General features: G+C 37.4%; 1 protein-coding gene across 1 annotated transcript; it reads right to left on the minus strand.

Annotated features, from left to right (window-relative positions):
- Nucleotides 1-33,524: 33,524 nt before the first annotated feature.
- LOC131858888 (uncharacterized) lies at nt 33,525-58,998 on the minus strand. The gene is made up of 20 exons (XM_059212362.1): nt 58,952-58,998; nt 58,729-58,816; nt 58,592-58,644; nt 58,303-58,413; nt 58,007-58,157; nt 56,241-56,333; nt 55,512-55,593; nt 55,279-55,349; nt 54,571-54,627; nt 52,266-52,328; nt 51,098-51,195; nt 40,245-40,354; nt 40,022-40,077; nt 39,094-39,497; nt 38,565-38,627; nt 36,795-36,902; nt 36,481-36,652; nt 35,427-36,402; nt 33,927-34,425; nt 33,525-33,804 (listed from the first exon to the last, which is right to left on the minus strand). Exons 1-10 carry the CDS (start codon nt 58,996-58,998, stop codon nt 52,299-52,301), a joined length of 783 nt encoding a protein of 260 aa, XP_059068345.1. The 3' UTR covers nt 33,525-33,804; nt 33,927-34,425; nt 35,427-36,402; nt 36,481-36,652; nt 36,795-36,902; nt 38,565-38,627; nt 39,094-39,497; nt 40,022-40,077; nt 40,245-40,354; nt 51,098-51,195; nt 52,266-52,298.
- Between the last annotated feature and the right edge of the window lie 1,950 nt (nt 58,999-60,948).

Here is a 60,948-nt window from a genome sequence, read left to right on the forward strand (position 1 = left end):
GTAGCAGCAACAACATACTCAGCTTCAACAATAGATAAAGAGGTACATGACTATTTTTTGTTGATCCATGAAACAAGTTTCTTTCCAAGAAAGAAAGCTCCACCAGATGTGCTCTTTTGGTCATTAACATCTCCAGCCCAATCTGCATCTTTATATGCACATAATGTAAAGTCATCATTTTTAGGATACCATGGACCATATTCATTATATCCGGTCTAGTCTGAGTCAAATATAACAAACCTCAAATCATAGACTCGTACCTTGTAGGATTTACTAGTGTTGATTCATCTTTCTTTGTCAATTTCTCACTTGTAACCATAGGAGTACCAATTGGTTTAGAGTTTTCCAAACCAAATTTCTTCAATAACTCTCTAGCATACTTAGTTTGACAGATGAAAATTCCTTTATCAGTCTGATTAATCTACAAACCTAAGAAAAATTTCATCTCCCCAATCATAGACATCTCAAAATCATTCTTCGTATTGTTAGAGAATTCCATACACAACTTATCTTCACCTCCAAAAATGATATCATCAACAAAAACCTCAATAATTAGTATGTCATCATCAGTGATCTTATAATATAAATTACTGTCAGCATTAATTTAGTGAAACCAAGCTTCAAAAGGTATTTATCCAACCTTGCATACCAAGCTCTAAGGGCTTGTTTGAATCCATATAAAGCTTTTTTTAACCTACAAACCTTTTTTTTATCATCTGAAAGTGAAAAACCATCAGGCTGCTCAATGTAAACTTCCTCTTCAAGATCTCCATTCAGAAAAGCATACTTAACATCCATCTGATAAACCTTTTAGTTTTTATGTGTAGCATAAACAATAAATAATCTCACAGCTTCTATCCTGGCTACCGGTGCAAAGGTTTCATCATAATCAATTCCTTCCTTCTGAGAATATCCTTTACAAACCAATCTAGTTTTATTCCTCACAACTTGTCCATCTTCATTCAATTTATTCCTAAAAACCCATTTAGTTCCAATAACATTCTTATTTTTCGGTTGGGGAACTAAAGTCCATGTGTTATTCTTTTTTATCTGATCTAATTCCTCTTCCATAACTTTCATCCAACATTCATCTTTACATGCTTCAATTACTGATGTCGGTTCAACTTGAGAAATTAAACATACCTCATCAACTACCAACCTTCTTCTTGTCATCACTCCTTTGTTTTTATCTCCAATGATCTGATCTTCTAAATGATTCATCCTTACATATTTAGGAGTCTTCCGATTTTCTATTCCTCTGCCCTGATCTTCAGTTTTTGTTGAATTTTCTGATACTGTCAGAGTAACTGGTTCAACATTCTATTCTGGTGTAGGTGCTACCGGTTCAATTATGATCATTTACACTACCGGTTCTTTCTCATAAATTCTGATTTGAAATCTTTTATGCTCATCCACCTTGACATTAGTGCTCTCCACAATTCTCTGCAATCTTTTGTTATACCATCTATATGTGTTGCTTTCATTAGAATAACCAAAAAATATTCCTTCAACACATCTAGGATCAAAATTTCCAATGGAATCATCTCTTTTGATATAACATTTATTACCAAAGATTCTGAAATACTTAACTATAGGTGTATGATCAAACCATAACTCATAAGGTGTCTTATCAGTTTCTCCTTTGATATGAACTCTGTTGAATGTGTATACCACTATGCTCATAGCTTCTCTCCAATACATATGAGGTAGATTATCTTCAGTCATCATGGTTCTAGCTGCATCCAAGATAGTTATATTCTTCCTTTCCACAACTCCATTTTGTTGAAGCATCTGGGGAACTGGAAATTGTCTCCTTATCCCATTCTTCTCACAATAATTGCTAAATTCATCGGATGTGAATTCTCCACCATGATCTAACCTTAAGCATTTAATCTTCAATCTTGTCTTTGTCTCAACTTTAGCTTTAAAGATTTTGAACTTTTCAAAAGCCTCAGATTTCTTCCTTAGAAAAGTAACCCACATAATTCTAGAGTAGTCATCAATGATTAGCATAAAGTATCTATCACCTTGAAAAACTTTTGATTCTAGCAGGACCACACAAGTTAGTATGAATAAGATCAAGAACATCATTGGATTTATCTTGTATGCTCTTAAAAGAAGTTCTGACCTGTTTTCCCATTTGGCATTCCTTACATACCGGATTATAGGGCTTTACAATCTTAGGTATATCTCTAACTGCTTTAGTAGAACTGATCTTTACAATGCAATTAAAATTCAAATGACACAACATTTTATACCATAGCCAACTCTCATCAATTTGTGCAATTAAACATTTCTTCTCACTGGAGTTCAAATGAAAGATACTACCTTTAGTCTAAGTACCGGTTGCAATCTCTAATCCAGATCGGTTGATAATCTTGCATTTTCCATCCTTGAACTATAATTGAAATCCCTTATCCACCAATTGTCCTACACTCAAAAGATTATGACTTAATCCTTCAACATAATAAACATTATCAGTATTATGCTTACCATCCAATGATATAGTTCTTCTTCCCTTGATCATGCATGCTTTGTCATCTCCAAATATAACCAATCTACCATCAAACTTTTGCAAAGATAGAAACTTCATTTTATCTCTAGTCATATGATGTGAACATCCATTGTCTATTACTCATTCATCCTTGTCTTCAATTTTAGCAGCAAGGGCCTTCTGTTCAGGTTCCTTCCCTTTTGGTACCTGATCATCTTCCTTGATAGCCAAGAACACTCATTCCTTTCCATTGCTGGAACCACTAGAAAAGTCTTCTGTCGGTTCATCATCAGAATCAGTAATGTCTTCATCATCCGCTATGTAGGATGATTTGTCTTTTTTTTTCTTGTACTTATACTTGTTCTGATATCCAGGGTTAGGCTTAAATGATCTTCTAACTCATTCTTCAAATCTTAAATTCCTTTCAAGACATCTAGATACAAAATGACCAATCTTATTACATGCAAAAAATTTAAAAGGTGTGTTTCCTTCATACTTACTTCATGTTGGTCCTTTAGGTACTCTTCTATCAAATAAGGCTTCAAGTTTCTCAAACTCTTCATCTTCTTTCTTCATATTCTCTAGTTCCTTTGCATATAAGGCTTTCCAATCATTCTTCTTGGTAGATGATGTAGATGCATGAAAAGCGGGTTCAGATTTTGCAAATCTAGAAGGTCCAAATTTCTCAAGCTCAAACACTGATAACTTTCCAACTAAAGTATCCTTGTTAACAGAGGTGTTTTCCATTATTCTCAACTCATTAATTGCAGTAGCGTTCATCTTATAAGCCGGTGGTAAAGCTCTCAATACTTTGGAAACTATTTCATCTTCGCTCAAAGATCTACCATAACATTGAATTCCCATGACAATTTCATTTACCCTTTCCATAAATGCAATAATCCTTTCATCTTCTTCCATCTTCAGGTTTTCATATCTTACCCAGTAACCATCAAGTTATTCAATTTTAATAGTAGGATCACCTTCATTGATAATCTCTAATTTATCCCATATAGCCTTTGCAGTTGATTTGTCAGTTAGTCCCATTATCTGTTGATCGAAAAGTGCACACAAAAGGGCTTCTCTATCTCTACAATCATTCTCAAGCTCTTTATCCAGGCCTGTCGGAGGAGGATTGCCAAATGTCGAATTACAAGGTGTTACACCTTTCACAATGATCTCCCAAATTTTCTTCCCAAGACATCTCAGATGAGTTTCCATCTGAATCTTCCATACCCTGTAATTTGTTCCATCAAGCCTACAAATTTCTCTCTGGAAAACAATAGCAGGTGTACTTGATGAACTTGAACTGTTAGATGCCATAGGATCTTCCTCAAGTGGTTAAGCTTCTACAAAGAGAACTAGGCTATGATAAAAAAATTTAGACAACTCAGATAACCAAAGGACAACTGAGAGGGGGGGTGAATCAGTTGTCAACAGATTACAAAACTTTGAGCATTTATAACTTTACTACCAGAACACAAAAGATCAATACCGAAATGCATAAACCAAATACCAGAATTGCAGATATAGAAATTAATTATGAACATAAATCACATAACAGTTACCATCCATCCATAACACATGACACCAAGATTTGTACGTGGAAAACCCAGTAAAGGGAAAAACCACAGTGGGAAGCCTACCCACAGTCAGATAATACTTCTGCAGCAAGTATGTGATTACAAAATGAGGGGCATGCACATGCAGGAAGGAAAACAACCTAGAGGACATTTCTCATCACAAAAGGAGACTCACTAACTACAAAATAGATCCAGATTACAATCCGGAAAGAGGAGTGAATTGTGATAATAGCATCTCCTATGTCTGAGTATAGTTTCGGTTAAGCACAGTACTAAAGGTCTTAAACCTCTCTTCCAAACCCAATTTGATCACCTATGATCAACCAAAACCTCTACATATGATTATAGCATTATTCGCATAGATAATCACATAATCCCATAAACCATGATCTACAAAGAGATCTTACATCATATTTATACCAATCCCGAGACCTAAACAATTAGGTCAGCCACTTAAAAATGATACAATAAGTTGATAACATAAACCCACGATCTAATCATCAACCATGTTGGCTTAGGCTGAAAACAATATAAACCAATCATTAAATCCTGTTGGTAATGCCTCGAGTTCATCCATCAACACATGACATAAACCAGTCCATAACCTAGATAACGCTCGACCCAAAATAGGTCACCATAAACCAAATCCAACAATGTTAATCAAAAGGAACATGAACAAGATAATCAACAACATCCTGAAATCCATCTAGAAGCCGCATGAACACCACTTATCACGTGCATCAAAATATCTTGAACAAGGCTCTGTCGGTAAAACCCTTACCAGTGACAGAAAGGCTTACTAGAACAAATGATAGCATCTGAGTCATTAAATCCCAAACCAACTGATCGTGATATGCATCAAGAACACATGAATAATCAATCCAAACCAATTCCACAAACCAAAGCATACTATTAATGCAAAACATAATCAATTCCTCCAACACATAATCAATTCCTCCAAATTGCCAACAAGCCCTTCTCCTTCACAATTGAGAACATCCTATGAAGTTGGATATGATATGATTTCAAAACAAGGCTATAGAGGACAAGAACTTGAAAAACATGAACAAACAATTAAGATCAGTCTGTAGACCCTTCCACACAATTTACTAAAGAAGGTTTGGGATATCATAATTGTAAAACCTCTATGGAGGATTCTCATAAGGTTAAAATTATTAAAGACTATTTTGCAAGACATAGAAATGATTGTCCATCCAAATATTTTAAAAAATAAACTCTTCCTTCTTTACCAATTATTTGGCCTTAAGAAAAAAATCATTCTCCTTCCACTAGCATACCTTGTCCTACATCTGAAGAGACAAGACCTAGCCTTGTTCACAATCAATAAAAATTAGCTGCAATAATCTTTTGGAGATTGAAGTATGATAAACATGTTTATTTTTCTTTCATAAAATATAATAATAAGAAGAAAGAGGGTGATGAGTATTGTCTTTTTTATCATTGTTATTCTCATTCTCTTGGAAATTGTAAAGTTTTTAAATAATTTGTTGAAGACCAATATGATCAAACTCACATATCTCTTACAACTGATCTTGCAATTTTTATTTGGTGAAGAGGTAGTTCCTTAGCACTCCATTCACCTTATTAAGTTGCTCCTTACCCTATGAAATTAGTAGTTTAATTTTAGTGGGGGCTTTGTGTCATGTGTGATGATGCATCTTTAATCCCATTCATACTTGTATAGCAACATAATTCTTCCTTGTCTCCTTACTTCGAAGGCAAATATAATATATTCAATTCTCTCTCTTTTTCAAAGATTGCATGTTCCTTTGAGTTGAATATTTCCTAACTTGATGTCCTTTATCACATTGAATTGTCCTTCATGCACAAACATGTGTGTCCTTGGTTAAGACCTATTATTTACTTGAAATGGTACATCTTTTATGTATAATCTCTCTTTAGAAGGAGTGTAATCTTTCCCTTTGTCCTATGAAAATTTTAAACTGGAGAGATGAGATGGGCTCCCCGTATGGCAGATGGCCATGGGTGGGCAAATTTTTTGAAAATTCAAGTGCAGGTTTCAATAGGCGTTACAAAATGGTAGATACCAAATGAATGGATTTGGTAGGTCAAGTTCTCAAATAGGGCACGACAATGACAGAGATCAGGCCAATAGGAAAGGAAGCGGGCTTCATGACAAAATTTATTTTACAAACCATATTCCTTTGTAGATTCAACATATGGTCAATGGTCTTGGGCAAGTACAAGTTTGGAGTCTGTAGGGATTAAGAATGGAAAATGTGTTAGGATGCACTGATACCGGGAGTAAACTGAGAAGGGGAGGGGTGAATCAGTTTACTAATAGTAACAACAATCAATTCAATTATAAACCTTAAACTGGAGCACAATACAATGAATAATATAACATGAAAGCACAACACACATAACACTAATATTTTGACGTGGAAAACTTGAAAAGGGAAAAACCATGATGGGCAACCCTAACCACAATCATATGAATACTCTGTAGTAGTATTGTGAATAATTACAATGGGGTTTGCACTTGCAAAAAGGCCAATAGCCTAGAGCGCATTTCTCATCACAAAGGGAAGTCTTGCTAACTTACATAAGCATCGGACTACAATCCGGAAAGAATGAAAGTAGCATCTACTAATGCCTAATACAGTTCCGGTTAAGCACTATTGTCTTCTCTGCAATACAAAACCTTTCCAACCTTCAATGAAATGATATGACTCTGTTCACACATAATCCTTTCTCTGATAACGCAGACTTCACCACCCAAAAACCATTGACACCCAAATTACATGAATAAGTCACCTATAAATACAGATCATCAACCTTATCAAGGTCAGCTAAAACCCTAAACCCATAAACCCATAATTACAAAAATTACATCACATGATACAACCGGACCAATATTATGTTTTACATTACATATCATAGACCTAAATCAAGTATCCAAACAGTTATATCCATCATAAATTCCACTCAGACCAAAATCCAACATGCTTCACCAACTGGTAGAAACCCTCAGTGAAATAACAGAAAGTTTAACCGGATCCAAATAGGACCATCATAACAACACACCATCCAATGCAAAGTCACCGAATACTTAGGATATGATCAAGAAACACCTTTAGCATGATAGAAACCGATTCCACAAGCCGGACCCAAAATCCACTGACCAAGTCACCAAATAGTGCATACCAATAAAGCTAACTAGGAATGCTAGAAGCTAGCCGGCAAAGGCAAAAGCCAAAAGTGATAGCATTCGGATCACCAAATCATGAAGCACCAAAATATAGAAAGCATATAACCATCAAAATAAGAATCCAAAACCGATTCCAGAGATCTTATCATACCGGATCAGAAACACAGCCAAAACCAAGATGATCACCAAGACTAACCGGGACAGTCTCCAACTAGGATACAGTGTTGACATAAATGAGAACACTTAACCAAATCTAGAATATTTCCAACAATCTCCCCCTTTGGCATTGATGGTAACACTGAATGTGAAAACATCCAAGTGCCAAGGAATGCCAACAATCTCCCAAACATTGAACTGAAATATATATCCTCCCCTTTTATTAACACCTTCTCAAAAAGATCTAACTCTTTTTCACATGAATACCTTCTCCCCCTTTGACATAAATGACAAATAATGGATACCAAACCAAGAATATTAAACCAAACAGTTGACTACTCCCCCTGAGTAGTAGCACTATAATCATCAACCCGAATCAAAAAAGTATGTTTGATAAGCTCACTGGATTGATGCATCCCTACATCTCTAAGTCTCTTCTGGAGGGTTGGTAACCCCCAATTGATCTTTGAGATATTCAAAAGTGTCTTTAGGCAATGGTTTAGTTAGAATATCTGCAATATGCTCTTTAGTAGGCACATAAACCAATCTAATTTCCTTTGCTTCAACCTTTTCCTTCAAGAAATTATACCTTATTGAAATGTGTTTTAATTTGGAATGAAATGTCGGATTCTTTGACATATCAATAGTAGCAGTATTGTCATAGTGAATAACAATAGGCTCACCATAACTTACCCTTATATCCTTTAACATTTATTTCATCCATAAAATCTTAGTATAGTTGGTAGCAGTTGCAACATATTTTGCTTCAGCAGTAGACAATGAAGTGCATGATTATTTCTTACTAAGCCATGAAACCAACTTCTTCCCAAGAAAGAATGCACCACCAATAGTTCTCTTTTGGTCATCCACATCTCCTGCCCAATCAGAATCTGTATATGCACATAATGTGAAGTCATCATCCTTACGATACCATAACCCAAAGTTTGATGTACCTGCCAAATATCTGAATATCCTCTTGACAGCAATATCATGAGTTTCTCTAGGATCTGACTAAAATATAGAAGCAATACAAACAACATTCATTATATCAGGTCTAGTCTGAGTTAGGTACAACAAACCACCAATCATTGATTTATATCTGCTCGGATTTACTTTAGGTGATTCATCATCCTTTGACAATTTCTAACCGATTATCATAGGAGTACCAACAAGTTTAGAATTCTCAAGTCCAAATTTCTTAAGTAAATCTTTCACATACTTAGTTTGACAAATGAAAATACCTTTATTAGTTTGAGTAATCTGCAATCTTAAGAAAAATTTCATTTCACCAATCATTGACATTTCAAATTCATTCTTCATATCATCAACAAATTTCATGCATAGACCTTCTTCTCCTCCAAAAATGATATCATTGACAAAGACTTTAATAATCAGTATATAATCATGCTCAATTTTGTAATATAATTTACTATCTCCATTACCTTTAGTAAAACCAAGTTTTGAAAGATACTTATCTAATCTAGCATACCAAGATCTAGGGGCTTGTTTTAGTCCATATAAAGCTTTCTTCAACCTACAAACCATATCCTTATCTTCTGATAAAGAAAATCCATCAGGTTGCTCAATGTAAACTTCTTCTTCAAGATCTCCATTTAGAAATGCACATTTGACATCCATCTGATATACTTTGTAGTTCTTGTGTGCAGCATAAGCAAGAAAAAGTCTTATAGCTTCAATTCTAGCAATCGGGGCATAAGTCTCTCCATAATCAACACCTTCTTCCTGTGAATAACCTTTGCAAACCAATCTAGCCTTGTTCCTTACAACTTGACCTTCCTTATTCAATTTATTCTTGAAAACCCATTTAGTTCTAATAGTATTCTTGTCTTTAGGTCTAGGTACTAGTTCCCATGTCTTATTCTTTTCAATCTGATCTAATTCTTCTTTCATTGCTTTTATCCAATTTTCATCCTTACTAGCTTCAATAAAATATTTCAGTTCAATTTGAGAAATTAAACATACCTCTTCAGCAACTAACCTTCTCCTAGTCATCACACCTTTCCTTTTATCTCCAATGATCTAATCTTCAGAATGATTTAGTTTGACATACCTAGGAGTCTTTGAATTTTCTTGATTTGTTGACTCATTATGTTGTTCATCTGTCACTGTTGAATTTTTTGATGCTACTGGAGTCACTTGTTCAATGTTCTGAACTTATTCTTGCATTACCAGTTCAGGTCAAATAAATTAATCTTCCGGTCCATAATCATATGTTCGAATCTGATTACTGCCATGTCCACCTTGACATTTATGCTCTCCATTCTCCTATTCAATATTTTGTTATAACCTCTATATGCTTTGCTCTTAATAGAATAACCCAAAAATATTCCTTCATCACTACTAGGATCAAACTTTCCCAATGCATCATCTCTTCTAATGTAACATTTACTTCCAAAAATTCTGAAATATATGACAGTAGGAGTATGACCAAACCATAATTCATAAGGAGTCTTACTGGTATTGCCTTTAATTTGTACTATGTTGAAAGTGTATACGACACTATTGACAGCCTCTCTCTAATAGATATCAAGTAATTTAGCTTCAGTCATCATTGTCCTTGTTGCATCCAACATTGTTTTGTTCTTCCTTTCCACCAATCCGTTCTGTTGTGGGGTTCTAGGTGCAGAAAGTTGTCTCCTAATACCATTCCTCTCACAAAATTTGCTAAACTCATGGGATGTAAATTCACCAACATGATCTAATCTTAAGCATTTTATCTTCATTCATGTCTCGGTCTCAACCATAGCTTTAAAGATTTTGAATTTCTCAAGAGCTTCAAATGTTTCCTTCAAAAATGCTACCCACATCATTCTAGAATAGTCATTTTTAAGTAGCATGAAATATCTATCACCTTGAAAACTTTTAGTCCTTGTCGGTCCACACAAATCGGTATGAATAAGATCAAGAATTTCATTATATTTATCATGTATACTTATGAAAGAAGTTCTAACTTTCTTACCCATTTGACATTCTCTACATACCGGATTATAAGGTTTAACAATTTTGGGCAAATCTCTAGCAACCGATATTGAACTGATCTTCACTATGCAATCAAAATTTACATGACACATCCTCTTATGTCATAACCAAATTTCATCAATTTGAGCAATCAAGCAAGCCTTCTCATCGGAGTTCAAATGAAAGATATTACCTTTGGTCTAAGTTTTGAAGGCAATCTCCAATCCAGATCTATTGATGATCTTGCATTTTCCATCCTTGAATTGCAAATGAAATCCTGTATCCACCATCTGACCCACACTTAAAAGATTATGCTTTAAGCCTTCAACATAGTAAACATTATCAGTATTAGTCTTACCATCCAAAGATATTGTTCCTTTGCCTTTGATCCTGCATGCATTGTTGTCTCCAAATCTGACCAATCCACCATCAAATTCTTGCAATATTAAAAACTTTCTCTTGTCGCCAATCATGTGATGCGAGCATCCACTATCTATGACCCATTCATCCTTCTCCTAAATTTTAGCAGCCAAAGCCTTTTCCTCAATATGAGTTGCCTCAATGACATATTTCGAAGTATCATCCTTGATAGCAATAAAGACCCAATCTTTGCTGGAGGAAGCTCCATTACCAAATCCACTCACAAGTTCATCGTCATCATCATCAAAAATACCAAAATCATCATCATCATCAGAAATACCAAAATCATCATCACTAGCATAATAACATGATTTATCCTTATTCCTTATGAATCTAGGTCTTCTCTGATATTCAGGATTAGGCTTATAATTCCTCACAAATCTTCCATGATTCCTAGCAGCTCTTTTAGGGCATTCAAAAGAAAAATGACCAATCTTATTGCATGAAAAACATTTAAAAGGGACTTTTCCTTCATACTTACTTCCAGCTGGTCCTTTAGAAATTCTTTTAGCAATCAGGGATTCCATCTCTTCAATCTCTCTTTCTTCTTTCTCAATTTCCTCCATATCCTTAGCGTACATCTCTTTCCAATCTATCTTCTGCTTACTAGAGGTAGATTCTTTAAATGCAGTCACAGTTTTAGCAGCACTCCGATCTCCAAGTTCTTCAAGTTCAAAAGTAGTCAATTTCCCAAGTAATGTATCTCTGGTCACAGGGGTACTTGACATTGTCTAGAGTTCATTGATAGCAGTAGCCTTCATCTTTTAAGGTAGAGGTAGAACTCTTAGAACTTTTGACACTATCTCATCCTCACTGACTGATTTGTCGCAGCATTTGATACCCATGACAATCTCATTGACTCTATCCATGAAAGAACTTATCTTCTCATCCTCTTCCATCTTCAAAATTTCATACCTTACCCAAAAACCTTCAAGTTTAGCAATCTTCACTGCCTGGTCACCTTCATAAAGAGTTTCAAGTTTCAACCAGATCTGCTAAGCATTCTCCAATTCTATGACATTCAATAACTTTTCATCAAATAGGGCGCTCAAAAATTCTTCTTTTGTGCTCACATCATTTTTATCTCACTTCTGTACATCAGCAAGTGTCGATGTACCAGAATTAGGATCATGAGGTATATACCCTTTCTCCGCTATCTCCCAAACTTTAGCTCCAAGACATCTGAGATGAATCTTCATTCGTTCCTTCCATATTTTGCAATTTGTACCATCAAATCTGAGACTCTCCTTCCAGTAGGGATTGAATGTGGAACTAAATGCTAATGCCATCGAATCTCCTTAAGAGGTTAATATTTTGCAGAGAGGACCTCGCTCTAATACCAATTTTTAGGATGCACTGATATCGGAAGTAAACTGAGAGGGGGGGTGAATCAGTTTACTAATAGTTACATCAATCAATTCAATTATAAACCTTAAACCGGAGCACAACACAATGAATAATATAACATGAAAGCACAACACACAAAACACTAATATTTTCATGTGGAAAACCCGGAAAGGGAAAACTCATGATGGGAAACCCTACCCACAATCAGATGAATACTCTATAGTAGTATTGTGAACAATTACAATGGGGTCTGCACTTGCAAAAAGGCCAACAACCTAGAGTGCATTGCTCATCACAAAGGGAAGTCTCACTGACTTACATAAACATCGGACTACAATCCGGAAAGAAATGAATTGTGAAAGTAGCATCTACTAATGCTTGATATAGTTCTGGTTAAGCACTGTTGTCTGCTCTGCAATACAAAACCTTTCCAACCTTCAATAAAATGATATGACTTTATTCACACATAATCCTTTCTCTGATAATGCAAACTTAACCACCCAAAAACCATTAACACCCAAATTACATGAATAAGACACCTATAAATACAGATCATCAACCTTATTGACAAGGTTAGCTAAAACCCTAAGCCCATAAACTCATAATTATAAAAATTACATCACATGATACCACCAGACCAATATTATGATTTACATTACATAGCATGGACCTAAATCAAGTATCCAAACAATTATATCCACCGGAAATTCCGCTAAGACCAAAATCCAACACGCTTCACCAATCGGTAGAAACCCTCAGTGAAATAACAAAAAGTTTAACCGGATCCAAATAGGACCATCATAACAACATGCCATCCAATGAAAAGTCACCAAATACTCAAGATATGATCAAGAAACACCTTTATCATGATAGAAAATGATTCCACAAGCTGGGCCCAAAATCCATTGACCAAGTCACCAAATAGTGCATACCGGTGAAGCTAACTGAGAACGCTAGAAGCTAGCCGGTAAAGCCAAAAGATAGCCGGTAAAGGCAAAATCCAAAAGCTATAGTTGTCGGATCACCAAATCATGAAGCACCAAAATATAGCAAGCATAAAACCATCAGAATAAGCATCAAAAACCGATTCAAGAGATCTGATCATACCGAATCAGAAACACGGCCAAAACCAAAATGATCACCAAGACTTACCGGGAACCAGGATAGTCTCCAACTGGTATATAGTGTTGACGTCAATGACAACAAATAACCAAATCCAACATATTGCCAACAAAATGTTCATATTGGAATATTTCTTTTCCAAACAATATCCCATTGCATCCACCTGGTTTTGTCTCAAATCCCAATAGTACCCCACTTAACTCATGGGTGTCAAAGCATTATAAATTTTCCAATGGAGGGCCCTTCAAACCAAAGATAAATAGTGATCATGGTCACTACCCTTTTCAAAGAAACAGAAATGATAAAATAAACAAGTGTATGCACTGTCCTAATAGACAGGATAATAAAAAAGTGAAAACCCTAAATGTTTGGGTGAGAAAAAAAAAAGCCTAAGGCTCTAGTTATGCAGGAGTTGTATCCGCCTTTATTAAATGTTGGTAGAGGAGATGAAGAAAGATATTTCACAATTGTAAATCCAGAGGATTCTTTGCAAGCTCAGGTCTCTAATCTCCATGACAAGGATTTTATAGGTAAGTTATGGAGCCATTCCTTTGAGATCGATGCTCTATGATTATGGATTAATGAACATTAGTCCGATGAAAATGAGGTTTTTTATATTGATAATGGCCATGGTTTTTTCATAGTCATATTTTCCAATAAGAGCCACAGAGATTATGTTCATAAATCTAAGGGTTGGTTCTGTGAAGGTTTTGGTCTGTTTACAAAAACTTGGACTCCAAATTTTGATCTAAAAATTTTAGTTGTAAAGTATGCCCCCTTTTGGATTTCATTCCATGCCTTGCCCTTGGAGTACCAAGATTTAGAACTGATACAATTTTTTTCTAATTAGATGGGAATCTATCTAAACCCTTTCCTTCTCAATTAACTATTAAATCCAAGTTTGGATCTTGGGTTCAACAAATTTATGTTGAAGACTCTTCGTCTATAGCCAAGGGAAACTTTTTGGGTCATTTTACATCAAAATGTTAGAGGTTATATTTTGATGAGGTCAAAGTGTGGGAAGACCATGTGTCAAATCCTTTGTTGTGCTCTTATGCTATAGTTTCATAGACCTCTTTCCACAGGGATCCCCATGTGTCAGTCTTGTCATCCATGAAGGACACTACAACTCAATTTTCACTTCCTCATGTTGACTAGTCTTATTTTTCTTCCATCCCTAAGCTAATTTGGTCATGGTTTCACTATGTATGGTCTAAGGGCTCTACTCTCTTAAACACAAATTCTCTCATAATACAGGCTCCTTCTCCAGTTAGCAAGTCAAGAGCTCTTCTTGTGAATAGGGATTTCCTATCTAAAATTAAAGGCCCTTTTTTGGCAAGGAAGTTAGACCATTTTGTTCAAGAGCGATTTCCCAAAACTTGTTGCCAAAGCATAGTAGAAACAGTAGAACGGGTTTTCTACTAGAATGGAAATGGAAATGAACCATATAATGACTTAAATTTTGTTTTAAAACTTATGAATTGGTTTCAATATTCAGGCAAAGGGTTTATTGAATCAAAATTCCCTTCAATTCTTAGTGGTTCTCCTCGGCTGGAGGTCAACATAGTTAGGGAATGGTTCCAAAATTTGGACAACTGTGGAAGTATATTCAAAATCACGCCTTCTCTTTGACATTCCAAAGTCCTCGACAAGAATAAGGTTTTCCTTTCACAATTAAAAGCTCCTTTTTTGGCAGGGGAGTTACATCAAGTGATTGAAAAAAAAATTTGGAAAGCCTGTGCTCAACTTATAGATGAAGAAGAAGAACACTTTTAGCTAGTGAAAAGCTCAAATGTTGTTGATTCTTTTCAAATTGGTTCCAATTTTCGGGGGAATATTAGTATGAATAATATGTACCCTTTGCATTTCATAGAAATCCCTAGATGTCCTTTGTTACATTCATCTTTTATCTCTTCTAAGTCTTCAAGGGTTATCTGTGAGGGTCCAGCAAAGGCACCTTTATTGTTGCCAGTCCAGAATGAAGATTATGAGTATATTTCTCAAGATGATGGTATCCATAATACCCCAAAGTTAGTTCAATAGTCTCCTTGTGTATCTCCACCCCAAACTTCTCATCAATGTTTTATTTATCAAACTATATTGAAGTAGGAAGTTTCCATTAAGAAACCTAAAGGTAAGGTTGGAAGACCTCCAAATAAAAAGAGTGTCTAGGAAAACTACAAAAGAAGTTAAAGCAAGGTTGCAGTCTACTTTGGATGACAAATTCAGCCCCAAGAGAGCATATTTCTCTCCAGGGTAGTAATGAAAATAGTCACATGGAATGTTAATGCCCCTAACAAAATATGTCTCGTCAAATCCCAAATTGAGGGTTGTGGGGTGGACATAATGTTGATTCGAGAGTCTAAATTCTCTGAAATATCAAAGTTACAGCCATTTAGATATTAGAAAAATTGGAAATATGTATCTTCTCAATCTCTAGGTGCTTTGGGGGGGCTTGCTATCCTTTGGAAGGATTCAAGTGTTAAAGTTGAAAGAATAGATATCAAAGAAAATTTCATTCATGCTAGGGTTTCTACTTCAAATATCGTGTTTCATCTGATCTTAGTATATGGGCCAAATTCAACAATGGGGAAGAAATACTCTTGGGAGACTACTTCGGTGTCTTTGGCAAACTTCCCGGATATGCCTTTTATTAATCGGGGGATTTAAATGCAATTATTTCTCTTAGGGATAAGGTGGGAGGCATCATTCCTCCTCTAAGAATAATGCAATATTTTAATGACTTTGTTAGTAACAATGGCTTGAAAGACTGTGTGCCTTTAAATGGTAGTGTTACCTGGACAAATAGGAGAAGTGGTTTTCTACATATTGCAGAACCTTTGGATAGGTTCCTTGTTAATCCTACATGGCATGCTATGTTTGTTGTCCCTCAAACACAAATTCTTCCACTCATAGGGTCAGATCATTTTGCACTATTAGTAGATGTTCCTTTTACACAACTAAGGCAAAAGTCAATGGGGTCTTTTAAGTATGAATAGATGTGGTTTTGTGATGCTTCCTTCTTGCCACAACTTCAAGTTTGGTGGACAAATGCTCTCTTTTTTAGGGATCTTGGATGTTTCAATTTTGTAAATTGTAATGGATTAAAACTCAAATCAAGATTTGCAACTCCTCAGTTTTTAAGAACATATTTAAAACCAAAGGGGAGCTAGAAACCAAGATTGAAACCATTAATGAGGAGATCATTCAAAATGGCATCAATGACCAATCTTATAATTAGCAAGTCCAGCTTAACCTTCAATTGGAAGACGTTCTTCAAAGAGGAGATATATTGGAAACAAAAATCAAGGGAGACGTGGCTACAACATGGTGATAGAAACTCCAAATTTTTCCACTCTTCTCCTAAAATGAAGAGTTCTAGTAATTGGATAACACAAATTAAGAGCTCTTCAAGTGAAACTCTTACAGATAATGAGAAAAATTGACATTAGGTCATTGTTTTTTCCTCCTTGTTTGAAAATTCTAGTGTCATAGAAGAGGATACAAACATGAAAACTTAGGAAGTGCTACAGCATATCCCGCTCTTGGTAACCAATCAATATAATTTATAATTGTTAAAACCTTTTTCTATAGAAGAAATTAGAATTTTTGTCTTCTCCATGCAACCTAATAAGGCTTTGGGGTTGGATGGTTTCACTGCATTATTCTTTCAAAAATGTTAGGATTCCCTAGGCATAGATATTTGAAGGGTTGTGGAGGAGTCTAGGAGAAATGGCAATATGTTGAAGCAATTTAACATAGCCCATATTGCCTTAATTCCAAATATGGTTACCCCATTTACCTATTCAGATTTTAGGCCAATATCCGTTTGTAATACTATTTATAAAATTGTTACAAAAACTATTTCAATTATATTGGGTGAGATAATTCCAACGATAATATCTCAGCAACAAGGTGGATTTGTTCTAGGCAAGGAAACTGTGGAAGGCACTTTGATATCACATGAAATTATTTATTCAGTCTCAACTCATAAAATGGAATCAATGAACATCAAATTAGACATGATGAAGGCTTATAATAGAGTAAGTTGGTATTTTCTTCATCGAGTTCTTCTTAAGTTTGGCTTTTCCAAAATGTGGTGTGAATGTATTATATCTTGTATCTCAAGGGAAAAATGCTTTGTTATTGTGAATGGGTCTCTTGTTGGTTTCTTCTCTTATTCTCAGGAAATTCATCAAGGTGATTCCCTTTCCCTGTCTCTTTTCATAATTATGGTCGAGTCCTTAAGTAGAAATATTTATGCAATGCTTATTTTGAATGTCTAGAAGGGGATTCTTCTTCCTCAAACTCAAATTGCAGTGACACATATATAAAGTGGAATTGCATCTTGGAAAAACACGAATTTCCTTAGCTAGCAGAATTCTTATGATTAAAACAATGTTGACCATAATGCTAAATTATATAATGTATGTCCTCCTTATGCCAAAGCATGTTAAGTCAGGCCTAGAATCAAACTTGAAGAATTTTCTTTGGAAGGGTAACAAAGACCCCAAGAGAAAAATCCATTTATTGGCTTAGGATAGTGTTTTCTCGTCTAAGAATTGTGAGGGGGGCTGGTATACACAAATTTGAAGATAGAAATTTAGCTTTGGGTGCCAAAATTGTACGAAAAATTATATACCAATGAAAAATTAGTGTGGGCATCCATTATTAGAACAAAGAATCTTGATTCAGAGGAACGGGAAAGAATCTTCTCCATTCTTAATCCCCCCTCTAGGTCTCAAATGTGGAATTTTATACTAAAATGCAGGGAACTTTTTCTTCCTAATCTAGCATGGCTAGTACATGGTGGCAGTTCAATTAGATTTTGGGAAGACTCCTAGATTGGTTTTCCCCATTTAGACCAACTGCATGATTTAGATGATTTCAAGATTACTTTGAAATCTTCTTGGGGCTTTAAAGTTCGGGATTATTTTTAGTCTTCTTGCATACATGGAATATGGTCAATTAAGTGGAAAGATTCATCTTTTGTATCTGCACCCCTTAACCAAAAATAGTCTCTTTCCCGAGAACTCAGAAAGAGTGATTTTTTGCAAAAATTCAAAGGATAAACTCATTTGGTTGCCATGAAAATCTATTTCTTACACAATCAAACAGGATTATAATGTTCTCACAAATTCATTTATAAATCATTACTCCAGAGGTTTTTCTTTTTGTTGGATAGGGGCAGATCTCCAAAAAGTTGGTTCATTTGCATGGTTGGCTTTGAAAGGTAGAATTTTGACTAGTGATAGATTATCCACTCTTGGTATAGCCCAACCTTTCAATTGTGTATTATGTGAAGGAAGTGTTGAGGCAACTGATCATTTTCTACTTAACTGTAGTTTTTGTCAGGAATGCTAGAAGTGGATCCTAAGGAAACTTCATTGGGAATCTCCTCTACATTCAAAATTGAAAAATGTTTTTGATTCGTAGCCCAAACTGTTTGGAGAATCTTTCTTTGCAATCATTTAGGATGTTGAACTAGCTATCATTGTTTGGAATATTTGGTGGGAAAGGAACAAATGCATCTACAAGAAAGAGCATATTAATAGCAGTTTAGAGGTGGTCACCAATAAAATTGGTATTGCAATATATGAGGTTGTGAATGCATATACTACTAAGCATAAGAAGCTTGACTCTTTGTTCACTTCTTGGGATAATGATATTCTTAAGGAATAGAAGTTTGTTAGATTCATTTCAAAGGTAGTCTTATGCATAATACAAGTAAGAGGGTGAATAGGAAGGAGATTAGATGGTAAACACCACATCTAAATTCCTGTAAGCTAAATTTTGATGAAGCCTCGAAGGGGAATCTGGGGGTATCAAGTATTGGATTTTTCATCAGAGATCATAAGCACAATTTTATTAAAGCTAGTATGGCATGGATCCTGAATGGATCGAACAATATTGCAAAAGCTTAAGCTCTTTTGTTTGGTGTCAAGCTTGCAATTTCTAAGCAAATTCATAATCTAGTCATTGAAGGGGAATCCATGATTATAATTTTGGCTCTCAAAAGGAATTGAAGCACCAAATTGGAAAATTAATTACATCATTCAAGAAGTTAAAACATTTATTCATAAATTGCAAAACTTCAGTATGATGCATTGCTACAGGGAGGCTAACCAAGTAGTTGATCCTCTTGCAAATCAAGGTTGCCTCATACATGAAGGGGAAGTAATTTTATCTAAAAACGATCTTCTTCAAAATGGAGATCTTATGAAGAGAGTTAAGGATGATATGAAAAATTGAAAATCAATGTTTATTCCTAACCTTGTTTTGTTTTTGCAGCATTTTCAAAATCTGGAGGTTTGCGACGCATGTTATTTCCCTCTCTTTCATGGTCATGCTCGTGTTGTTTTGATGAAATCACATTAATTATTGCAAAATGGAACTGCTTTTGCACTTGCTCTGTGTTTGTGATTCACAATTATTCTGATTTCATCCTACACACTTCTCAAGTGTGTGATTCTTCTTGCCTATGAATTATAAAGTTATTCTTTGTCTTGCATTTGCATTTCTTGCATCGAACCAAAGATAGATGGCATTCTCCATTCTCTTCCCATGTGAGGCTCATATGCAGTGGCTTGTGCTCCCTCACTTGGTCTTTATTTCTGCAGCATTGCATAGCTTTCAAATCAAATTGCATGTGTGTAAGCTTGATAAATATGCATTTTATTTAATTTGTTGCCATGAAGTGGTTTCAAGACATCTTTGTATTGTCATGGAGCTAAAAGTCTTTCTCAGAGGGTATTTGGATATGCGTTTTATGGGGTATATCCCTCATTTTACCCTATCGTCGGCTTTCTCAGTACCCTATTTCAACATTCACATAGCTTTTTCTTCTATCTTGTGGGAGAATTGGTTACAAGTTAATCTGCATCTCCTTCCCTTAGATGTTGCTTCTTTGGTTGCGACAGTGGTCATGGATCTTACCTGCTCTGCCAACATCACCAAGTTTCTTGTAGGGATTGTGTTCATCCTGCCTTGTATAATTGGGAGGAGTTGTCTGTAGCATTGGAGAAGTATGATGTTTCCCAAGGAACGTAGTGGAGTGGAGGCTTGATTAACAGAGATGAGGTGTTCGAAGATTCCATCCCACAATCAATTTTCGTATCCATTATATATGGTTTCAAATTTCATTCCCCTTCTCCTTTCCATTCTTGGATGTTTTTCGTATAGTTCTCTTATTGGTGAGCCCTTATTTTCAATAGCACTTCTGAAGTTTGATGCAATTTGGGAGCTCATAAATCATGCAGAAGTTGATCCTCATGGATTTGAAACTTCATTTCCTATTCCAGTTGATCTTGCTTCTTTAGAGGAAAGTTCAAAAGGAAAATAATCTTTCATTGGGGGTTATCAATATGGTTTTGTTTTAGTCTCTATAGGTAGCTTCTATCAATATGGGTTTCAATTGATATGGTTTTTAGCTGAATTCCTCAGGAATTATGGTTTGGGGATGTCTTTTTTTATGCTTGAGGGTGTTTTCTTTTTGTCACTTTATTATTGTATCTATCCTCTGTTTTATATTATATATCTAATATATTATAGGCTTCGGCCTTTTTCCTAATAAAAACAAATCCTTCTCTTTGTCCCTATGCTTGGGGGGCATTGATTCTATTTTCTATCTCCTATCCTTTCTAAGGATCCAATTTTCCTATGACGAGTGGTGTTTGCTTATGATATGATGTCATTCCTTGTGTGAAGTTGTTTGTTTTATCAAGGACTCTCTCTTATGCAAAAGGTGTGTATCCTTGAGTACAACCTCTTCTTTGGATGATGATGTATTGTTTCCTAGAGGATATCTCCTTGGTGATGAAGGTGTGTATCCTTATTTCTATCTTCTTTAAGATATCAACATACCACTATGTTGACATCTTAAGAGAGGGCATACATCATGCCCTCCTTGTACCATATTTTCGATTCAAATTATGGATTTCCTACCATAATTCCTTGCTTGGTTGTCCTTTTGTATGTCTTATATGGGTTGTTGTATTCTCAAAACCAAACCTAACTCATAGATGAGATGCTTCATTTTTTAAACCAAATGCAGTCCTTTTGTATGTCTTATACGGGTGTACATGCTCGAAACCAAACCTAACTCTTATATGAGATGTTTTCATTCCTGAAACCAAACATATTGCTTTTCAATTGCATGTCTTATACAGGTTGTTGCATGCTCAAAACCAAACCTAAAGTCTTAGACAAGATGTTTAACTCCTGAAACCAGATGGTGACATATGCAACAAGGTGAGTTGATTAGCATAATGCATCTTGCTAGACCTTTCAGCTCTTCCTTTTTCAACTTCTTTAAGGTAGGTTTACTAGCATAACATAACTTGCTAGACTATTCAACCCTCCTTGTGATACATTTTTAAGATGTGTGGAACTAGCATAACACAACTTGCTAGACTATTTTGACTCTGCTCTACATGAATCACACAACATAACACGACTTGTTGTCCCGTGAGTATTCATATTTTTGTGGATCACCTGGCATAAATTAGCTTGCTAGCCTATGAATTCCATGGTCTCTCTTACTTTTTTTCTTGTTTAACCCAAGGCAAGACAGAGAGGGGGGTGAATCAATCCAAAACAAAAATTAATTGCAACACATAAACGATTAAACTTCAACACACATCCAACACATAAACACCAAGATTTATACATGGAAAACCCAAACAGGTAAAAACCACAGTGAGCATGTGCCCACAAAAACATATATACTATATATATCATATTACAAGGAAAAGAGCTAACTGCTTCGGACTTGCAAACCAAGGCTAACTACTCATGAGGCAAGATAAAAAGAGGACTTGCAAAACCTAATGCTAACTACACTCAAGGAAAGATACAAAAATGATAGGAAAAGAAGGATCTCCTAATCATGAATTTATCCTTGAACTATGCATCAATCGACCAACGTCAACACACACAACTAGAATCTCAACTGCCAACACTAGTCTATCTCAAATCTTTGTCACAATCACAGCACAACTTGCATATCATTCGAACACAATTCTTCTCCTGCTCTTTATGGAACCTCACTGATTATCCTTGCATCTACACACTTTCCTTCTTTGCCTTTCTCTTACACAACTCAATCATACATACACACCCTTATATACAATATAGATCATCAACGCTTAAACCAAGTCAGCCTTATCAAAATACACTTTCCAAACCAAAAATAAACACATTGATCCACTCCAAGAGAAAGAGGTGACCAAAACACATCTTCAAAAGATCAATTCACTGATCTAAAATCATCGTAACCAACAAAATATCCACATGCTACACATCCATATAAGCAAATAACGGTCAGCAACATACTTTCCAATGCAAATAACTCAAATCTGGATCTTCACACGCTATGGTGAGGCGCATAACATATCAAACACGCTTCCACAAATCATATATCAAATACGCTTCCACCAACAACATATCCACATGCTACACATCCATATAAGCAATTAACAATCAACAACATACTCTCTAATGCAAATAACTCAAATCTAGATCTCCACATGCTATAGTGAGACCCATAACATATCAAACACACTTTAACAAAACATATCCAAAACTAAGGATAGGTCTAACATAGAATCTCACAACCAGAAACAATCGATGTCACAACACCCAGAGACCACAAAGATATTTTCAGACCATAGACCGTCATATGTATAATATTGAAACTATATCCAATGAAGAAAACAACAACATTCAACACCAGCAACAGATTACAGACCCAAGCACTTCTTGAACAACCAATAGAACAATTGCAACATCAACAACACAACAAGATAACTTTGCACCACAGACATTCCAAACCAATCCCAAATTACAAGTTTGATATCAATGACAACCACAACACCACATCAACACATACTTCCAACACTTCTCATGGATCACCTAGCATAATGTAACTTGCTAGTCTATGGAATCCATGTTCTCTCATTTCTCCTCCCCATGATCTCATAGCTTTTCTACTTGTTGGATCACTCAATGAATGGTCTTGCTCTTTTCATGTGACCCACTTGTGTTCTTGTAATAGCATTCCAAGAATAAGATTAGTGGCTGAGACATTTTGACTATCAAGGTCCCTTCAACTAGTTGACTTGGAGCTTTTAGTACTAACCCCTTTTTTTGTATGTCGTTTGTCTTTGTTTACCTTTGTTTGGCTTTTTTTGTCTGTCTTGTTTTGTGTGTCCTTGCATGTGATTATGTGAGTTGATATCCTAAGATTGGGGGCTTGGTTCCTCGAAATTAGTGATGTCTTATCTCTTTGTGATCTCGCTCTTAGTTGCTCCTCTCTCTTCCTCATCTTTCTACTTTACCACGAGTGTTTGCATAGTCTCGTACTCCCATTAAAGTGGGGGCTAAATGTAGCATCATAAATTGTAACCTTGTACAGTTCACACCTCATGTTTGTGCTCATACTTTAATGTGTCCTATCTCCATTCCCCTAGGCTCGTTTTGGCCCCTTTTTACTCCAAATATGATGTGTGATTGCACAGTTGAGTGGACCCCATCCGAGGGCTATGCCTTCTTATTTGTTATGGTTTGTTTGTACTATTTTTGAAGGAATAGGGCATTGAGGTTCCTGTCTACCATAATGTAACCTGCTAGACTTTATATAGGGTCGCCTAATCAGTAATTTACCTAGGGAACCCTATATAAAGGTATCCTATCAATTTATTTTGATCTAAGAAGCATTATTATCATACTCATACCCCACCTTTCGTGCATCCATCAAGTATTCTCAATCACTCAAGGTAGTATTTCATCTCACCATATCGCTCAACCATCATGGAGAAAAGTCACATCAATCTTCATGCAAGCATGTATATTGTTTGATTAGGTCATTCATTTGTTTGTCTTGTAGAATTCAACAATTTGTGATTACATCTAAAGAGCATTGCATCATCAATCTTCTATAAATCATTGTAGATCTGAAGTATATCTTCCAACATTTACTTCAGTATTTACATTTCCTATTTCAATTCAATTCAAGTTTACTTCCTAAACCGAGGTTTTACCCAAGGCAAGCCCCTATCTACAACCCTTTTCTCTCTTTCTATGTGCGGGAAATTGATTCAAGTGCTACGATCAAAGATTTCGACAAAATAGATGACGACAAACAGATTTAGCTTTTACAAGCAGGGAAACTGGAGGACCAGGTTGTTGGGAAAATAGGTGTTGTACACCTTGCACAATAATGTTTGTAATTGTAAAATGTGTTTATTATGTGAGTTTCTCATGGACATGTAATGTAATATTTATTTATTTGATGTTGCACATGGACGTGTAACATGTAGAGATTCCTTGGGAATATTCTCAGGACCACTTTATGAGTTGTATTGTAACATTGGGATATTATATTGTATTTATTTAATATTGGGGAAATAAATTTAATAAAGTACCCAATATTAGATGTGGGGTCAAAGGGGTAGGTAGCCCATGGTATTTGCACATGGTTTTGTAGCACATGGTTTTGACGTAATACCACTTGGTGGTTTTGTGGGAGCTTGTGTTTATAAAAGCAACCACAAGGGTAGTTGTTTGGGTTAGCCAGAGGAGCCAATTAGCCAGGTTTAGCATTTGTGGAGGTTGGAAGCATGGCATGGGATGTGTGGTTGCATGCTTCTTCACATGGAGGGCTTGTTGATGGTTTGGTTTTAGAAGCTTTCACAGTTGTATTGTAATGTTGCATTGCTGAATAATACATGGTGATGGATGCTTTTGGAGGCTAGGTTTTTCCCTCATGAGGGTTTTCCCAGGATATATCTTGTGTCATCTTTGAGAGGTATGTTGTCTATTCTTTGTATGTGGATTCTATGTGATTATTTTGTTGAAATTTAGTGTGTTAAGTCGGGAACATTTTGTTATTACTATTTTGGTTCAATTCTCCATTGTTTTGTCCTAGAACTTGTACAACTTCAAATCCAATCTCAACTCAACTCAAGGGGGGACACCAGTCTAATCTGCATTCAACTCTTAGAGAGTTGGATCAATCATATTCATCTTTCCTCCTTAATATTGGTGTGGATATTAGTGGCTTTATCAATTCTCTAGGTGGTAAAGCCCTAAAACTCCATCACTAAACAATATATATCACTTAGACATGTGCATTCTAACCATTGTCAAGATCACAAACACAAAAAGTGGAGTGGCCACTTTCCGGTCCCTCATCTTGGTGCATATACCCAAAGAAATGTTTATCATGAAGACATTACATAATCCAAACACTTGGAAACTTAGACCCCCCAATATGGACTTATTCCTTAAAATAATATTCACCTATTGATCCCTTATGTAAGCCTATGAAGGAATTTCTAGATTATATGAAGGTCTTTTTGACACAATATATTGACAAGGGTTTTGTGGATAAAAGAGAAGACACGGACCTTCCCTTTTATCCACATAGTTCTAGGAGCCTTCTCTACTTTTTTGTCCCATTTGGAAGGTATATTCCACGTATAACCATTTTCTAATACCTTCTTCCAAGCTTTGAGAATTACATAGTGAAGATAAGAAACTCTCACCATTGAAACTGAAAGAGATGTTGAAGCCAAAGAAAATTTCCTCTTAGAACTCTAGATTGAAGGCTTGGAAAATCCTTGGTCGCCATGGTGAGCTTGCAACAAGAAGCTTGAAGAAACTAGGTTTTTTTTCTCACGCGAGACCTAAGTCTAACCCAATGAACAAACTAAACCCATCTTTACAAACTTCAAAGCCAACTCAATCCCATCATGCCTAACAAAATTATAAATCTGTTAGTTTTGAAAATAACAATTTCCCTCCAAAATCTCTAAGGATTAAATAGACATGGATAACTTACCTTTTGACTTCATGCAATGTGGGTGAAAGAAAATGAAGGTGTTGCTTGTGCTTTAAGGGTTGACAATAATATAATAGTGACATTAATTAATCTTTGTTGTTAATTAATCTCTATTGTGTCCTTGATTGAGTCCCTATTCCATTTCATTTCCTCAATGTCACTATTATTTCATTAATATAATTTCCATTGCCTCCTTGACTAGTGCTATCTCTTTAATATTGAAAAATCCATATGGAAAAATAAACCTCATATGAGGGATATGTGAAGCTTTCCTAACAAAACCATGCAAGAAAACATCTACATGTATGATACCTATCACTAGATACCTTCCATTGAATAGGAATTTTCTTTCATTTACTAAGTGTATATAGATTGGTATATGTCTTTGATGCAATTAGAAGAATGTATTTGATGCAATTAAAAGAATAGAATCGCATCTTATTGAGCCACATACTTCTTAGATTTCAGAGTTGTCAATTACATGCTTACATTGACCTCCTTATCTCAACTATATACTTATGACAATCTTTCAAACTATTTTATCTATATGCCAGTTTTGGTGTTAATGCCTCTCTTTTCCTTTACATATTAATTGTTAGTGTTGGAAGTATCAATTCTTATTATTTTTATTTTAATAACACAATTAAAATTATTATAAACAAGGTCTAGTGAGAAATAAGTATAGCAATACTTTCTAGAATAGGATAGTAATAAAACTAAGTGTTTTGGGAAGAGTAGTAGACAACATCGCCTATAAGGAATCTTAGGGTTTCTTGTTTTGAACTTTCTTAATTTGTTCTCTTGGGAAAATGATGTAATAAGGGGGTATTATTAGCATGTTTACTACATCATAAGTTGTTTAGTTGGTTTGTTGTTGATGGTATTTGATTGATCAATTGCTTTTATTCAATTAAATTCTTAATGTATATATCTCAATTACTTCTCTTTTCATATTATAGTAGACATCCCTTCATGGTCTTTTCTTGATCATTCACTTTCACTCATAAGAATAGGTCCTTCACAAGTCCAATATCCAACAAGAATTCATTATTGGTTTCCCTAAGCTTGTGTAGTAACACATGACACTTTGTGGCATGCCTTACCATTGTAGTTTCATAAGACTTGTGTACTATCACTTATGCAAGAGTCCCATTTAGAATGTGCTCCTATATGTGACACCAAATATATATCTAATGGTTTCCATGATAAAATTGTAGATGAATAAGGATTACAACACAAACATACAAAACTACAAAGTAAAATAAAAAAATTACATTTTTCAAACCAAGACAACTAATTTACTATATAACGAAAAAATAATAGTTTCTCCAAGATAACCTTACAACATTCTCCTCATTTATCATATTTCACTTTCCACATTGTTTATTCAACCATTTTAATGGACTTATGATTGTTGTATTTCTCCTTCGCCTGACTCTTTTCTTAAGATCACAATCAACATTATTTTATCTTGTTGTAGAAAATACATGTTTCTTGGTCAATTGCTATCAAAAGGGAACCCCTTGTTCGTTAAAATAAAGAGAAACCAAAACAATCTTATAATTAGGCAAAATATTTTTTTCAAGGGTTAATTATTATTGTATGCATTAAATATAGAAGTCCATCCTTGAATGATTAATCATAAAACTTTGGTATTCATCGTTATTAATTTTTGATATCCAAAAAGAAATAATTTGAAGAATTCTCTAATCTAAGAATTATTCTTTAATTCCATTCTACCAAACACTCCAACAATATCTTCAATAACTATGCTACAATCACAATCTGCAATAGCCTTAAAAATGTGTGTCAAGAACTACATGTATGCATATTCATATCCAATTTCCTAAATAGCTTCCTACTTCCTACTAAAAATATTAATCAAAATTGTTATAAAATCTCTAGAGGAGAATAGTTATGATTATGACCTCTATATAATCAGATTCCTTCCTAGTGTTGCAATTATAGCATCCTTGATCATTATGACAATAATTGTGAAGAATCGCCCAATTTGATAAGATAGATCTTTCGTAAGAAATTTTTCTCACTATAATTCATTCCATACCTAGATTTTTGTTTAAATTTAGTCAAACCATAAACATAACTAAGCAAAAGAAAATATCGGAACATCCAACTTGCTGAAAAGAGGATTAACTCCATAAACAATAAAAATGGTTTCTTTTTGCAATACAATAATATTGACTGATAGGTTAATAATTTGGCACTTGGTCATACACATTTTGTTAGGGACATTTAATGCCCCAACATTCCATGTGGCAATCCTCATTGTTCACTAAGGGAAGGAATTATTCTATTAGATCTCAACATGTACTTAAAAACTATTAATTGCCCATATGACAACTTATTTTCTTCCCTTTCTTATTTATTTTTCTCCCACATTTACTATAGATCTTATATTAGCATTTAGTAATATAGATCTTGATTGACTAATTCATCCATAGTCTATGATATCTAAAAGTCATATTTCATTAGTTGTATTAAAAATAGAAACATCCCATATTACTTGTTGCCATCACCGAGTTAGGTGTAAGTCTAACAAAATATAGGACATGGCTATTGATAAGATTCTTGACATCTATCTCCTCCATACCACTAGCAAATGTCAATCAAAATCTTCATGATCTTAAAATCTTTAACACCTCTAAGTTATTAATTTTAATATCAGATTGTAAAATATAGATAGCAATAACAGAAAACTAAAACAATGCACACAAAGAACTCCAAAGTACCCTGGGAAAACCTCCCTCTTGGAGGTAAAAAACCCAACAACTAATTTCAGATCTTTATCAGACAAATTAGTATGAGTCTTTACAATTGTACTTCACCACTTGAATCACTCAAAACAGCAAGGTATGCACAACAGTATAAAAACTTATTTGCAACATGAATGTTGATCAATAACACAATTTGCAAATCAAGGAGGATATTCGTTGTCTCAAGGAAGTTCGCTTCACCTTGATTTAGGTCCGCTGACCCTAGAACAAAGTTCGTTGACCTTGGAATGTAGTTCGCTATGCATAGAAGTGAATTTGTTGTCTTGAGGGGAGATATTCGCTAACTGTAGATGTTATTCGTTGATCACTGTTGAAGGAGAATGTATTCATTGTGTGTATATTCTTGAATGACAATTCATCTCCTTTATATAGGAAGTAGATACTTATTATAACATGTCAGCCAAGTACCTATTCACAATAGGTCGGCCTTATAGAAATAACAAATAATGATATAATGATTTCAATCTCACTCGTTACAAGTTACATATTCCATATAGGGTGTGACAAAGGCCAAAGGCCAATTAGTCACATAAATGTGCTAGGTTGGCCCAAGAAGGGATCAGACCTAGCTATAACATCAACACTCCCTCTTAGGTAGGGAGGAGACCTTCTCAAGATTTGAGTCCCATAGTGACAACCATCATGGCTACTCCCATGAAAAATGCAAATGAACACAACCACCATGGCTACTCCCAAAGGGTGGGTCCATCATGGCTACTCCCATGAATGAACACAACCACCATGGCTACTCCCAGAGGGTGGGTCCACCATGGTTACTCCCATGGATGGAAACCAAATAAACTTCATGACATTCACCATAGCTCCTCCCAGAGGGTGAACAAACACAAGTGCTAAGTCATAGAATTTCTTCCATGACATCCACCATGCCTACTCACAAAGGGTGGATAACACAAGTGCTACATCATGGAATTTCTTCCATGACATCCACCATGCCTACTCGCAAAGGGTGGATCCACCATACCTACTCACAGAGGGTGGAACAAGGGGTTTCACCTCAAACTTCTCTCACAAAGAAGAATGCATTAACCAAAAGATGAGGCTTGCTCTAAAGCTAAAATGTCAGGCTCCCTCTGAAGCTGAAATGACATTTCCTCCTTTTAGAACAAGAACCCTTTTGAATTGACATTTGACCTTCGATCCTCTTGAGGTGCCCCTATGTCAACTTTCGCAAAAGAAGCTAGAAGAGTAGACCTAAATTTGCACTCTCGAGTAATGTGGCCATACTTGTCACACTCAATCCCATGGCAGCAAGATGTGTCTCCACCCTTCAGCATGTGAAGCTTCCTCACAAGATGCCTCAAGCTCTTCCTTCCTTAAATTCCTCAGATAATTAATTCATCATTCATTTGCTTCTCGATCCAACCTGCATTATAACAGGATTAATAATAGTTTATATCAAACTACAAGTGAAGTAAGAAGCAAATATCATTGAAGGATCAATTAAAGAAGTAATAGAACTTATCTTTGTTGATTCTGAAATATCTTCCTTTCATCTTTACTGCTCCCGAAAGTGCTAATCTCACCACAAGAAGAAAGCAATCTGCTCAACTCAGATTTCTCAAACACATTATGCAGCCAGCATATTCAATATAGGACCAAGCCTCTCAAGGCACCATTACAATCCATGTACATAGAGAATGAAATCGATGTGACCAACCATCACAATCGAGTTGCAGTTCTCCTTTTATTTCTGAGACACTCATAAATCTTCACAAATGAAGGTGAGGATAATACTCAGAAGGATATGCATGGGCTGAGTGAATCATAAGTACCAACCCAAAGCATGTTAAACATTGGCTCTGCATAACAACAAGCCATATCCATGGCTGGTTGTCTAGCCTTTGCAACTGCACCATCGGCTACAGAATTTCCCAATGCCAACACTGGTATACCCAATAAGCTTGGCGGCAACTTTAATATGATACCAAGTGCTGCCAGGCAACCTAGAAGCTCTCCAGCTACAAAGGAGATTCACTAATCCAATTTAATTGCATGAATTTATACTCTACATAAAATTCATGATCATTAATTAAATGTACAAACAACAAAGGAATACTTATCTTTTATTGTTGGTACACCATTGTGCTAGATCTTTCCATCCACTCACTCCTACGTTTTCTCCACAAACTCATCAGGCAACACCCTTATTCTTCATCCTTTTTATATTGTAACACCTTATTCTTGTGTTCTTAGTTGGTTATCTTCCTCTTGATTCGCCATGTTGGAGAATGAATCTTGTAAGTGTTGCCCCTTTCATGTGGTGGAAAAGTTCTTCATTCCATGCTCCACCTTTCCTATTCCTTGCTTGCATCAAACCTATAATTTGCTTATTAGGGCAGACTTTGATGATGCAGGTCTGAATCTGGAAATCGTAATCAAGTCTGCATAACTCACATTAGGGTTGTTGATGATTTCGCCTCAAAACAGATACAAATGTTTCCCAAATTCGTTTATATCAAACCTTATAAATTCACACCCATGTTTGATATCCAAACTCACTTCCAAGAATAAGAAAATTGCTCCAGAATCTAATGAAGTTTGCTAGTTGGTGTCTACTAATGATATTTTATTGCAATCACCCCTATTCTTGTGTTCTTAGCTGGTTATCTTCCTCTTGATTCGCCATGTTGGAGAATGAATCTTGTAAGTGTTGCCCGTTTCATGTGGTGGAAAAGTTCTACATTCCATGCTCCACCTTTCCTATTCCTTGCTTGCATCAAACCTATAATCTACTTATTAGGGCAGTCTTTGATGATGCAGGTCTGAATCTGGAAACCGAAATCAAGTCTGCATAACTCACATTAGGGCTGCTGATGATTTCGCCTCAAAACAGATGCAAATGTTTCTGAGATTCGTTCATATCAAACCTTATAAATCCACACCCATGTTTGATATCCAAACTCACTTCCACGAATAAGAAAATTGCTCCAAATCTAATGAAGTTCGCTAGCTGGTGTCTACTAGTGATATTTTATTGCAATCACCCCTAATCTGAAATTTTCTCCTCAAAATCGCTCAAATCTTATAATTTACCTAGGTCTGATTTGTAAGTCTAGAAATGCACCTTCACTTGTGGAGATCGTTTGAAATCAAATCAAATATTGCCTCCTTCAACAGGTGAAATACGAGTGATGCTATCACACAGTCTGATCGTAACTAAGTCAACCTTGGCTCTGATACCATGTTAATTTTAAGATCACTGTAAAATATAGATAGCAATAACAAAAAACTAAAACAATGCACACAAAGAACTCGAAAATACCCTGGGAAAACCTCCCTCTTGGAGGTGAAAACCCAGCAACTAATTTCAAATCTTTATTAGACAAATTAGTACGAGTCTTTACAATTGTACTTCAACACTTGAAGCACTCAGAACAGCAAGGTATGCACAGCAGTATAAGAATTTATCTGCAATATGAATGCTGATCAATAACACAATTTGCAGATCAAGGTGGATATCTGCTGTCTCAAGGAAGTTCGCTTCACCTTGATTCAGGTTCGCTGACCCTAGAACAAAGTTCGCTGACCTTGGAATGTAGTTCCACTATGCATAAAAGTGAATTTGCTGTCCTTAGGAGATATTCGCTGACTGCAGATGGTATTCGATCACTGCTGAAGGAGAATGTATTCGTTGTGTGTATATTCTTGAATGACAATTCATCTCTTTTATATAGGAGGTAGATACTTATTATAATTTGTCGGCCAAGCACCTATTCACAATAGGTCAGCCTTACAGAAATAACAAATAATGATATAAAGCTTTCAATCTCACACATTACAAGTTACATATTCCATATAGGGCGTGACTAAGGCCAAAGGCCAATTAGTCACATAAACATGCTAGGTCGGCCCATCCGACCTAGCTATAACATCAACATAAGGTCCCCCATTTCATAAGATTTTACCATGGGGACTAGCATTATTGTCAAGATTAACAAAATCAAATTCATCAACAATATAGACTTAAAAATAATTGCCTCTTTGTAAGGCTTTAAACATAATTGCAGATCATTTAAGAAATTATTATTATCAAAAAATCAATGAATAATTAAAAGTTTGTTTTCCTTGAAATCGCAATTTTTTCTTTAATTTGGAAATTTGATGAACTTATCTTTTAACAACGCCTCTAAGCACCCCCCTTTCTTAAGATTTTACCATGAACTACATGAAAGGATTAGCATTGTTATCAAGATTAACAAAATCAAATACACCAACAATATAATCTTTAAAATATTTTTATATCTTTGTAAGCTTTAAACAAAACTTCAAATGTAAAAAAATTATTATCATTGTTGAAATTATAATAAATAATTAAAATGTATTTTTTAATTCAACCTTTGAAATCTCTATTTTCTTTAATTTGGAAATTTCATGCATGTAATATGAACTACCTTAAATTTATTAAATAATAAGCTTCTCTTAGCTTCAAGAATATTTTATTCAAACATTCTCTACTAACAAGGCCAACCACGTGAAGGTGGAAGCTTGCATGGCCTCCCCTAATTGACCTAAGACAACCACAAAACATCACAACACCACACAAGACAACACTACACAACACAACACCACACAAAACAGCACAAGAGAACAGAACACCATACAGAACAACACCACACCACACTAAACAACACAACACAGCACATGCATTAATTTGCAATTAAATGTGATGATTATAACAACTACTTTACATTGATTTGTTGTGATTCATTGATAAAAATTACAAATTGCTAAAAGCTCTAAAAGCAATTATGAGGAGCTGATTGTAACCATACAGTGAAATTGATGTGGGAAGGTCACTGAGGAGTTGATAGCAAATCCAATTGGATTAGCCGTGCAAGAAAAGATTAACCCATTGCCTGAGAACACAAAGAATTCAAACACTGGGTTAGCTATTATGGAAATATGGCTATCTTTTAGACAAAATAAATCTGTGATTAACATCTTTAGAGAGAGAAGAGCAGGGCATGTACAGACATACCAAAAGCTCAATAGGACATTTTCGTTTTATGTCCTATGCGGTCAGTGAATTGTTGGACCACATCTGATGGAGATAAACCTGCAAAGTCCAACAAACCCCCAATAACCTTGTATGCCAGCTTACTGCCAGAATAAAAACATCATTACCATATTTCATCAATAGAACTCTATGAGCCAAACCTCTGTTTCACAAATCCATGTAAAAAGGTCAAGAGCCTTACAAATCTGTGTTTAAATGAAAAGGCAACAATGTGAGTTGTAACCATACAGTGAAGTTGATGTGGGAAGGCTGTCACTGAGGAGTTGATAGCAAATCTTCTCTTGCACAATGGATTAGTTGTGCAAGAGAAGATTAACCCATTGCCTAAGAACACAGAATTCAAACACTGGATTAGCTATTCTGGAAATATGGCTTCCTTTCTATGGGAGGTACTAGTGATCTTAAGGAACTTCCCATCTCTTCTTCTTTGCACTGGTTATATAAAACTCTCGCCCGGGTCCTGCATTGGAATATCACTTCATTATACTCCAAAGGAACAAAAATAACCATGGGTATTAGTTGAAAATGTATTAATCACATTAAAGCATTAAATTATGATAATGCAAGCAACACAAAAAGCTTCAATGGCAATAATACTAAGAGTATGATAAAACAATTTGATAGCATCGCATATCATACATCCAACAAAACTAAATTCACAACTTTGAAAAAGCTTGTCATCCCAATTGTATTCATAACTTGACCTCTTCAAAAAGCTTGGAGAAAACTTGTCAGTCAGATATTGCAGAAAATAACTACCAGATGCATTTATATAACACATGTAACTAACTAGAAGGACAACTCGTGACTGCATCCAACCAAAGTGGGCAAGCAACACAAAAAGCAGAAAATAATGCAAGCAACACAAAAAGCTTCAATGGCAATAATACGAAGAGTATGATAAAACAATTTGATAGCATCGCATATCATACATCCAACAAAACTAAATTCACAACTTTGAAAAAGCTTGTCATCCCAATTGTATTCATAACTTGACCTCTTCAAAAAGCTTGGAGAAAACTTGTCAGTCAGACATTCCAGAAAATAACTACCAGATGCATTTATATAACACATGTAACTAACTAGAAGGACAACTCGTGACTGCATCCAACCAAAGTGGGCAAAGCTTGCAGAATATATGCAAACAAATACACTGAATTGGTGAGTGCCTTCAATTGTCATGTTAAGGAGTCAGTCTGAGATATTGCAGTATTTAGTTTAAAGTTTATGAAAGAAGATAATGGAAGTGGATGGTAAGTGCATATTATTCGAGTTTGACATATAAAGAAATTAAGGATGAAAATAGTATGAATAATGAGAAAGGTGAGGAAGAACAGGATCAAGAAGATGCCATTAAGAGGATGAAAACTACTGAGAGTAAATAATTTCAATCTAGAATTAAACTTCTTTATAAGAACAATGATTAGCATTTCTTAGCTCTTTCTTGATATGAAGAATTACCTGGAAGAAGATTTTGCCATTGGTTGGTCTGCCTCTTCCTCTGCTCTGTCTCTTCCTCAACCACAAAAATAAAAAAAATAAAAACAACAAAAAAATATTGAACAAATCAGATGCAGAGAAAAATCAGCGTGCACGCTTTACACAACAAAAACAAAACAAACACTTGAAAAAAAATATTTGACAGAAAGGGACAATCACAAAAAAGAATGTAACCAAATGGAAAAAAACTGAACAGACAGAGAGAAAGAACCAAACATTTGACAGAAAGATGCAATCGGAAAAAAGAATGTAACCAAATGAAAAAAAATGAACAGACAGAGAAAAAAAAAACATTTGACAGAAAGGGGCAATCACAAAAAACAATGTCTGATGAAACTGAATTGTCAGTTGGTCGGTCCCGAATGTCTTAATTTCCAATGCTTTCATAAACCTGGCTCCAAATAAGCATAATTTGTGAGATATCCAAAAAAAACACATAAATATCTTGGCATACTACAAATTTGAAATCAGATCCTAGGTACATCATTTGTGCTTAAAAATACTAAATAAATGTAATAAAAAAAACTAAATCAAATTTCAATTTTAAAATCAACTATTGCTGGCTTACACAACTTGCCATCTCCTTGGACCAGCATAAACAAAAATTCAATTGTACCATAAATTTCTTGTCATCTACAAAGATGGTCTTGTAGTTCTGTTAAATAAAATACTGGCTTATCCTGAATTCCAAGTTGTGACCATGTGATCATCTACAGTAGCTCCTCCATTGTGCAATAACTGCATGTCTTATAAAGGGCGAGCTAAATCGTTTAAAGTATCATCTAATAATGATGCAAATTGCAACTTTCTGAAGTTAGCTACTCGACCTTTCTATGTTTTTTCCCAAAATAAGGAGAAATTCTAATTCAACTGCATCTGTTTGACGACCCATTCCAGCCTTCCTTTCAAGCATGGATGCAACTGCATCTACAAATATCTGCAACAAATCTACACCATTTAAAGTTTGCTAATGAAAAAAACACAAAGTAAATATAAATACCCAAAATCATTTTACCTTACAAATATGAGTAACTTCAAACTACCAAATATCAGACAGCAACTTTCTATACAGATGGCAACAAAATGAGACCCAAAGCACAAGAACAGTCATTACTCTGCATTGCAGAGTAGAAGTAATGGTATCTTGTAATGGTATCTTGTGAAGCAGTGGAGCCAATGGAATAATACTTCCAATACACCAGCAACAAAAAAAGAACAGAAAATATGAGTACCTTAAAAAATAAATGATTAGCCAAAAAACTTAAGGCCCCTTGCAGTCTAGACTTCAAAGCACAAATATGAAAATTTAAGGAAACAACTTTATTATACATGAGAGCGTTGGCAGCCACCATCATGAACAACGTGAGAAATCAAGCCCATTACTCCAATTACTCCAACACTTCTTCCACCATACACCATGTCCCGTTTTCTCTCTACCTGCACCCATGCAATACATCAATTCAATAGAATTAAAACCCAGTTCACCAATTCAACGAGTTATCCTAAATATAATGAAGTCATCTCAATGGAAAAACAACTAATTAGAATCTGAATTTGTATGTAACAAGACAACATTCACAGCTTGATAAATCAAACATGTTTCCCTACGTTCCAAAGATTTTACTGCAAGGTGCAAGCTATTCCAGTATGCCTTACAAACTATTCTCTTTGCCTTTGGTATCAAAATTAATGCAATAAGTTTCCACTGAAAATCTGCCACTTCCACGTCTTGATCTATGCCTAATGAGCTATTTTTTGACTTGTCTGCTTTCCCTGAAACCTTAGAAAACAACATTTAGTTGCCAGTTTGTTATGTGATTTACATCAAACCAGTTTGTTATTTGATTTACATCAAAGCAGAATGTCAGAAGGACTAATGACAGTTGGTTACAATGGCATTGCTTCAAGATCCTTTAGTTTTGGTGACAAGAAAGGCATGATAAGATTTTCAGCATTGGGTTTCATTGATGTCCTGTCTTTACGTAATTATCTACTAAACTGCTGCAATTGATGGCATTGGAGAAGCAAAGCTGAAATAGCACATTATTTTTCTTCTCTAATTGTGGGAGATCTTCTCTTGGTTTATTGTCAATGTAAACAATTCTGTACTAAACTATGTTACCCCAAGTTTCTGGTATGGGGACGGTAAAGGGGACGGCTATATAAAATATAGGGAAAATTTTAAATATATAGGGAAATTTTAAATGTCCATATAAAAAATAGATAAAACATGTATATATACATTATATTCGTATAAAACATGGATAAAATATGTACATTATATTCGTATAAAACATGGATAAAGCATGTATATGTACATTATAGAACCTTAACGTACCACATCTGTGATCAAAATTCATTGTCAATATGGCAGTCTGGTTGGAAGATATTTTGATAGTATTCCATTAGTATTATGACCTACAGCTGCTTCTTTATGCAGTACCAAGTTTTGGGTGTTTGTGAAACTCATTACCAAGCTGTTATTTATATTTCTGAGTGCTTTTGGCTATGATTCAGACCTGTTTACCTTTCATATCAGTGAAAATTACCTCCCAAAAATTCATTAAATGTCTAATCTGTAAATATAATGCAACATGCCTTCCAAAATGTGGGCAACCAATACATTTGAATATGTAATAGCTTATTTATTGAAAAAAATTGAACAAAAATAGCAACCATCAATATTTCACTCTCAAAATACAGTTAATACCCCATCCCAGAAAGGTACTATTGTTGAGGTGTGGGGACCACAAAAAGAAATAAAAGAGTGTTTTTTTAAAGCATTTTAGCCTTTTCTTATTTTTAAATGTGTTGGGATAAGGGGGACGGTTGGCTGTCCCTGGGAAAACCATATCTCTGCATCACATTTGAAATATTAAAGAAAATGAATAAATACAACAAACCTACCAGAGCTCCCAAAACAAGGAATCCAAAACACTTTTAAAATCCTTAACCAAAATTACTACATCCCAAAACAAACAAAGCTTAATTAGATGATACTTTACTTACTATTGTAGGTGATCTCTGTAAAATATTTGAAAGCAGATAAACAATACAATGCTACAACAAACAACTGCAGAGCAGGGCTTACGTACATACCAAAAGCCCAATAGGGCATTGCAACTGTATGCCCTATGAGGTCAGTGAACTATAGATCCACACCTGCAAAATAGAAGTCCAGCAAACCCCCAATAAACATTAAGTCAGCTTACAGCCAGAATAAAAACATCATTACCATAGCTGTTCATGAAAGATAGATATTGGAGAAAACTTGTGAGTCTCAGATAGATATTACAGGTAATAACTACCAGATGGATTTATATTGCACATGTAACTACCTAGAGGGACAACTCGTAACAACCAAAGTGGGAAAAGATTATAGAAAATATCTAAACAAATACACTGAATTGGTCGGTGCGTTCAATTGTAGTATTATGTTTAAGTTTATGACAGAAGATGATGGAAGTGGATATTAACTGCATAGTATTTGAGTTTGACATTTAATGAAATTAATGATGAAAATGGTATAAATGGTGAGAAAGGTGAGGAAGAACGTGATCAAGAAGTTGCCATTAAGAGGATGAAAACTACTGAGACTAAATAATTTCAATCTAGAATGAAGAATTACCTGGAAGAAGATTTTGCCCTTGAAAGCTCTGCCTCTTCCTCTGTGCTCTGTCTCTTCCTCTAAAACAAAAATGTAACACGAAAACAAAACAAAAAACAAAAAAAAATATTCAACAAATAAGATGGAAAGAAACATCAGCATGCACGCTGTACACAACCAAAACAAAACAAACACTTGAAAAAAAACTAAACAGAGAGAGAGAGAAAGAACCAAACATTTGACAGAAAGGGACAATCACAAAAAAGAATGTAACAAAATGAAAAAAAAAAACTGAACAGACAGAGAGAAAGAACCAAACATTTGACAGAAAGGGACAATCACAAAAAAGAATGTCTGTAACCAAATGAAACTGAATTGTCCGTTGGCGGGTCCTGAATGTCTTAACTTGAAATGCTTCCATAAACCTGGCTCCAAATAAGCACAATTTGTAAGATATCCAAAAAAATACACATAAATATCTTGGCATCATACAAATTTGGAATCAGGTCCTAGGTACATCATTTGTGCTTAAAAATACTAAATAAATGCAATAAAAATCATCTCAATCAAATTTCAATTTTAAAATCAACTATTGCTGTCTTACACAACTTGCCATCTCCTAGGACCAGCATTAAAGACCATGGGATTTGTAGTTAACTGATAAACAAAAATTCAACTGTACCATAAATTTCTTGGCATCATACAAATTTGGAATCAGGTCCTAGGTACATCATTTGTGCTTAAAAATACTAAATAAATGCAATAAAAATCATCTCAATCAAATTTCAATTTTAAAGTCAACTATTGCTGGCTTACGCAACTTGCCATCTCCTAGGACCAGCATTAAAGACCATGGGATTTGTAGTTAACTGATAAACAAAAATTCAACTGTACCATAAATTTCTTATGATCTAAAAAGATGGTCTTGTAGTTATGTTAAATAAAATACCGGCTTATCCTGAATTCCAAGTTGTGACCATGTCATCATCTCCAGTAGCTCCTTCACTGTGCCATAACCGCCTATCTTAAAGGGCGAACTAAAACGTTTAAAATATCATGTAATAATTATACAAATTGCAACTTTCTTAAGTTAGCTACTAGACCTTTCTATGGTTTTTCCCAAAATAAGGAGAAATTTTAATTCAAGTGCATGCGTTGAATGATTAAATTACCAACAAATACGAGGTACGCCAATGAAGGCATTTGTTTGACGAGCCATTTCGGCCTTCCTTTAATGCATGGATGCAACTGCCATTACTTCACCAACAGCATCTACAAATATCTGCAACAAATTTACAGCATTTAAAGTTTGCTAATGAAAAGAAACACAAAGTAAATATAAACACTCAAAATCATTTTATCTTACCAATCTGACTAACTTAAAGCTACAACTTTCTATACAGATGGCAACAGAATGAGACCCAAAGAACAAGAACAGTCATTACTTCGCATTACAGAGTAGAAGTAATGGTATCTTGTGAGGCAGCGGGGCCAATGGAATAATACTTCCAATACACCAGCAACAAAGTGTTATCGGGAAAAAGTGTATAGTTAATAATGTTAATTATCAATAGTTAGTTAGCCGACGGGTAGGTAGTTGGAGTCGCGACGGTTGGGTCGCACCCCTTCGGCAGTCATATATTGTACCACCTTCGGGTGTTGAGACATGTAATGTTAGTGATGTGACATGTAATGTGTACGATAGATATAATATGAACATCCTTTGACATTAATGGAAAGATTATTCTGGTACTTCTTTTGTATTCGCATTGTGCATTACTGTTCGATTTCTGTAGTCTTCCTGTTTACCCAGTGAGGTAAACATTTGGCGCCGTTGCCGACACGAACTCAGGAACGGAAGACACGGATGGCGCACAGACACAATGGGCCTACCCGTTGGTGAGGTGAATCCCGAGGTCGACGATGCCCAAACAGAACTTTATATAGGAGAAGACACTGCGACGAGAGAATTTTCGATTCTACTCCAAGTAGCCATTCAAACCCACGTACGACGAGAGGCGGCGGAGGCAGGAGTTCCACCAAGTGCCGTGTGGACAGCGTTGGAAGTGAGTCCGGAGGTAAATCGGTTGATGAACCATCTCCCTCGACTGCTAGCACAAGCATCGTTGGCACAACAAGCTCGCCTGGAGGAGATTGCCCGGGAGGAGCGACGCCAAGAAATTTTGCAACAGTACGAGGAACGGGAAGCAGAACGAGATGGCGCCAGGCGCATTTGAACCGTGAGCCATACGGGACGGAATAAAGAACACTTATTGTAATAATTATGTCATATTGTTGGCATAAACTTGTCTACCACATTATGAATGAATAAAAGTGTTCTACTTTTTATGTCATTAAAGCGGTCTGGGAATTAATGCCCAATACACTGAATAAAGACAAAAATAAGCAACAATATATAGATGAACGTGCAGTAGCCCAACGTGCCTTGATCCTTGAACAGCAAGCGGAAAGGCGACAGAGGTATAAGCGAAGAGAGGAGGAACGCTCCGAAGGGGACGGTGAGGCCAGAGGCCACCCACGGAGTCGGGAGGAGTTACTTGCGGAAACCCGCCGCAGGATAGAGTGTACCCAAACTCAGTTGAGGGAGTTGAGGGACTTGCCACACACACCAGAGGCTAGCAAAACTCCAAGGAGTGGGGAGGAGGCAGGAGAGGGAGAAGACACCGGGGCTGCCAGGAGTGTCGAAGGGACACCGGGGCACGGCGGTCAAGCACCCCTTATAGGATCTGACCCATCAGGAGTAGGACAACAGCCACCACCAGTAGTAAAAAGGCAAGGTATGGCACAAAAACAAAAACTTCCAAAGTTCCATGGGGATGGGAAAGAAGACCCTGTCCGCCACTGTCGCACGTGTGAAACAATTTGGGGAGCGAATGGTGTTACCGATGAGGACGATTGGGTAACACAGTTTCCCGCAACACTGAGGGGCGTAGCCATCGACTAGTTTTCGGACACAGATAAGGCTAAAATTGGCACATGGGCAGACCTAAAGAAGGAATTTCAAGCAGAGTTTCGTCTCCTAAGAGACGATAATGAGATCGTAGCCGAAATCTACGGCACGAAACAGAGGAAGGACGAGACTGTCCGAACCTACAGCCGGCGGCTCAAAGAGCTGCTAGGAAAGATGGAGAACCAGCCGGCAGACGGATTGAAAAAACGGTGGTTCGTGGAAGGCCTAAAGAAATCCCTTAGACGAAAAATGAAGATAGTACCCCCTTCTTCATATTCGGACGCCTATAACAGGGCAATGGATTTAGAAAGTGAACAGAAGACGTCCAAGAAGAAGAAAAATAAATCCTCGACGGACGATGATTCCTCTTCGGACAAAAGTGATAGTAGTGATGACGACTCTAATCGGAAGGTACGGGCTCTCCAAAAAGATATGGAGCGAATGATGAGAGAGATAAAGGCAACAAAAGGAAGCACAAGCAAGGGCGACGAAGGGGAGTTATGGTGCACGGACTGCCGTACCGACGGACACACCAAGGGGTCTTGTCCGAAAAAAGCATTTTGTGATATTTGTCAGATTGTCGGACACCTTACCAAGGAGTGTCCGTACAATATGAGGACTCGTAGCCAACAGGTTCTCTTTGCAGAACCATCTGCGTCAGCTGGCACGTCCCAGCCTGCGAGCAACAACGCTTCGTCTGGCGGCTACCAAAACAACAAGCGAGGAAGAGGCAATAATAACAATACGAATAATAGAAGCCGAATCCAATACGACGCTAAAGGGCGGCCGATGATACAATGCCGAGCTTGCAATCATTGGGGGCATTTCGCTAGAGACTGTACGGTGGAGGAAGCACCACAAAAACTTTGCAAGTGGTGCGGTCCCGGGGACCATGATGATGGCAATTGTCCCAAATCTGGCGTGAACCTATTGAATGTAGAAACGGAGGATGCACTCGCCATAACAAGGTCCAAGACGAAAGCAGCCACTTATCCAGACCCCCGTACGGAAAAACAAAAGGCACTGGAGGCACGAGCGGAATTGGAGAGGGAGATGTGGAGGAGCAAGGGTGCACAAAAGCTGGCGGGTACTTCTCGCTCTGAAGGAGAAACAAACATTATAAACCAACTGTTACAGGTCGAGATACCTGTCAAAATGAAGGACCTCCTGGAAAGTATGCCGCACTTGCGAGCGACGTTGTTGCAATCCGCAATAGTAACCCCAGTAGGCCAACCAATACATGGCAAGGACAACCTTGGCGAGACAGCAGCAGACCCATTAACCCTGACGATCAACAATGGTAGACACCCAGCAGTGGTGGAAATGGGTATATTGGGCACCATCCTGACCGACACAATTGTCGACGGCGGGTCGGGAGTAAATGTCTTGCCAGAGGAAACATGGAAAAAATTGGGTAAACCTACTCTCTGGCCGTCCACCTTTACTTTATTGGGAGCAGACCAACACGGCATCAAGCCGCTAGGCACACTCATGGCGCAACAGGTGACGATCGGAACACAGCCATTCGTCCTGAATTTTGTGGTCATCCCATTGAAGAAGAAGGGGTACGACGCCATCCTCGGCAGAGGCTGGTTGGTGGCGGCCAAAGCAAATCACAATTGGAAGAAAAACACCTTGTCCATGGAAAAGGCTGGCCGAAGGTATACCATTGACCTCAAAACTCAATAGGTCAGTGAAGAGTTGGCGTCGGAGTCAGAGTCCGACAGAGACGATACCGACGAAGGGAAGGAGGGCAGGGAACCAAATGATGAAGGCATCTTAGGAATTCAAGCCTGTTCTGAGGATGAGACGGATTCTTTGAGAGGGCTCTTCCATTGGCAAATGGAAGACTATGAATTATTGTATGGGTGCAATATGTTGGGGATCGAAGGACCTGACATGAACGAGTTTCCGCCAGAGTACGGACAATACAAGGAAGGGGATGTCCCTGTGGATGACGCACCAGCGCACAAGTTTGATAAAAGTAAGCCCATAAGGTATGAAGAATCCGCACTTCAAGTTACAAACCTTGGAGAACCTTCAGAACAGAAAAATATTCTAGTCGGCGACGACTGGAATCCCGTCTTAAAGACGGCGGCGTTCAAAATTTTTACAGAATACAAAGACGTATTCGCTTGGACATATAAGGACCTCAAGGGGGTACCACAAGAACTCTGTGTACATCGGATCCCTTTGGTTCCCGGAGCCGTGCCCGTACGGAAGAGGCCATACAGAATGAACAAAAATTATGCGGCCAGGGTAAATAATGAAATTGACCGCATGCTGGAAGCAGGGATTATCTTCAAGGTCCAGACGAGTGAATGGGTATCACCCATTGTGATATCTTTGAAAAAGGAGGCCGATCAGATAAGAATCTGTGTAGACTTCAGGTGTTTGAATGCTGTCACAATTAAAGATCCATTTCCCATACCATTCACAGACACCATCCTCGAGGAAGTCGCGGGTCACGAAATTTATTCATTTATGGATGGATTCTCCGGATATAATCAAATTTCCATTGCAGAGGAGGACAAATTGAAGACCACCTTTATCGTAGAAGATGGCGTCTATGCATACAACCGGATGCCATTCGGGTTGTGCAATGCGCCAGCTACCTTTCAACGGATAATCCTCCATATCTTCGATAAAATGTCCGTGGGAAACTTCAAAGCATTCTTGGATGATTGGTCCATTTACAGCACGGAGGAGGCACATCTGGCCGCACTTGGTGAATGCATGGAGAGATGTCGACGAGCCCGCCTCGCCCTAAATCCCAAGAAATGCAGATTCATGGTGCCTCAGGGCAAGTTACTAGGGCACATCGTCTGCAAGGCTGGACTGAAGACGGACCCTGACAAAATACGAGTCATTGTGGAGATGGAGGCGCCCGACGATGTCACCGGCGTCAAGTCATTTCTTGGACACATCGGGTATTATAGGCGGTTTATTAAGAACTTTGCCCAAGTATCATACCCACTTGATAAGCTGACACGAAGGGGGGAGCCGTACGTCTGGGGGACGGCCCAAGAAGAGGCTTTTCAAGAGTTAAAATCACGATTGGTGGGTGCGCCAATCTTGACATACCCAGATTGGGACAAAGAGTTCCATGTACATGTCGACGTATCCAACTTCGCCATAGGGGCCACCCTAGCACAGGTCGGCAGCCACGGGCTGGACCACCCAGTATATTTTGCAAGTCGACTCTTGTCAAACGCGGAGAGGAACTACAGCACGACGGAGAGAGAAGCCCTCGGCATGGTATACTCCGTCCAAAAATTCAGACATTATTTACTGGCGACACCATTCACATTTTATGTGGATCACCAGGCGTTGATGTATTTGGTGAACAAGCCAATCATCCAGGGGCGGATTAGTCGATGGCTGTTGCTGTTACAAGAATTTACGTTCAACATCATTGTCAGACCTGGCAGGAGCCACGTCATAGCCGACCAGCTATCACGGATCAAGTCGGGAGAGCCGGCCGAAGGCATTAGCGAGGACTTTCCGGACACCCATCTTTTCCGCATTGCCATCCTTCCTCATTGGTACACCAGTGTGGGTGAATATCTGTCAACATCAAAATTTCCGAAGGAAATGCCACCAGGTGAAAGACGGAAACTTGTATTAAGAAGCCGAACATTCCAACTTATAAATGGTCTTCTCTACAAAATGGGACCTGATCAGATCCTACGACGATGTGTCTTGGAAGAGGAAATCCCAGGAGTATTGAGAGAAGCCCATGAAGGGGCTGTTGGAGGGCACATGGGACCGGATACGACAGCAAGGAAGGTCCTACTAGCTGGCTTGTGGTGGCCGACACTGCATAATGACGCCAGAGAATGGGTGACAAGTTGTGATACATGTCAGCGTGCTGGGCGACCATTAAAAAGAGATTTCATGCCACTTAACCCGGCGCATGCTCAAGAATTGTTCGAAAGATGGGGGTTAGACTTCGTTGGTCCATTAAAACCGAGTCGCGCCCGACGATGTAGATACATTGTCGTGGCGACAGAATATTTGACCAAATGGGTCGAAGCCAGGGCGTTGGCAGACAACTCCGCCGTCAGCACGGTGAAATTCATTTATGAACAGATTATCACCCGGTACGGAATACCGATTCAACTGACAAGTGATAGAGGAGGGCACTTTGTAAATCATATTGTTCGACTACTGACAACCGAGTTCAAAATTTTTCATTCTCTATCGAGTCCGTACTATCCCAGGGCAAACGGTCAGGCCGAGGCAACCAACAAAATCATCGTGTCGGTAATTTATAAGTCCTGTGGGGTGGAAAAGGAAGACTGGGAAGAGCGTCTGCCTTCGGTACTTTGGGCGTACCGCACAACTTACAAAGTAACCACCGGGCAGACACCTTTCCAATTGATGTATGGCCAGGAGGCTGTGGTACCGATCGAATTCATGGTGCCAAGTCTCAGAATCGCCATTGACAACAAACTGGGTGACATGGAAAGCCTTCGAGAGAGACTATACGCCTTAAATAAGTTGGATGAAAGACGGACGATGGCACAGTGGGTGACAGACGTGGCCCAACAACGCAGGAAATACTGGCATGACCAACACATTCGGCGGGCGAGGTTCACACCGGGCCAATTAGTCCTAAAGTATAACGGAAGGAACGAGATTAAGCCCGGCAAGTTCAAAGTGAAGTGGCTAGGCCCTTACAGGATCCAAGAGGTCGCCGCCAACGGATCCGTCAAACTCTCGACCCTCGACGGACAGGTAGTCCCAGAGGGCGTCAATGGGTCGAAACTGAAAGTGTATCACCAGAGGGTGGAAGCGCACAGGAGCAGCCCGACAGGAGGCGCACAGTCGCAGTCAGCCAATAAATGAAAATAAAAGAAAGGGCAAAAAAAAAAAAAAAACTAATTAGAAAATTCAAAAAAAAAAAAAAAAAAAATTGAAAAATATATAGGAAAAAATTGAAAAATATTGGAAAGAAAAAAAATTGAAAAAATATATAAAGGAAAAAATTGAAAAACATTGGGAAAAAAAAAAAAAAAAAATGAAAAAAAAGTTAGAAAAAGGGCGAAAAAGACCACCGCACGGTGGCCACGTAGTGGCACCACCGTGCGGTGGCCACGTGGTGGGACCACCCACGGTGGACACCACCGTGCGGTGGCACCACCATAGGTGGACACCACCGTGCGGTGGCACCACCGTAGGTGGAAGCCACCGTGCGGTGGTAGTCGGAGGTTAAAAAGCCGCACAAAGCGCGAAGGAAACAAAAACACCGCACGAAGACGGAGGCAGCCGTGTGGTATAAAGTCGCACGAAACGGATAGAATGCAGCGCAAGCACACAAAGCGGATGGAACACCGCACAACCACACCTACCGAAGGGAAAGCTCACCGCGCAAGCAGCCGACGAAGCACATAAAACACCGCACAGCCACGCCTACCGAAGGGAGATAAAAACGGAGCGGTGGCATTCGGAGGGCATTTCCAAGCGCGATAGGCGGGGAATCAATCGACCTTTCATTTTGAGAAGTGTTTTGAAATAAGTGCAGGGCATTCCGAGATAGCACTTAAACAAAGGCGATAGGCGGAGAGTGCAGTTTGGAATAGCATTCCACTGGCATCGCATTCGATGAATGGTTTACTATACGGAAAACGAAGCGAGTCAGTTGGTGCGGCGAGTCGGTAACAAAATAGCATGCAATTGGAGGGCAGGTGGAAGTGATTCATTAGCAATTCATTAATAGCACCCAACAAACCGGAAACAGGCATGCAGGTGGCAGTGCTGATCCAGGTGGATGGAACCGCTGCTGATCAGAAACAAATAAAGGTGACTGAAACGGCTCCGCTCCACCAAGCCTGAATTTCCCTCTGTCCCAGAAAACACATTCGAGAATAGCGCTTCAAGATGCTGAGTTGAAAGCTTGGTGTAATTGGGAGACAAGCTACCGTGCGGTAAAGGAGGAAGTTTGGGCTGAGGTAGCTACCGTGCGGTAGAAGAAGAAGGGGGATTCGGTCGGGAAAGAAAAACGCACCGCACAGTCTTCGCTCTTCGGTGCCTGAGGCAGTTAGCCGTTTTTTTTTTACTACAGATAAAATCAAGAATCAGTTAGAGGAAGCTAATGGAGTCCGGGGAAAAAACAATTGCAGGATAGCAGCCATAGGAAGCCTGATGCACGTATTCTCCCTTCAGGTGTTCGAATAGCAGGTGGCACAATGGAAGCCAGGCAGAAGAAAAAGACACCACAGCAGTCCACCGCACGAGGGAAGAACACCTCCACTTCACATAATATCACTTTTGAGGGATTGAATGGGGTGGAATGTCGGAAATGGTGGCAAGAGACGCCGGATGATAATTTGGTGAAAACAAGTCTTCGCCGAGCAGGGGTAGAATGGGCTATACGGATGCCTGTGTTCGCCATTCGCGAGTACGAGGGAGCATTGCGGTATATGGTTGATACCTTTGATAGCCACTCACGGACGAGCACATTTGAGTATTTGGGGAAGGATATCACCATATCCTTCAAACCTGCAGATTTCATCAGAGTATTTGGCATCCCAGGCATACATGGCAAGAAAGTGGACTTGAAGCCGAAGAAGATGACACGGGAAGAAAAGGAACATTGGATTAGGCGAGTGTCCCGAGACTTGACCCCTGCAGAGTTGGCGAGCATCGTAGACGCCACGAAGGGTCGTGGGATGCGCCGGTCCTTTGTCGCAGAGGGTCACTGGCGATGCATTATGGACGTCATCAAAAGCAGGTTGACAGGGTCGGGTAGGGCATCAGACATCGCTCTACCACAGATAGTATTGATGAACGGGGTGATGAACGGAGTCGTCTATGATTGGGCTACCTTGTTATCCGAGCGGATGTGCGCCTTCTTGATGATGGAGCAGCGCACCTTTTACATGCCCCACTATGCCATTGGACTGTTCTTGGAGGCTACGCGGGAAGCAGTGCCCGAGGCTGAGTTGGAGGTACGGCCACAGGGACCCTTGGCGGAGGGTGAGCCTCCTATCATGCATTGGCGACATCTGGATATTGGACACTCTTCCGCGAAGCGGAAACGGGTATTAGAGACCACCGCAGCAGAACCAGATAGTGGGCGAGAAACTTCTAGCAGTGCAGAGGATTCCGAGGATTCAGAGGATGAGGACGACAGTAGTAGTCGGGCCACAGACGAGGGGAGGATGGAGCCCGTCGGAGAGCGAGTGTTGTTTGCACCACCCACACTCCCACTTGGCACACTTGTGGGGTCGTCCGCAGGCAGTACTTCGATTCCGGCATTCGGACAGAGCCGCACGCCCGTTACACTTAGGCCCATGCAGCCGACCGCAGCACCTTCCGTCATACCAGCCGCAGGACCGATTCCCGCAGAGGCATGTACTGAGAGCACGGCAGAGTTGTGTGGTCCACCGCAGGGAGGCGTGGCAGAGGAGATGGTTGAGACGGAGCCTCAGGTACGACTGGACGTCGTGGGATCCGATGCAGTGGTGACGGTTGCGGCCTCCTTGTTGGAGGAGCCCGTCATGGGACATGTCTCCGAGGGGGAGAGAGGGTCGGAGGTGTTGAGTGCAGTTCCATCAGTGGCGGCTATGGGGAGTTGGCTGACCCGGAGATTCCAAATGACAGTGACGCCACCCGTAGGAGCAGCTGTACTCTCACCTCGGCGAGAGCCTCCCACTGAGGTGGTGGATCTGGAGGATTCCTCGGCGGAGACGCAGGCACCGGCAGAGGGACAGGTCCTTGGAGAGGGTGTTCTGGGCCAGCAGGATGCAGTTGGGGTGGTTGAGGAGACTTTTGAGTTACCACGAGGGCTTCCTGTACCTACATCGGGGCTAGAGGGAGAGGATATTGAGGTTTATCTGGCAGATATGGTGACGAGGGGTCGGCGAGTGGTGGCCGCGGCCCAGACACGGTCTCTACAGCAGGTTGTGGAGGAATTAGAGCAGGTCCTCCAGTTTATGCGAGAGGGCTGTCCCGCAGCTTTCACCTCATGTTTTGAGGCACGAGGGTGGCCAGTTACCCAGACGGAGGCGATGTTGGAGGCTTGGCGTGTGCCTCAGCCCGTCGTGGAGAGTAGGGTGACGACTCTCGTCCGGGAGATTGAGCAGGTTTATAGGGAGGCCTACTATACCTTACGCCAGACACAGCATAAGTCCGTAGTTCGCGAGGCTGCTCGAGTGGAGTTAGAGCAGGACATGGCTAGGCAACAAGCCTCGTGGGCAGCCGAGAGATCAGAGTTGGTCGCACAGCTTGAGACAGCCCGCGCAGAGAAGGTTGCGGTGGACGCCCGTCTTTCAGAGGAACAGAGTGCGCGGAGTCTAGTCCAGCAGGAGTTAGATGGTGTTCAGGCCCAGTTGGTTCGCATGACAGAGTCCGCCGATACCAAGGAGAGGGAGCTACTGGAGGCTGCGCTTATGGTGAAGACTGCCTTGGAGAAGGTGTTGGTCGCAGAGCGGGATGTGGCAGCGCGCACCCAGCAGGTCTATGAGCTCCGCGCCCGCCTGGCGGCCCAGACACCTGCATCTCACCCTTCGACTTCAGGGACGCTTCCTCAGCCCCCTCCTTGACTTCCACTTGGTTGTATATTTATATTACATTGTCTCCATTTTGTTGTTAGTCGTCGGAGACGACTTCTTTTTGGGGGGGGATGATGTTATCGGGAAAAAGTGTATAGTTAATAATGTTAATTATCAATAGTTAGTTAGCCGACGGGTAGGTAGTTGGAGTCGCGACGGTTGGGTCGCACCCCTTCGGCAGTCATATATTGTACCACCTTCGGGTGTTGAGACATGTAATGTTAGTGATGTGACATGTAATGTGTACGATAGATATAATATGAACATCCTTTGACATTAATGGAAAGATTATTCTGGTACTTCTTTTGTATTCGCATTGTGCATTACTGTTCGATTTCTATAGTCTTCCTGTTTACCCAGTGAGGTAAACACAAAGCAAGAAGAACAGAAAATATGAGTACCTTAAAAAAATGAATGATTAGCCAAAAAACTTAAGGCCCCTTGCAGTCTAGACTTCAAAGCACAAATATGAAAATTTAAGGAAACAACTTTATACCTAAGAAGATGGCAGCCACCATCATGAACAACTTGAGAAATCAAGCCCATTACTCCAACACTTTCTCCACCATACACCAGGTCAAATTTTATCTCTACCTGCACCCATGCAATACATCAATTCAATAGAATTAAAACCCAGTTCACCAATTCAACAAGTTATCCTAAATATAATGAAGTCATCTCAATGGAAAAACACCTAATTAGAATCTGAATTCCTATATGTGACAAGACAACATTCATGGCTTGATAAATCAAACATGTTTCCCTACGTTCCCAAAATTTTACTGCAAGGTGCAAGCTATTCCAATATGCCTTACAAGCTATTCTCTTTGCATTTCGTACCAAAATTAATGCAATAAGTTTCCTTTAATATTACTATTTTGCATTGGAAATGCTCAAATTATAGGTTTCCTTGAATATTCCTTGATTAAGTTGGAACTATTACCCTCCATTCATCTCCACTAAAAATCTATCACTTCCACATCTTGATCTATGCATATCTAGTTGAAGGGCCTAATGAGCTATTTTTTGACTTGTCTACTTTCCTTGAAACCTGAGAAAACAGCATTCAGTTACCAGTTTGTTATGTGATTTACATCAAAGCCAAATGTCAAAAGGACTAATAACAGCTGGTTATAATGGCATTGCCTCAAGATCCTTTAGTTTTGGTGACAAGAAAGGCATGATAGGATTTTGAGCATTGGGTTTCATTGATGTCCCCTCTTTATGTACTTATCTTCTAAACTACTGCAATTGATGGCATTGGAGAAAGAAAGATGAAATAGCACAATTGTTTTTCTTCTCTAATTGTTAGAGATCTTCTCTTGGTTTATTGTAGAAAATCAATCTTTCTGTGTTAAAAAAAAATGTCAATGTAAGCAATTATGTATTAAAGAAACCAAGGAAAACCATATCCCTGCATCACATTTGAAATATTAATGAAAATGAATAAATACAAAAAACTTACAAGAGCTCCCAAAACAAGGAATCCAAAAAAGTTTTAAAACCCTGAACCAAAATTACTATATTCTAGAACCAACAAAGCTCAATTAGTTTATAATTTGCATACTATTGTAGATGATTTGCAGGTTCTGTAAAATATTTGAAAGACAAAAAAATATACAATGCTACACCAAAAAACTGCAGAGCAAGGCATACGTACATACCAAAAGCACAATAAGGCATTGCAGCTGTATGCCCTATGAGGTAAGTGAACTGTTCAACCACACCTGCAAAGTAGAAATCCAGCAAACCCCCAATAAACCTTAAGTCAGCTTACTGCCAGAATAAAAACATCATTACCATAACTGTTCATGACAGATATTCACCACTTTGACCTCTTCAAAAAGCATGGAGAAAACTTGTGAGTTCTTTGATAGATATTGCAGAAAATGACTACTAGATGTAGCACATGTAAATACCTAGGACAACTCGTGACTGTATTCAACCAAAATGGGGAAAGATTGCAGAAAATATTTAAACAAATACACTGAATTGGTGGGTACCTTCAGTTGTCATGTTGAGTGAGTCAGATATTGCAGTATTTAGTTTATAAAGTTTATGACAGAAGATGATGGAAGTGTGTCATGTCCCCTCCTTGATCGTTATATATATATATATATAAATTATTATTATTAATTGATATAATAATTACCAGCAAATGATTATTTGAAACTTATTTATTTATTAAATATTATTATTTAATTAATATTTATTACTAATAATATTCTTGAAGTATTCAATTAAAAATAAATTAATATTATATTATAAGCATAATGAATTAATTTCTAAAGCTTCCATATAGGTAAATTCTCCTTCACTTCCAAGTATAATTGCCGCTGATAGCTGTTCATATCCCCTCCAAAAAATATTACCCAGGCCTTTAGAAACAATAGGAGATACTTGAATTATTATTGATTTATTTCCACTTCAATCATAAGAGGATATCAGAGACTTCGATAATATGAGGCAGCGACTATAATATCACCATTGAGAAGTCACAACAGCGATTGGCTAAGGCAGCAATCTGGTCAACATCCTTGACACATCATCGATAATAACAGATATCGAGGAGTAAGTATTCAACGATTATCATTGCCTATCGTGGTGACTAAGCTACTGGAGATTGCCACCGATGGGAATCAAACATTCATCACACGAAACGAAGGCTTAAGTAAAGTGCATAGCATTAGTATGAATCAAATATTAGTATTACTGTGACTGCAGAGGCTGAACGCAACTCCCTTACTGGGCGTGATCATATGCAATCAGCAATTGTTACTTGGGGAAAAGACATTGAAAAATTAGAATGATTAGTGGTTTAGTATGTTGAATGAATTATAATTAAGACACTAATCAAATGATAATCGGTGGTTAAAAGTTTTATCAAAGAATGCAATGTCACTTGAAACAATAGTAATCCATTTACAAAGAGGTGTGATTGGTAAGATGATAGGCTGTATTAAAAAGAGTTGCAACCCAGATCGCACCCCATCATGATATATTAAAGGAGACTGGAATATCATTCCAAGGGGGGGCGGCAACCATCTTATAGATGGGGGATTATCGTATAGTCTGTACTCATAAAAGGAGGTCAGACGATGGATCAGATCAGATCAGAACTGTTATTATGTTACAGGCAGTAACATCTTTGTTCTTGCTGATAGGCATGGGACGTCTTAATATGTGGTTGTGTTTGAAGCCGCTGGCTCATATACAGGATTTAATAATAACACTAATAATAATAATTTAATAATAATACAAATATTAATAACAAAATAATAATTATGATTATTATAGTAATTGTGAGAACTGCTCTACAGTAATACGTATAATGTTAATATCTGAGTATATATATATATATATAGATATATAATGTAAAGATATAATATAAAATATATACAAGTACATATATAAATATAAAAGAATATTGTTTGATCCGACAAACTAATATTGGAATATAAATCAGGAAGAATTCATAAGTTATTAACAGAAAGAAAGGTATGTTTTTCTGTTAAGACTGCCAGTATTTAAGAGGTTGGGGAATGAGACCTAGAAATGCTAATGATAGATTGATTATCTAGTATAATAGATGAACTATTACTCATTAATAATTGATAAATTAATTGGAACTATGAAATATTATTGACGTGATTCATAGTTTTGTCTCCTAATCAACTTAGTTTATGTCACAAGTAGGTTGAGATGGATTGATTATAGTTAGAATAGGACTAAATCTAGTAGGGGCCATTACAAAGTGGATAGTAAGTGCATATGATTCAAGTTTGACATATAATGAAATTAACGATGAAAATAGTATGGACGATGAGAAATTTGAGGAAGAACAGGAACAAGAAGTTACCATTAAGAGGATGAAAACTCCTGAGACTAAATAATTTCAATCTAGAATGAAACTTCTTTATAAGATTAACGATTAGCATTTCTTAGCTCTTTCTTCTTATGAAGAATTACCTGGAAGAAGATTTTGCCCCTCATTGCTCTGCCTCTTCCTCTGCTCTGTCTCTTCGTCTACCACAAAAATGTAACACCAAAACAAAACAAAAACAAAAATCAACATTGAACAAATAAGATGGAAAGAAACATCAGCGTGCATGCTGTACACAAACAAAACAAAACAAAACCTTTAAAAAAAATTAAACAGACAGACTAAGAATCAAAAATTTGACAGAAAAGGACAATCACAAAAAAGAATGTAACCAAATGAAAAAACACTGAACAAATAGAGAGAAAGAACCAAACATTTGACAGAAAGGGACAATCACAAAGAAGAAGAAGAATGTTTGTAACCAAATGAAACTGAATTGTCGGTTCACAAGTCCTGTCTTAATTTGAAATGCTTTCATAAACCTGGCTCCAAATAAGCATAATTTGTGAGACATCCAAAAAAAAAAACATAAATACCTTGGCATCCTACAAATCTGGAATCAGATCCTAGATACATCATTTGTGCTTAAAAATACTAGATAAATGTAATAAAAACCATCTAAATCAAATTTCAATTTTAAAATCAACGATTGCAGGCTTACACAACTTGTCATCTCCTAGGACCAGCATTAAAGACAATGGGATTTGTACTTAACTGATAAACAAAATTTCAACTGTACCATAAATTTCTTGTGATCTACAAAGATGGTCTTGTAGTTGTGTTAAATAAAATACCGGCTTATCCTGAATTCCAAGTTGCGACCATGTGATCATCTCCAGTAGCTCCTCCATTGTGCCATAACCACCTGTCTTAAAGGGCAAGCTAAAACGTTTAGAATATCATCTAATAATGATGCAAATTGCAGCTTTCTGAAGTTAGATACTGGACCTTTCCATGTTTTTTCCCAAAATAAAGAGAAATTCTAATTCAACGGCATCCATTGAATGATTAAATTACCAACAAATACCAGGTAGGGCAATGAACGGATCTGTTTGATGAGCCATTTCAGCCTCCCTTTCATGCATGGATGCAACTGCATCTACAAATATCTGCAACAAATTTACACCATTTATATAGTTTGCTAATGAAAAGATACACAAAGTAAATATAAACACCCAAAATCATTTTATCTTACAAATGTGACTAACTTTAAGCTACCAAATAACAGACGGCAACTTTCTATACAGATGGCAACAGAATGAGACCCAAAGCACAAGAACGGTCATTACTTTGCATTGTAAAGTAGAAGTAATGGTATCTTGTGAGGCAGTTGTGAGGTAGTGGGGCCAATGGAATAATACTTCCAATACACCAGCAACAAAGCAAGAACAGAAAATATGAGTACCTTAAAAAATGAATGATTAGCCAAAATACTTATAAGCTACCAAATAACAGACAGCAACTTTCTATACAGATGGCAACAGAATGAGACCCAAAGCACAAGAACGGTCATTACTTTGCATTGTAGAGTAGAAGTAATGGTATCTTGTGAGGCAGTTGTGAGGTAGTGGGGCCAATGGAATAATACTTCCAATACACCAGCAACAAAGCAAGAAGAACAGAAAATATGAGTACCTTAAAAAATGAATGATTAGCCAAAATACTTAAGGCCCCTTGCAGTCCAGACTTCAAAGAAAAAATATGAAAATTTAAGGAAACAATTTTATACCTAAGCTAATGGCAGCCACCATCATTAACAACTTGAGAAATCAAGCCCATTAACTTGAGAAATCAAGCCCATTACTCCAACACTTCCTCCACCATACACCAAGTAAAGTTTTCTCTCTACCTGCACCCATGCAATTCATCAATTCAATAGAATTAAAACCCAGTTCACCAATTCAACAAGTTATCCTAAATATAATGAAGTCATATCAATGGAAAAACACCTAATTAGAATCTGTATTCCTATATGTTAGAAGACAACATTCACAACTTGATAAATCAAACATGTTTCCCTACGTTCCCAAAATTTTACTGCAACATGCAAGTTATTCCAGTATGCCTCACAAGCTATTCTCTTTGCCTTTGGTACCAAAATTAATGCAATAACTTTCCTTGAAAATTACTATGTTGCATTGGAATTGCTAAAATTATAGGATTCCTTGAATATTCCTTGATTAAGTTGTTACTATTACCCTCCATTTATCTCCACTGAAAATCTGTCACTTCCACATCTTGATCTATGCATACCTAGTTGAAGGGCCTAATGAGCTATTTTTTGACTTGTCTACTTTCCCTGAAACCTGAGAAAACAACATTTAGTTACCAGTTTCTTCTGTGATTTACATCAAATCAAAATCTCAGAAGGACTAATGACAACTGGTTATACTGGCATTGCTTCAAGATCATTCAGTTTTGGTACAAGAAAGGCATGATAGGATTTTCAGCGTTGGGTTTCTTTGATGTCCCGTCTTTACGTACTTATCTTCCAAACTACTGCAATTGATGGTATTGGAGAAGCGAAGCTGAAATAGCACATTTGTTTTTCTTCTAGAATTGTTGGATATCTTCTCTTGGTTTATTGAAGAAAATCAATCTTTCTGTGTTAAAAAAATATGTCAATTTAAGCAATTCTGTACTAAAGAAACCAAGGAAAACCATATCCCTGCATCACATTTGAAATATTAAAGAAAATGAATAAATACAACAAACCTACCAGAGCTCCCAAAACAAGGAATCCAAAACACTTTTAAAATCCTTAACCAAAATTACTACATTCCAAAACAAACAAAGCTCAATTAGATGATACTTTACTTACTAATGTAGGTGATCTCTGTAAAATATTTGAAAGCAGATAAACAATACAATGTTACAACAAACAACTGCAGAGCAGGGCTTACGTACATACCGAAAGCCCAATAGGGCATTGCAACTGTATGCCCTATGAGGTCAGTGAACTATAGATCCACAACTACAAAATAGAAGTCCAGCAAACCCCCAATAAACATTAAGTCAGCTTACAGCCAGAATAAGAACATCATTACCATAGCTGTTCATGAAAGATAGATATTGGAGAAAACTTGTGAGTCTCAGATAGATATTACAGGTAATAACTACCAGATGGATTCATATTGCACATGTAACTACCTAGAAGGACAACTGTTGACAGCCAAAGTGGGAAAAGATTTCAGAAAATATCTAAACAAATACACTGAATTGGTCGGTGCGTTCAATTGTCATGGTAAGGAGTGAGTCTGACATATTGCAGTATTATGTTTAAAGTTTATGACAGAAGATGATGGAAGTGGATATTAACTGCATAGTATTCGAGTTTGACATTTAATGAAATTAATGATGAAAATGGTATAAGTGGTGAGAAAGGTGAGGAAGAACATGATCAAGAAGTTGCCATTAAGAGGATGAAAACTACTGAGACTAAATAATTTCAATCTAGAATGAAACTTATTTATAAGAGCAATGATTAGCATTTCTTAGCTCTTTCTTGTTATGAAGAATTACCTGGAAGAAGATTTTGCCCTTGAAAGCTCTGCCTCTTCCTCTGTGCTCTGTCTCTTCCTCTAAAACAAAAATGTAACATGAAAACAAAACAAAACAAAAAACAAAAAAAAATATTGAACAAATAAGATGGAAAGAAACATCAGCATGCACGCTGTACACAACCAAAACAAAACAAACACTTTAAAAAAAACTAAACAGAGAGAGAGAGAAAGAACCAAACATTTGACAGAAAGGGACAATAACAAAAAAGAATGTAACAAAATGAAAAAAAAAAACTGAACAGAGAGAGAAAGAACCAAACATTTGACAGAAAGGGACAATCACAAAAAAGAATGTCTGTAACCAAATGAAACTGAATTGTCCGTTGGCGGGTCCTGAATGTCTTAATTTGAAATGCTTCCATAAACCTGGGTCCAAATAAGCACAATTTGTAAGATATCCAAAAAAAACACATAAATATCTTGGCATCATACAAATTTGGAATCAGGTCCTAGGTACATCATTTGTGCTTAAAAATACTAAATAAATGCAATAAAAATCATCTCAATCAAATTTCAATTTTAAAATCAACTATTGCTGGCTTACACAACTTGCCATCTCCTAGGACCAGCATTAAAGACCATGGGATTTGTAGTTAACTGATAAACAAAAATTCAACTGTACCATAAATTTCTTGTGATCTAAAAAGATGGTCTTGTAGTTATGTTAAATAAAATACCTACCGGCTTATCCTGATTTCCAAGTTGTGACCATGTCATCATCTCTAGTAGCTCCTTCACTGTGCCATAACCGCCTGTCTTAAAGGGCGAACTAAAATGTTTAAAATATCATGTAATAATTATGCAAATTGCAACTTTCTTAAGTTGGCTACTAGACCTTTCTATGTTTTTCCCCAAAATAAGGAGAAATTTTAATTCAAGTGCATGTGTTGAATGATTAAATTACCAACAAATACCAGGTACGGCAATGAAGGCATTTGTTTGACAAGCCATTTCGGCATTCCTTTAATGCATGGATGCAACTGCCATTACTTCACCAGCAGCATCTACAAATATCTACAACAAATTTACAGCATTTAAAGTTTGCTAATGAAAAGAAACACAGAGTAAATATAAACACCCAAAATCATTTTATCTTACAAATCAAACTAACTCTAAGCAACTTAATATCAGCCAGCAACTTTCTATACAGATGGCAACAGAATGAGACCCAAAGCACAAGAACAATCATTACTTTGCATTGCAGAGTAGAAGTAATGGTATCTTGTGAGGCAGTGGGGCCAATGGAATAATACTTCCAATACATCAGCAACAAAGCAAGAAGAGCAGAAAATATAAGTACATAATTAGCCAAAAAACTTAAGGCCCCTTGCAGTCTAGACATAAAAGCACAAATATGAAAATTTAAAGAAACTTTATACCTAAGAACATGGCAGCCACCATCATAAACAACCTGAGAAATCAAGCCCATTACTCTAACACTTCCTCCACCATACACCAGGTCAAGTTTTTTCTCTACCTGCACCCATGCAATACACCAATTCAATAGAATTAAAACCCAGTTCACCAATTCAACAAGTTATCCTAAATATAATGAAGTCGTCTCAATGGAAAAACACATAATTAGAATCTGAATTCCTATATGTGACAAGATAACATTCACAACTTGATAAATCAAACATGTTTCCCTATGTTCCCAAATTTTTACTGCAAGGTGCAAGCTATTCCAGTATGCCTTACAAGCTATTCTCTTGGCACTTCATACCAAAATTAATGCAATAAGTTTCCTTGAATATTACTATTTTGCGTTGGAAATGCTCAAATTATAGGTTTCCTTGAATATTCCTTGATTATGTTGGTACTATTACCCTCCATTTATCTCCACTGAAAATCTATCACTTCCACATCTTGATCTATGCATATCTAGTTGAAGGGCCTAATGAGCTATTTTTTGACTTGTTTACTTTCCTTGAAACCTGAGAAAACAACATTCAGTTACCAGTTTGTTATGTGATTTACATCAAAGCTGAATGTCAGAAGGACTAATAACAGCTGGTTATAATGGCATTGCTTCAAGATCCTTTAGTTTTGGTGACAAGAAAGGCATGATAAGATTTTCAGCGTTGGATTTCATTGATGTCCTGTCTTTATGTACTTATCTTCTAAACCACTGCAATTGATGGCATGGGAGAAGCAAAGCTGAAATAGCACATTTGTTTTTCTTCTATAATTCTTCGTGATCTTCACTTGGCATATTGTAGAAAATGTCAATGTAAGCAATTTTGTATTAAAGAAACCAAGGGAAACCATATCCCTGCATCACACTTGAAATATTAAAGAAAATGAATAAATAAAACAAACCTAATAGAGCTCCCAAAACAAGAAATCCAAAAAAGTTTTAAAACCCCGAACCAAAATTACTACATTCCAGAACCAACAAATCTCAATTAGTTGATACTTTACTTACTATTTATGGATGATTTGCAGTTTTTGTAAAATATTTGAAAGCCAATAAACAATACAATGCTAGACCAAAAAATTGCAGAGCAGGGCATACGTACATACCAGAAGCCCAATAGAGCATTGCAGCTGTATGCCTTATGAGGTCAGTGAACTTTTGGACCACATCTGCAAAGTAGAAGTGCAACAAACCCCCAATAAACCTTAAGTCAGCTAACTGCCATAATAAAAACATCATTACCATAGCTGTTCATGACAGATATCCACAACTTTGACCTCTTCAAAAAACTTGGAGAAAACTTAGGAGTCTGAGATAGATATTGCAGAAAATAACTACCAGATGGATTTATATCGCACATGGAACTACCTAGAAGGACAATTAGTTGATACTTTACTTACTATTTATGGATGATTTGCAGTTTTTGTAAAATATTTGAAAGCCAATAAACAATACAATGCTAGACCAAAAAATTGCAGAGCAGG

Source organism: Cryptomeria japonica, chromosome 10, assembly GCF_030272615.1.
Source record: "Cryptomeria japonica chromosome 10, Sugi_1.0, whole genome shotgun sequence".
Taxonomy (NCBI): domain Eukaryota; kingdom Viridiplantae; phylum Streptophyta; class Pinopsida; order Cupressales; family Cupressaceae; genus Cryptomeria; species Cryptomeria japonica.

Excerpts from the sequence above, each read along its gene's own strand:
- LOC131858888 (XM_059212362.1), bottom strand. The coding sequence starts at position 58,998 with ATGGCTTGTCAAACAAATGCCTTCATTGCCGTACCTGGTATTTGTTG. Across the intron at positions 58,817-58,951 it reads GCCGTACCTGGTATTTGTTG|TTCGCCCTTTAAGACAGGCG; the intron begins GTAATTTAATCA and ends TAAACATTTTAG. Across the intron at positions 52,329-54,570 it reads GGGGCAAAATCTTCTTCCAG|GTGTGGTTGAACAGTTCACT; the intron begins GTAATTCTTCAT and ends TCTACTTTGCAG.